This window comes from Chrysemys picta, chromosome 20 (genome assembly GCF_011386835.1).
Source record: "Chrysemys picta bellii isolate R12L10 chromosome 20, ASM1138683v2, whole genome shotgun sequence".
NCBI lineage: Eukaryota > Metazoa > Chordata > Testudines > Emydidae > Chrysemys > Chrysemys picta.
Window position 1 is genome coordinate 1,457,509 of NC_088810.1, and position 65,775 is coordinate 1,523,283.

At 63.3% G+C, this 65,775-nt stretch overlaps 6 protein-coding genes across 7 annotated transcripts; 3 read left to right on the top strand and 3 right to left on the bottom strand.

The window, feature by feature from the left end:
- Positions 1–12,502: 12,502 nt before the first annotated feature.
- LOC101942088 (guanylate-binding protein 1-like) lies at positions 12,503–27,985 on the bottom strand. Of its 2 annotated transcripts, XM_065573953.1 has the most exons (12): positions 25,162–25,298; positions 24,379–24,471; positions 19,449–19,652; positions 19,075–19,202; positions 17,527–17,636; positions 16,925–17,127; positions 16,377–16,619; positions 14,927–15,207; positions 14,436–14,648; positions 13,780–13,882; positions 13,465–13,658; positions 12,503–13,238 (listed from the first exon to the last, which is right to left on the bottom strand). In XM_065573953.1, exons 3-12 carry the CDS (start codon positions 19,633–19,635, stop codon positions 13,023–13,025), a joined length of 1,878 nt encoding a protein of 625 aa, XP_065430025.1. In that variant the 5' UTR covers positions 19,636–19,652; positions 24,379–24,471; positions 25,162–25,298; the 3' UTR covers positions 12,503–13,022. The 2 variants fall into 2 exon arrangements, with proteins under 2 accessions (XP_065430025.1, XP_065430024.1); XM_065573952.1 differs by lacking the exons at positions 19,449–19,652; positions 24,379–24,471 and adding an exon at positions 27,843–27,985 and having other exon boundaries at positions 25,162–25,343.
- LOC101941816 (uncharacterized) lies at positions 27,986–30,757 on the top strand. The gene is made up of 4 exons (XM_065574027.1): positions 27,986–28,142; positions 28,873–28,968; positions 29,807–29,906; positions 30,219–30,757. The coding sequence occupies exons 1-4, from the start codon at positions 28,005–28,007 to the stop codon at positions 30,554–30,556; spliced, it is 672 nt and encodes a 223-aa protein (XP_065430099.1). The 5' UTR covers positions 27,986–28,004; the 3' UTR covers positions 30,557–30,757.
- A 2,974-nt stretch (positions 30,758–33,731) lies between these two features.
- On the bottom strand, positions 33,732–36,887 carry ZNF576 (zinc finger protein 576). The gene is made up of 3 exons (XM_005312299.5): positions 36,709–36,887; positions 35,686–35,903; positions 33,732–35,366 (listed from the first exon to the last, which is right to left on the bottom strand). Exons 1-3 carry the CDS (start codon positions 36,870–36,872, stop codon positions 34,828–34,830), a joined length of 921 nt encoding a protein of 306 aa, XP_005312356.3. The 5' UTR covers positions 36,873–36,887; the 3' UTR covers positions 33,732–34,827.
- A 1,098-nt stretch (positions 36,888–37,985) lies between these two features.
- On the bottom strand, positions 37,986–41,581 carry LOC101941539 (interferon-inducible GTPase 5-like). The gene is made up of 3 exons (XM_065573966.1): positions 41,474–41,581; positions 40,365–41,068; positions 37,986–39,503 (listed from the first exon to the last, which is right to left on the bottom strand). The coding sequence occupies exons 2-3, from the start codon at positions 41,057–41,059 to the stop codon at positions 38,342–38,344; spliced, it is 1,857 nt and encodes a 618-aa protein (XP_065430038.1). The 5' UTR covers positions 41,060–41,068; positions 41,474–41,581; the 3' UTR covers positions 37,986–38,341.
- Positions 41,485–45,420, top strand: LOC101941266 (interferon-inducible GTPase 5-like). The gene is made up of 3 exons (XM_065573954.1): positions 41,485–41,618; positions 42,588–43,217; positions 43,781–45,420. Exons 1-3 carry the CDS (start codon positions 41,497–41,499, stop codon positions 44,982–44,984), a joined length of 1,956 nt encoding a protein of 651 aa, XP_065430026.1. The 5' UTR covers positions 41,485–41,496; the 3' UTR covers positions 44,985–45,420.
- A 6,234-nt stretch (positions 45,421–51,654) lies between these two features.
- On the top strand, positions 51,655–56,300 carry LOC101936860 (phospholipase A2 inhibitor and Ly6/PLAUR domain-containing protein-like). Its single transcript, XM_005312297.4, has 5 exons — positions 51,655–51,904; positions 53,609–53,728; positions 54,268–54,423; positions 55,001–55,144; positions 55,506–56,300. The coding sequence occupies exons 1-5, from the start codon at positions 51,856–51,858 to the stop codon at positions 55,697–55,699; spliced, it is 663 nt and encodes a 220-aa protein (XP_005312354.2). The 5' UTR covers positions 51,655–51,855; the 3' UTR covers positions 55,700–56,300.
- The last annotated feature ends 9,475 nt before the right edge of the window (positions 56,301–65,775 follow it).

Consider the following 65,775-nt stretch of genomic DNA (forward strand, 5'->3'; position numbering starts at 1 on the left):
CATTAAGTACATTGCATCATATATGCTGTTGATCAGTTATTAATGAGCTCCGTTTCACATGTGTGGGTCCCCGCCACTCCCTGGGGGTGTGCTAGGGTGACCAGATGTCCTGATTTTATAGGGACAGTCCCGATTTTTGGGTCTTTTTCTTATAGGATCCTATTATCCCCCACCACCTGTCCTGATTTTTCACACTTGCTGTCTGGTCACGCTAGTGGTGTGCACATGTGTGGGTCCCAGCTGCTCCCTGCCCTCCTCATTGAAGCAGGTGTGCAGGGTTACTGCCCTGGGAACTGCAGGGCACCAGTGGACATGGGGCTGGCTGGAGGCAGGGCAGGGGCTCACTGGAGGTAGGGTCTGGCTGAAGGCAGGGCAAGGGGTGCGGGGCTGGCTGGAGAGAGGGGTGTGTGGGGCTGGCTGGCTTTGGGCAGGGCCGCAGGGGGGTTGCGGCAGGGGTTGCCTGGAGACAGGGCAGGGGGTGCGGCAGAGGCTGGCTGTGGGCAGGGGGTGCAGGGCTGGATGTGACGAACTGGGACTGTTCTTGCTGGGGTGTGTGAATGCTGACAGGGGAGTGTGACTAGGATGGTCTGCATCGGGGGATGGGAGCCGGCCCAAGGGAACATACCTGAGCTTGTAACATGAGAACCCAGGAGGGGGTTGGAGGTCAGGTGACTCCGGGGCCCGGGAAACCGAACAAAGGCTGTGGGAGGGGTCGCTGAAGGCAGAGTGCTGGAAGCGAGCTGGAGAGATGGCTGGGAGGCAGAGATGGCTCTGACCCCCCCAAGGGGGGTGGGCTGGCATGCCCTGGGACCCCAAGCTGGACCTAACTGAGGGGGGCCCTGTTGTCTGTGCCTGCAAGACCTGTCTTGGACTGTGTTCCTGTCATCCAAATAAACCTTCTGCTTTACTGGCTGGCTGAGAGTCATGGTGAATCGCAGGAAGCCGGGGGTGCAGGGCCCTGAGTTCCCCAATACTCCGTGACAACTGGTGGCAGCGGCGGGATCTACTGCACCCCGTGGACGGCGCTTCCTGCAGTAAGTGACTGGGGAGCAGTAAAACGAAGGGGGATTGACGGGGACCAGGCACGCTGAAGAGTGGGAGAGAGACGGTTATTACCCCTGGGAGTGTGTGACCAGCGAGAAGGACTTTTGCAGTAACAGGGTCCCCCGGGGGGATCGCAGCGAGTGGTCCCAGGGGCGGAGGAGTCTGCAGCTCGACCCTGGCAGAGAGGTGGTGACCTCGAGAAGGGCTGGCACACTAGGGGTCCCCCTGGGAACTGGGGGGAGCTGTGAGCACACAGGCCGGTGAGTGGCCAGCAGGAAGATGTATGCCCAGCGGCTTAAGAGCGACCTGGTGGAGCTGTGCAAGCAGAGGCGGCTGCGCATTGGGAGGCTCACCAAAGAACAGCTCATTGCCCAGCTGGAGGCGGAAGATCGCGCGAATGAACCGATCCCTGTGTCTCAGGGAAGCAGCCTGGCAAATGCAGCGCAGGCACCAGTGTCTGTCCCAGCTGGGAGTGGTCAGCCCGCTGCTGAGGGCTTCCCGAGACCCCTCCTTCCTATGCCTAGGGGAAGGGTGGGGAGGAGCCCAGCAAATACTGAAGGCGCCGTGACCCCCCCGGCCAGCAGGGGGTCCCCCCGGCGAAGCTCGCCGGCCAGCAGAGGATCCTCCCGGCGACGTTCAGCATCCGGGGAGCGGAATTGGCTGGAATGGGAGAAAGAGCTAAAACTGAGGGAGCTGGAGGATCGTGAACAACAGAGACAGCATGAAGAGAGACAGCGTCAGCATGAACGGGAGGAGAAAGAGAGACAGCATCAGCGTGAACGGGAGGAGAATGAGAGACAGAGACAGGAGAATGAGAGACAGAGACAGGAGAATGAGAGACAGCATCAGCGTGAACTGGAACTGGCGAGATTGAAGGGCAGCGAACCCCCGGCTGCGGTGAGTGAGGGGGGACCCAGGACTGCACGGAGCTTTGATAAGTGCATCATGGCCCCATACAAGGAGGGGGAGGACATGGATGACTTCCTGGAGGCCTTTGAGACGGCCTGCGAGCTGCACCGGGTGGATCCCGCGGACAGACTCCGGGTCCTTACCCCCTTACTGGACCCCAAATCCGTGGCATTGTACCGCCAACTGGGAGAGGCAGAGAAAGGGGACTACGAACTATTCAAAAGGGCCCTGCTACGTGAGTTTGGGCTGACTCCTGAGATGTACCGGGAAAGGTTCCGGAGTCAAGATAAAGCCCCTGAGATCTCCTATTTGCAACTAGCCGTCCGCATGGAAAGATACGCCAGCAAGTGGGCTGGCGGGGCCCAGACGAAGGAGGACCTGATTAAACTGCTGGTACTGGAGCAACTGTATGAGCGGTGCCCATCCGACCTGAGGCTGTGGTTGGTGGACAGAAAGCCAGAGAACCCGCGACACGCCGGACAGCTGGCCGATGAGTTTGTAAAGAGCCGGGCAGGGGGTGGCAGGGAGGAGCCCCAAAGGAACAGGCCCGCCGCGATGCAGAGAGAGAGTCACCCTGGGACCTACCAAAGGGGGAATATGGGGAATCCCCTCCCACGGGGAATGCCCAGCGTCAGGGACAACCGACCGGCTCGAGGGGACCCACAGGACATGAGCTGCTATTACTGCGGCCGAAGAGGCCACGTTCGGGCCCAGTGCCCCAAGCTCAAGGACAGACTGAGCAGACCGAACCCGCATAGGGTTAACTTGGTAGAGGCCCAGACGGACGAGGGGCAGGCTTCTCACGCAAGAGGGGCTGGCAGCTTATCAACTGCTCAAGAGAGAGAAGGGCCCCAGGCCAGCTCCTCTAGGGGGCTGGATGCCCCAGACTCAGGGTTTTTGGTTTATACGGTGGGCGCGGGGCTGTCCCTCCGGAGAGAGTACCTTGTTCCCCTGGAGGTGGATGGGAGGAAGGTCAATGGATACTGGGATACGGGCGCAGAGGTGACGCTGGCCCGGCCCGAGGTGGTGGCCCCAGATCAGGTGGTGCCCAACTCCTACCTGACCCTGACGGGGGTGGGCGGAACACCAGTCAAAGTGCCCGTGGCAAGGGTACACCTGAAGTGGGGGGCCAAGGAGGGCCCCAAGGATGTGGGGGTACACCCGTATTTGCCCACTGAGGTATTGATGGGGGGGGACCTGGAGAACTGGCCAAGCAACCCCCAAAAGGCACTGGTTGTGACCCGCAGTCAGAGCCGGCGAGGGGCCCTGCGCCCTGGCCTTGTGGGGGGTGCCTTGCCTGAGGCGCAGGACCCTAACCTGGTGGGGAGGGAACGCCCAGGGACGCGGCTCAGGGAGGCTGCAGCTTCGGACCCAGCGGGCGAGAAAGAGCAGGTGGCCATCCCTGTCCCAGCTGCTGAGTTCCAGGCCGAGTTACAGAGAGACCCCTCCTTGCGGAAGATAAGGGACCTGGCCGACCTCAATGCGGTACAGACCATGGAACGAGGTGGCCGGAAAAGGTTCCTGTGGGAGAGGGGGTTCCTGTACCGAGAATGGGCTCCCCCAGGGAAAATGGAGTCAGGGGGGATCAGGAGGCAGCTGGTGGTACCCCAGAAGTATCGCCGCCAGCTGCTGTGCCGGGCCCATGACATTCCCCTCTCAGGGCACCAGGGAACCTGGCGTACCCAGCAGAGGCTGCTACGGAGCTTTTACTGGCCTGGGGTCTTTGTTACTGTCCGACAGTACTGCGGATCCTGTGACCCCTGTCAGAGGGGGAGGAAGGCCTGGGACAAGGGGAAAACAGCCTTAGGACCCTTGCCCAGCATAGAGGAGCCTTTCCGGAGGGTGGCCAAGGTAAAAAGGGCGGCTCTGAACCAAGAGAGCCCAAAGCACAGACCTCCAGACTGGAGCGCTGGGAGAAGACCACAGCCCAGTTGGAACCCCAGAGGTATGGGGGTGGGAAAAGGGCACAGGCCGCATAAACCTTCCCACATGCGAACTGCGAGTGCCATCAAGCACCCCGACCTAAGGGGGGGCGTGGAACGGAAGGGGCCTGGTGTAATTCTCACCAAGGAACTGGAGGGATGCGGGGGCATCCATGGGAACGGGGGTAGGTTCGAACTTCCCCGGGTCACTGGCTAAAGTGACCCTGCTCAGTTCGGTCTCGAAGGGGGGAGAGATGTGACGAACTGGGACTGTTCTTGCTGGGGTGTGTGAATGCTGACAGGGGAGTGTGACTAGGATGGTCTGCATCGGGGGATGGGAGCCGGCCCAAGGGAACATACCTGAGCTTGTAACATGAGAACCCAGGAGGGGGTTGGAGGTCAGGTGACTCCGGGGCCCGGGAAACCGAACAAAGGCTGTGGGAGGGGTCGCTGAAGGCAGAGTGCTGGAAGCGAGCTGGAGAGATGGCTGGGAGGCAGAGATGGCTCTGACCCCCCCAAGGGGGGTGGGCTGGCATGCCCTGGGACCCCAAGCTGGACCTAACTGAGGGGGGCCCTGTTGTCTGTGCCTGCAAGACCTGTCTTGGACTGTGTTCCTGTCATCCAAATAAACCTTCTGCTTTACTGGCTGGCTGAGAGTCATGGTGAATCGCAGGAAGCCGGGGGTGCAGGGCCCTGAGTTCCCCAATACTCCGTGACAGGGCTGGCTGGAGAGAGGGGTGTGTGGGGCTGGCTGGCTTTGGGCAGGGCCGCAGGGGGGTTGCGGCAGGGGTTGCCTGGAGACAGGGCAGGGGGTGCGGCAGAGGCTGGCTGTGGGCAGGGGGTGCAGGGCTGGCTGGAGACGGGGCTGGCTGTGGGCAGGGCAGGGGGTGCAGGGCTGGTGCGGGGACGGGGTGCAGCAGAGGCAGCTTTAAATAGCCCCTGAGTCCCCCGCTATCCCAGGGCTCTGGGGGCTATTTAAAGGGCCCAGGGCTCCCCTGCTTCTACCGACTCGGCCCTTTAAATAGCCGCGGGAGCCCTGGGGAAGCAGCGGGGCTCCAGTGGCTATTTAAAGGGCCAGGGCGGTAGAGGCAGCGGGAGCCCCGGACTTTTTAAATAGCCCCCAGAGCCCCGCAGCCCTACCCCAGGGCTCCAGCAGTGGGGGTCTGGTAGCAATTTAAAGAGCCTGGGGCTCCGGCCCCTGCTGGGAGCCCTAGGTCCTTTAAATTGCCCCCTGGGGAAGCCGGGCCACCCTGGTACAGCGCACCGGCTCTTGCCGGTACACCGTACCGGGGCTTGGGCCCTGGGCCCGATTCAGGGGAATTGGTTGAATTGGCCTAAAGCCGGCCCTGGTGGGGGTATGGCCACAGAGCCGCAGGGAGGGGAACCCTGAGGTGTGGCGGCTGGGTGGGTACTGGGAGTTCCTCCTGAAGGGACGGGGGTTGGCCAAGGTCACTCAGCCCCGGGGTCTGGGAGGGGGACAGGCTGAGGGCACTCAGAGCCCCATGAAGTGGGGGGGGGGGCTGAGGGGAGGGACTGGCCAGGGGCACTCAGAGCTCGGGGGGGGGGCTGTCCGGGGGGGCACTCACAGCCCCAGGAGGTGGGTGGGGGAGGGGCACACAGGATTTCAGGAATTCCCTGGCAGTGAAGAGCTGCTGGCGGCAGGGAGGAGCCAGCCGTGACAATCCCCACTTGGGATCCCTGGCTGGGCTAGTGGCTATGGGGGCCCGTGGCCAAGCTGCAGCGGAAGGTGACCTGAAGGAAATGCCTCGGCCTCGGCCTCCGGCTAGGAAGGGCCTGGGCCAGACAATGACCCACCGCGCAGTGTCCCAGTTCCTTGCCCCACACCTGCGGGGCACGGCCCCTCCTCTGTAGGGAGGTTGGCATGTACCTTAGTGCTGCTTCCTCCATCCCCAAAGGCCTCTCCCAGCCAGTCTCTGGCAACCCCTGCCGTTCAATACGCACATTACCCTGCTGTGACATACCCGGGTTGGGGGGGGAACCCCTCGGGGATGGGGGGGCTGTCACACAGCTGGGCAATTTAACCCAGCTGGGCAGGAGTGACTGTCTCCCTGGAGCTGGGGTCTCAGCCCAGGTGTCTCTCTGCCCTTCCCCCTAGTCGCCCCCGGGCGAGGTGGGAGTGCCCCACGTTGCGTTCCAGCCCCACATTCGCACCCACAAGTGCTGGTGGGTTCCAATCCCAGCTGAACACGCCCACCCGGCCCTAGTGCGGAGCAGAAGGGCCCAGCGCTGCCCCACAGACCCTCTGGCTCTCCGAGCCCGCTCTTACCCATCACCCCAGCACGTCTGGCCCAGGCTGAACGCTGCTGCTCTGTGCAGAGAGGCTGGCACTTCTCGCTCCTGCCGTACGAGGTGCTGCTACCGACTGCTCCCCCTAACCCCCGCCCTGCTGCGCTCTGGGGATGTTGCCCTGCTGTGGAGTTCTGAGGTGTCTTGAACTGGAATTTGTTTGGAGAGAAACTGCTAAGGAGCCTTATCAGCCCCGAGCAGAGAGTACCTGGGAGCCTGCCTGGGTCGGGCGGGTCTGGTACAGCCTCCCCCCAGATAAGGCTCTTCCCTGGACCTGCCACCCGTTGGAATCTGGAACGATTCCCTCCGAGGTAACACCCGGGGCAGCCAGGGCAGGGCAGGGCAGGGCCTGCTCCCCTGGAGCGTTAGGGCTTTCAAGAGTCAGAGGTGTCAGCGGAGCAGGTTGTGATTGTACGTTAAAGCAGTGAAGAAAGTTGGGGGGACAGAGGAATTGGGTGCTGTGGCCCCCCCATGCCTGGGGCCTATTTGAAAGGCAGCTGTCACACTGTCCCCTTTATCGGGAGTGCCCACTACACCCATCTCACGCAGTCCTCGGCACGAGAAGGGGGAGCATGTTCCCAGCTGAACGGCGTTCGTCCAGGACTCACCGACCCCTATTCCAGGATGGGGGAGTGACCTGAGAGAGAGGTCACCATGTAGCCTGCAATTATCAGTGGCTTCTGGATTCCTCTGGGAAAGGGTTAACCAGGGGCTTAGTTTAGTCCACACTTGGCTTTCTCGGCAGTGCTGGACTCTGGTGGCAGGGAGGTGTCCAGCTCACACCCTTTCACCTGGCAGGGAAAGTGCCCTAAAGGTTAGGATGTTCTCACAGGCTGTCGTAGTTACTGGGACCTTGGCAGGGAGGATTGGTGGCTTGTGGGGCATCGGATACCTCCCCTCCTCCTAGAGCTGTGCAGTAACCAGAACATTACCCCCGCGAGGAGAGGGTTTCGGGGACCCTGGGATCTTGGGAGCCAGGGCTTCTCTCAGCAGCCTGGAAGCCCAGGCCCCCCATCAGCCTGTCAAGCAGGTGGGCAGGCGGGCGAGCTGGCAGGGAGCTAAGCAGCTTTCCGTGCTAAACCTGCCTGCTTTCTGTCTGAAGGTTTGTCCAAATCGACGTGTTCCCACGAAACGTTTGGATTTTGACAAGCTGGCAATTTCTGATGGAAAAACGGTTCCACTGGCAAATTCTGACCAGCGCCTCTCCTGACCGCACAGCTCCCTGCATCTTTGCTGAGCGTGGAATCAGAATGGACTTGACACAGGTGGTTGTGCCCTGGGATGCCATCTCAGGCCAGCTCCCCCAGTGCTCCGGCGCTCACATTCTCCTAGTGGTGACGTCTGACCCTGGGGAGATGAAAGGCCTCTGCGGGTTGTTTCCTGCAGTGTGAGCTTTGGCTGCAGGCTTCTGTCCCCAGCCATGGCACGAAGGAATCTGTCTAGCCAAGCTGGGCGTCCTCCCTCATCTGTGGTCAGAGGTCACACGGGCCCTTCCAATGACAAGGTGGCAGCATCTGGCCCTGGGAAAACAGACATCTGCTGTGTGCTCACCCCAGAGATTTCTTTCTTTCTGCAAACTGAAGAGGCCTCTCTCCTGTAGCCTCAGCAGAGGCTGCGAGGAGGCCAGCAGACCCGGTGGCCCCCTGCAGACTGGGGGAGGCCCTGACCAGTAGCTCTAAAGGCCAGAAGACCCCACAGGACAGGTGGGGAATGGGACTGTGACGTTACGTTGCTGTTCCATGGTTCCTTTCTCCTAGGGTTACCATATTTAAAAAAATAAAAAAAAGAGGACACTCCACGGGCCCTGGCCCCGCCCCAAGTCCACCCCTACTCCGCCCATTCCCCCAAAGTCCCCGCCCTAACTCCCCCTCCTCCCTCCCAGCCACGCGAAAAAGGCTGCCCAAGCACTACCAGCTTCACGGTTTGCCGGGCAGCCGCCAGACCCTGCGCCCCCGGCCAGCGCTTCCCCAGCACAGCTGGAGCCCGGGAGGGGAAGAGCCCAGCCGGGGGCGCAGGGTCTGGAGGCTGCCCGGCAAACCCGTGAAGCCGGTAGCGCTCGGGCTTTGGGCAGCCCCTATGCCTCCGGACCCTGCGTCCCCGGCCGGACACTTTCCCTCCTGGGCTCCAGCTGCTCTGCTCCTCCCCTGACTCTTTGTCTCTGTTTAAGAGCCAAGCTGCCCGAGCCAGCGCTACCGGCTTCGGGCAGCCCCCTTGCCTCCAGACCCTGCGCCGCCGGAGCAGAGCAGCTGGAGCCCGGGAAGGGAAGTGCCCGGCCTGCGGCTCGGGGTCCGGAGGCACGGGGGCTGCCCGAAGCCGGTAGCGCTGGCTCGGGCGCTTGGCTCTTAAACAGAGCCGAAGTCTGAGTCAGGGGAGGAGCAGAGCAGAGGGAGGGGAAGTGCCCGTCCGGTATTTTTCCCGGACATGTTTGGCTTTTTGGCAATTCCCCCCGGACGGGGGTTTGATTGCGGAAAAACCGGACGTATGGTAACCCTACGTGACTGGTGCCCGGGGCCGGGGGCGCAGCTCCAGCCCCAGGGGGATCCAAATCCGGACAGTGCCGGCTCCCCGCAATGCGCTGGCGTCCACAACCCCCGGAGGGCGCCCCCCAGCCCTGCGATGGCTGCCGAGCGGTGCCCAGAGACACCCCCGACCCAAAGGACAGGGGCTCGCGCCCCCCCTCCCCCGACGGCTTGCTGCCTCACGGGGCAGGTTGGTCGCGTCGCAGGGGCCGCTGGGAGTTGTAGTTCTCGGCCGCTCCCCTCTCCCGGCTCTCCCTGGAGCGTGAGGCCCGGCCGGACTACAGCCCGCAGCATGCCCTGGGCAGGAGCGAGTGTCGCACCGAGATGATGTCACAGCGGGCGACCCACACACACAGATTCGGAGATCCTAGCCTCCCTATTTCCCCGGACATGTCCGGCTTTTTGGCAATTCCCCCCGGACGGGGATTTGGGGACCAAAAAGCCGGACATGTCCGGGAAAATCCGGACGTATGGTAACCCTAGCCACGGTGATCATCTGGTCTGACCCCCTGTGTCCCACAGGCCAGAGACCTGCCCCACACTAGCCCAAGAGCGGATCTGTCGGAGGAACAGCCCGGCTTGATTTAAGAACCGTCCGTGACGGAGAATCCAACGCGCTTCTCAGGAAATTCTTCCCACGGTTCATTCCCCTCCCTGGTACAAATGGACACCTGGATTCCAGTCTGAACTTGTCCAGCCCACCCCGTCCCTGGGCCTTTCTGCCGTGGGGCTTTTCAGATCTAGCCAGAGAGGTCTGTCCCGACTGTTACTAAAAATACCCTGGGGGCAGGGGGGCAAACACAGCAGAGCATTGCCAGGGCATGCAGCTGCTCCAGGCCCAGGGGGGCTGACCCAACCCTGGCCACAGCTCCGACAGCCCCGGGACTGGCTGCCAGACACCGGTTCTGGTGGCCACTGCTTCGGGTCTGACAGCTGCTCCAGCCCTGTGTCACGGACTCACAGATCGTGCCCACTCCTGGCCCTGTGCGGTCCGTGGGGGGTGCCCCTTTCAGTGCGACAGCCCTTCTCAGGGGTCCACTCTCTCTCGGGGTCAGGCCCCTCCACCTCCTGGAGCCGCACCTCTCTGAGCCTTAGCACGTCTGTCTCTGCCGTGGGCCCCCTCAGGGAGTCCACTCGCTCTGGGCCCCCGGGGCCTCCACCCCCCAAAGGGGTTGATGCCCCCCCCACCCCCCGGCCCTGTTCTCTAGCCCAGAGCGACTCTCAGCCAGCGTCACACAGGAGGGTTTATTGAGAGTTGAACCCAGCACAGGAAACTCTCCAGCCTCAGGCCTGGCCTCCCTCAGCCCAGCACATCCCAGTCTCCCTGCATCCAGGGGGGCTCTGCCTGCTCCCCCTCTCCAGCCCAGAGCCCCCCTGCTCGCAGCTGGGCATCTGAGATCACCAGCCCCAGGCCCCGCCTCTGTCCATTGTCTTCTCTCCAGGGAAACAGGGTCGTAAACTGGGGCCTCCTCTCCTCGCTTCTGTCCTCTGGCTAGAACCGGCTGCGTCTCCTCAGCTGGGCCTCTGGGTCACCAAGTCACCAGGTCACCGGTCGCTGGGGTATCCATCCTCCCGGCCATCGGCTGGGTCCCCACGTCCTCTCTCCGGTCCTCTGCAAAACACACTCCCTCTCCCCTCCCCTCGTTAAACCAGTAACACCCAGGGAAACCGAGTCCCACCCCCTCCGCATGCAAACCATTGAAACTCCACAGAAAACCCCCCACTTCGTCACACCCTGCTACCAAAGACATCCCAGAGGTCCCGGAAAGTCCCAGAATTTGTGATCTCCGTCCGTGACAGAATCGTATCCATAATCGCAAGTCAGACTCAGGTTTCACGCTTCCTACGGGGGCCCCAACCTGCCACCAGGCCCAGGAACCCGCCTGAGGATATAAAACTAACGCAGCACAGTACGATCTGCCTGGGCCGGGTCTGGCCCCCCAGCTGCCGTCCCAGTGTAGACGGACCCTGAGTGCGAATGGCGTGTGCTGTCCAGGGAGCTAACGCAGCGCGGTACGAACTACCTGGGCTGGGTCAAAGGGTCATTGGCCAATCGGAGGATTGGAAGTTCCAATGGTCCATTGGCCAATCGGTCACCTGGGGATTGGACGGTCCCTGGAGCAGGGACCAGGTTTCGGTCGGGTATCCGTACAGCGCAGGACACAAAGGGGCCCTGACCCACCACTGGTGCCCAGCGGGCCCCCCGCAGTGCAGATCCATCCCCACAACGCTCCCCTTGCCGCTGGGCCCGGCCCGGGACGCCCCCACCTACCACCAGCTGCTTCTGGAACTCCTGCTCCTCGTCCTTGAAGGAGCGCTGCATGAAGAGCCGCAGGGCATCCGCCTCGTGTGTCCCGTGCGCCGCCGAGAGCTCGGCCAGCTCCGCCGGCAGCCGCAGCCCCCCCATCCCGGCCGCGTAGTGAGCCAGCGCCTCCCTGAGGGCCGCCTCGTTCTCCATGGTGGCCATGGTGGTCACCGCGTTTTTCCCCTGGTTGTACACATCCTGCTCCCTGTCGGCGCCGGTCCCCAGCAGGCACACGGGCCCCTCCATGACCACAGGCTAAAGAGAGGGAGCGGCAGAGAGCCCAGCAGGAAGAGTGGTATGTGTGAACAGCTGGTGTCCAAAGCTCTCCGCCCCAGAGGCCCACGCGAAGGGAGCATTTATCTCACATCCCCCCCAGCAATAAATGGCTCCAACCTCAAATGCTACACACAGGCTGACCCATAGCTGGAGCGATCAGCAAAACAGGTCATTGTGTGATCATTAGGGTTCAGAGTTAACAGACTATCACTAGAAATGGAGCAGTTCACACCACTCGCAGGGCTTTTGGTTCAGGCTCTCTGCACACTGAGGCAGAAAACCTTGCCCAGAAGAGGTCACATTTGGAAGTTTTCTTTGCAGCCACAAGGGCTGGTGGAGCAGGGCTGGAGTCTCACTGGTGCTAGGGCCCCTTTACACACCTCAGGAAGTACAGAGGCCCCATGTTATATTTTCACCCACTTCCACAGGGCCCTAGTGTTGGTGAGAATCCAGCCCCGAGCTTCTAGAAAACCTTCCCAATGTGACCGGAAGCCACCTGGTTTGCTGCCTGTGTCTGCAGAGAGCCTGACCCCAGTGTGAGTTGTGTCTTTCATAGCAATGGCAGGTTACTCCTGGAACCTAACGATTGCTTCATTATCTGTGTCACTGATGATCATTTCAGCAGGAACACCCAGCCCGGGTGCTTCTTCCGTGTCACTGTGGGAAATGGGGCAGATCTCGGAGCTGTGAACGGAGCTGGTGAAACAGCACTTGGCCAGCTGGCGACAGCAAGATCACACCAGCTCCACGGGGCCCTGACCGGGTCGGGATTTCACACAGCTGGGGGGTTTGGTTCCGTGTCCATTTCCCGATGCCCCCGCCGGTGCCAGCCAATCCCGCTGCTTAAACTGTTCTCCAGCATTTGCACTGCCAGGACCTCCCTGGGTATTTCACTAATAAGCGGGTGAGAACTCTATGCCCTGACAGGCCCTATCCTGGCTCCCAGCCCCCTTGCGCTAACCATTAGACACCACTTCCCTCCCAGAACTGGGGAGAGAACCCAGGAGTCCTGGCTCCAGGCCCCCTCTGCTGTAACCACTAGCCAACCTGCGGTTTAGCAATCTCATAGCACTGATCCTGCCTTGACAGCCCAAATTCAGGGCAGCCAGGGCGGGTTCGCAGCTTGTCCCGGCGCGCCAGCGTCTGTCCCGCATGTTTCTTAGTTCCAGCGGTGTCGATTCACGTCACCAGAGAGCAGCAAAAACACCCAGACATGAGAGTGAGGTTTGTGGGGGAGGTTTATTTAATTGCATAGCTTAAAGCTGTCCGGCTGCAAGGAAGGGAGAGAGGCGTCCCCGTCCGACGCCCACGCCAGCTCCCATCCCTCGGCCCGGGGCTGGGGAGGTACCCGGGACAGAAGGCTGCCTCAGCTCCAGGTGTGGTTGTCTGGTGGCCACCTCGCCTGGGTCCTGCCCCACAGATCATGCTAATAGGCCCAACCATCCCAGTATCCCTCTCCAATAGCACCTGTGCATCTTGAGGTAGCACGTCTCCCACAATGCACCCTCCCTGCAGGCTCTGTGGGGTGAAATATTCCTCCCTGACCCCTCCAGCGGAGTGTGGGGGGGCAGCCCAGGCCACGAACCGTGGGGGCTGGGAGCCCTCGGCGTTGCAGTCAGAACCACCCAACGCTTTGCTGGACGTTACTAAGCTGCTCGTTGGCAGAGCGTCCTGTGGCAGGGGGTTCTGCGGGTGAACAGGCCGCTGGGGTAGCGAGGCGAGTGGGAGGCCGGGGGCCCCTCAGAACATCCGCCGGACGAGGCTGCTGACGACCCCGGCGGCCTTGCCAGCGAAGCCAGGTAGCACGAGGGTGGCCACATCGCCCAGCACCCCCAGCGCCGATTGGATCCATGACGGCTTCTGGATCTCCTCGGTCTGCTGCTGCAGGCGCTGGATCTGGTTCTCCAGGCGTCCGGCCTCCTCCCGGAACCCCTCCTTCAGCAGGGCCTCCTGCTCCTGGGGGGCAGCGACAGAATGAGGGGGATCCCCAGCCTGCCCCATGGGACAGTCCCTGCCCCACAGGTGGGGGTATCCCGCCCCTTGCCTGCCATTTGCTAGCGCCCTGGCTGCCCCATGTATGGGAGTCCCACCCCCGGGCAGGCTGAGGCCGGTGGCAGGGGTGCCCTTGCTCAGGCTGTGCCCATCCTGTCCCCCCAGTGCCAAGCACCCCCCCCCTCGGTACCTTGAGTTTCTGATCCAGCATCTTGCCCTGCTCCTCCAGCATCTTCTTCCTCTCGTCCTCCAGCTTCGTCTCCAGCTGCCGCAGGTTCTCCTGGTAGCTGCGGTCCTGGTCCTCCCGCTTCTGCTGCAACTCAGCCTCCTTCTGCTTCAGGACCTGCTGCTCCCGCTCGGCCACCTCGGCCCGGGCTCGCTCGGCTGGCACGGGGAGAGAGAGGTGGGTCAGCATGGGGAGGGCCATGGTGACTCTGCCCACCAGGGCTGCAGCCCAGGTACCTTCTCCCCCGCCCCAGCGGCGTGATGTCCCCCCCAGTGGTACCTGCCATCTCCTTCTCCTTCTCCGTCAGGGCCTCGTCCGTCTGCAGGATGGACTGGGCCACAGCCTCCTTGGACTGGAGGAACTCCTGCAGCACTGCCTCGGCCTGGGGATGGAGAGTAGGAGACACAAGGTCAGGGGGGCTGTCTTGTGGGGCTGGATCCGGGTCGGGATACTGGATCACAGCACCGGAAAGTAACTGGCTGGCTAGGCAGGCGGGGGCTGGGAGACAGGACTTTCCCCTCTAGGGGTTGCTGGCCCTGATCCAGTCCCAGGGCAGGGGACTGACTGGCTCAGGGTGGTTTGGAATGGGACACGGGGCCTTTCCCCTCCAGGGGGCGCTAGTTCCAGAATTAGCATTTCATTCCCACTCGACACCCTCGGCGCCTGTTCCGGATGAGCTGGGGACTGAACACGTTTTGTAACGGAACAAACAACTTCTTCACACGAGCGCTAACCGGCCCCCGCCAGCAGCCCCAGCAGAGCAGCTGAGGACTGGGTTGGCCACGGGAACCTGGCCCGGGGCAGGCGGACAGCAGGGAGGTCTGTGCGGGTGGGGTAGACGCATTCTGATGCTGCCCCTGATGCTCTCAGCAGGGGTTCCTGGGCTGCAGAATGAGGGGACGCACAGACAGAGCCAGGCTCCAGCCCTCTCCTACCTTTGCCCCCTTCCCTGGCACCTGCCAGTATCTCTCCACCACATGCCACTGGTCGTCCTGGAAGCACTGGTAGCCCCCGGGCACTGAGTAGACCCCCTCGCTGATCCGGTCATCCAGCTCGTCCGACAGCTCCAGCAGGGCGGCCTTGCAGCGGTCCGAGGACGCCACCTCATTGCGCCGGCAGAGCTCCTGTTTCTGCTCCTCCAGGCGGTGCTGCCAGGTTGGGCACAGACAGGGCAGGCGTGAGCCAGGGTGGAGGGGGGGGAAGTACAGATGGGGCAGGGCCAAATGGGCAGAGATGTGAGCCAATCCGCATGCACCCGGGGCTGGAGGTTGGGCCGGGTCCTTTTGGCCTTGCATCTTGGGTCTCCAGCTAAGCAGGGGCCAGAGCTGGGAGATACCTGGGGAAGGGGATCAGGGGAGCCCCACCCCCCCATCCCGCAGAGGGGCAGCTATCCCATAACCCCCGGGGCCGGCGCGAGGGGCCGTACCATGAGCTCCCCTTGGAAGCGGCGGTCGTCATCCTTGAAGGCGCGCGCCATGAACGCCCGCAGCGCCTCCCGCTCGCACTGGGCGTGCACCTCCAGCAGCTCCTGCACGCTCTCCGTGGGCAGCGCCGCCCGCCGCTCCAGCTGCTCCTCGTAGACAGCCACGGCCTCCCCCACCGCCGCCGAGTTCTCGATCTGCGCCAGGGCCAGCACCGCGCTCTCCATGCAGGGCACCGCCCCGCTGCGGATGGCGTCCACGTAGGTCACCGCCAGGTTCCCCAACACTGCCGGAGGGGGGCAGGGTCAGTGCCAGGGGGCCCAGCGCAGCCGGAGGGGCAGGGGCAGCGCCAGGTTCCCCAGAGCGGCCGGAGGGGATCAGGGGCAGCGCCAGGGGGCCAGCGCTGCCAGAGGGGCAGGGGCAGCGCCAGGGGGCCCAGCGCGGCCGGAGGGGCAGGGGCAGCGCCAGGGGGCCCAGCGCGGCCGGAGGGGCAGGGGCAGCGCCAGGGGGCCCAGCGCGGCTGGAGGGGGGCAGGGTCAGCGCCAGGGGGCCCAGCGCGGCCAGAGGGGCAGGGGCAGCGCCAGGGGGCCCAGCGCGGCTGGAGGGGGGCAGGGTCAGCGCCAGGGGGCCCAGCGCGGCCAGAGGGGCAGGGGCAGCGCCAGGGGGCCCAGCGCGACCGGAGGGGCAGGGTCAGTGCCAGGTTCCCCAGAGCGGCCGGAGGGGATCAGGGGCAGCGCCAGGGGGCACCCCACAAGCCCCGTTGGCCCCAGCATCGCATGGGGAGCTGGTGACCCCCTGTGACGAAGTGGGTTTTTCCTCATTATGTTGTACATGAGCCTATGTGAGCCTGACTGTTTTGCACGAATGCTGTGTATGCCTCAAAGTTTCCCTGGGTATTGCACCAAAGCCTGGGTGGTGGGAATGGGGGGGGGTGACTTTTGCTGAGACCCTCGTAGGCGATGGCCAGGAGAGGGTGCAACCAGGTGACACTGTGCCCAGGGAGTGAGACAAAAGACCGGAGACAACGGGCATGTTGGGGCCCGGCAGCTTGAGGTCTGGGGGCGGGGGGGGGGGGCAAGCCCTGGCTCTGGGCTCCCCTCCCACCAAGATGGACTTCACTGAAAGTTCCCACTCCCTGTGCTCACAAGCTCTGTTCTACGCTGGGTTCCCCACGACTAATAACCCGTCTGGGTCACTCGCTGGCTGGGAGTCGCTGCTGGCTGCAGGGGGGGCAGGGCCCTTTGGCTGCCCCAGGGGGACTCGCTGCGGGGAGCTCGGGGAGAACAGGGGGCTGAACGCTCCGAGGTCAGACCCAGGAAGGCCGAAGCCGAGTAGGCATCTTGCCCTGGTGAGAGAGGCCAAACCAGAGTCCTGGCTGGCTTCGTTCGGAGCAGTTCCAAGCCATCAGCCCTCTGACTCCGTGGCCGCCCCAGCCCAAGGGCTATGCACACTTACGGGCCCCGGTCACCACATGGCCGCCCAGGAGGGTCTTGGGCTGCGACGTCTCCCAGATGTGGTGGCAGAATAGGACCACTTGCTCCCGGAACTTGGAGTCCAGCTCGTCCTCCCGCAGCTCCTCCAGCCGGGGCAGGCCAGTCCTGTCAGCCGGCTGGACGAAGACGAAGCATTTCCGGGCTGGGAAGAACTGGCGGATGCACTCGCGGGGCAGGTTGTAGAGCTGGGCTCGCTGGCTGCTGCCTGGGGAGGAGACGGGAGCTGGACAGCAGCCCTGCACTGACATGCGGCTGCTTCTGGGGGGCAGCTCAGAGGCTGCTGGACAGATTCCCCTGGGGGGAAGAGACCCCGATATCCACAGGGGATTGAGGGGAGCCGGGGAACCATCCCAGCTGGAACGTGGCCGGGACAGAAAACGCCCCAACTCCCAGGGACCGGTAACCCCTGCAAGGTGTCAACAGCTTGGGTTTGTGTCTCGCGCAAAAGTCACCCCGTCTGCAAGCACAGCGCCCCCTAGTGCCACCCTGGGGCCAGCACCACTCCCCTACCTGGCTTTAGTTTCAGGGAGTTCTCCAGGTACTCGTCCTCGGTGATCTCCCGCCCGTCCAGCTCCAGCTGCAGCGTGAAATCCCGCACGGCCCACACGAAGGCTGGGAAGAACCGCACGAACTCGGCCGAATCCTTCCCCTCCTGCCGGCCGCCCCTGCCCTCCGCCTTCACCTTGATGCGCTCCGTCAGCTCCGCCACGTAGCTGGGGGCTGGCTAAGGAACTGGAAACGCAGCCCCCCCGCAGGGTGGTCATGCTCCCCCGGGGCCCCCCAACCCACCTGCAACGGGGGCTCAGAAGGGACCGGGGGATGGGGAGGATATTCCATTACGACACCAGGAAGCAGGGATCGAACCCACCACCCCCAGGGTCCAGAGCAGCCCCCTACCGCACTGGAGCTAAAGCAGCGACTCCGCCAGCTGGTGGCAGTAGTGGGTTGTTACCCACCACACGGAGCGGCCACTAGAGGGCGCCGTGGTGCACACCCTGCGCCGTGGGTCATGATTTCGTTGCGGGTCAAGAATTTGGATGGAACCGTGGGGCCCTTCCTCAGGGACATAGGCCCCCCCAGCTCCCTCAGCCCCGGCCCCCAGGCAAGGATACTGCAGCTGGTCCATGGCCTGTTGGTTGATGGTGCCCAGGCTGTTGTAGACCAGGGTGCTGCTGAGTAGCACGGCCAGCGCGAAGATCCACGTGTCGTTCTTCGCGTCACCCTGGAATGACACCCACCGTCACCGTCCTGAGTGTGTCCCAGCCGCAGAGCTCAAAGGCCATCGGACAGCAGGGCAGGATTGCCAGCCCCACAGCACAGATGGGGAAACTGAGGCATGGGGGCAGGGTGGCCAGTGGAACAGCCCCCCAGCTCTCCGGAGTCCCAATTCAGGCCACAATGAATTCCCATTCTTGGAGCCAGGAGAGTCGCTATTTGGGGTTGGCGTATTACCCTCTCCCACCCCGTTAAATCCCCAGCTCCCAGAGGCACGGGAGAGGGTGGGAGTTCACATTGCTCTTCTTTTACTGAAGTAAGTTTATAACCCACGTGGCTCTATTTAAACTTTGGGAAGGCGACAACCCCCTCCCCACCCCGTCCCATGGGGTCCAGGTGCAGCAGCCCCCCTGCAGGGCGTGGGGTTTTCAGCTGCTCTCGTGCATTTTTCGGGTCCCGACTTTTTTTTGCCCCCTAGTGGCTGGCAATACCGACTCTTGCCTCCACCTAGCGCAGAGCGAAGCCAACATATGGCCAAGGCTGCAGGATCCTTCTCCAAGGATCCATCTTATTGGCCATGTCTGAGCCCCTCTCCAGAGCGAATGTATTTATCGTCACACTCCCTCTGGCAGGCGGGGTGGGGAAACTGAGTCCAAGGTCACACAGGGGGTCTGTGGAGCAGGGATTTGAAGCTGGCTCCCCCAAATCTCAGGCCTGCCCTCCACTACTAGAGTGGGTCACAAAATTGTCACTGAAGAACACTGAATTGTTGATACCAAAATCACTGGTGAAACAGGGTCAGTTAAGGTGAATTTCCCAACTTGAAAAATTATTGGGGAAAAATTTTCAGAATAGTGGAAATAGCCCGACTGGCCGTTTGTCTAACCAGAAACTTGCTGTTTTGCAAGGCAAAGCGACATCTCGTTGCCAACATTTTGGTAAATTTAGACCCAGTTAAGAAAGAAAATAAAAAGGTGGAAAATCAAAATGAAATGGTTGAAAATGATCCAAGTTTTTTGCGTGACCCGGACCCAGGACACGTTTCCGATTTTCAGGCCCTGGCACTTTCGCCCCATTTTAATTTTTCATCACGATTCGGGATGGGAAACATTTTCGATATCTCAACAGTTCTCCCCGGAGAGGACAAGCGTTTCCAGCCATGCCCCTGGGCGTCCCGTTCCAGCCCCGCCACGGCATCCCCAGACCTCCCAGAGTTGGCACTGCCCCCCTCAGAGGGCGTCACCCCACATCAGACAGCCCCTCCTTCCCCTACATGGGGCTCGCTGAGTCTGTCCCTTCACAGAGGGAGCTCCTTAAATACCCCATCCCCTTTCCCAGCATGCCTTGCCCTGAACTACAAGTCCCAGCAGCCCCTGCGTGCCGAGGGGCGTTCCATCCTGCTCCGCAAATTGGCTGATTCTCATATGCTGCCCCCCCCCACTCACCTTCTCCACGTCGCCCAGCCCCTCGGTGTCCAGCAGCACCAGGGTGTGGCCGGCCCGGCGGGGGTGGGGCAGGCACCACATCCAGATGCCCTTGGTGTGCGACTGGATGGTGGAGCCCAGCGAGAACCCTGGGGAGAGAGAGGCGGAGCTGGGATAGACGCAGAGCAAGGGAACCCAGGAGTCCTGGCTCCGACCCCCGCCCCTCACACTAACCACTAGACCGACCCCCGCTCTCCCAGCATCAGGGAGAGAACCCAGGAGTCCTGGCTCCCAGCCCCTCCCCCTGCTCTGACCACTAGACCCCACTCCCCTCCCAGCGCCAGGGAGAGAACCCAGGAGTCCTGGCGCCCGGGGGCAGGGCTCACGTCTCTCACCCGTTCTCTTGCTGGCCAGTTTGTTCATGAGGTAGGACTTGCCGGTGCGGTACAGCCCGGCGATGGCCACCACCACCACGGGCTGGGAGATCTCCGCCAGCACCTGCAGCGCCTCTTGCTGCACCCGCAGCTCCCCCGCCGGGCTGTTCTCGATCAGGCAGATGGGGGCCGGCATGGGGATCTCCATCGCGCTGGGGGGGCGGCCTGCGGGACACAGAGTGGGGAGGGTCAGCGGGAGGGGGTGAGACATGCAGGGGCAATGAGACTCAGAGCCAGGCCCCCCAAACTGCGGGAGACACTTCCACCCGCCCCGGGTGCAGCGTGCGGACCCCAGCGTCACCCGCGGCTGCTCACCCCGGGGCAGACAAGCCCTGGCGCTCCCGGGCATCGCTGCAGACCCCCTTGAATCACACCTGGCGGGGCTGCTGCTGGACAGGCAGGACGGTCCAGTGCTGAGAGCGCCAGCCTGGAATCTGGGGTCACATCCCAGCTCCCCCACAGACTCCCCGACACTTAGGCCAGGGTTTGGAAGGTGTTTCGTTGTTGCTGCACTCAGCATTGCAAGGCCTGACTGTCCCTGGTCTCAGCTGCTCCGTGCCTCAGTTCCCCCATCTGTACAATGGGGATAACAGCACCGCCCTGCCCCCCCAGGGGGAGTGAGGGTCAATACATGAGGCTGTGGGGATGGGGTCCCTAGAAGGACCATAGACAGGGCTACCAGAGCCCCCGGGATGGAGCCATGGGGCACGCGGAGGCCTCTTGCCTCGATTACACCCCGTCTCTGAGCTCGCTTCGGCTGCCCGGAAGCCGCGGGCTGAGCGGAGGTTGATTTGTTTCCATTCAGTGGCTGGAAAATCCAGGGGAAAGAATTGTTTCAACTCCACCCGAGAGGGGAACGTGTCTGGTGGTCTCGTCAAAGCAAAACCCCCCAAATAAATCTGCTTGGGGGCTGAACACAACGTTTAACCTTTGTACATTTGTTTTTTTAGAAGAATCTCACCACGTGTGTGAACTTCGGTTCCAAACGAACCATTCGACCCCAAACTGCCCCCGCTCCCTTTTCCATGGCATTTCTAGGCAGAAATTCACCCTTTCTGGCTCTGTGGTTTTAACACAACCCAGCTCCATTTTGACACAAACCGGTTTTCTTCCAGCCGAAACGCGTTGGTGACCCTGTGACACTGCGCCCCGTAGGCCTCACCGTGAGATGAGGAGGAGAGGGTGACGGCAGAATTCTGCTGCATTTGCTACAAGTCATGTGAGGGGTCATTGGACAAGGGATGGTTTGCTCAATACGATCATCCTAGGTGTGTGCATGGAACATTTTGGTATCTGAAGTTATGAGTATTGACTCTGTATCTATACATGACAGGTAGTTACACCTGGGGAACACCATGTTTTCAGTCTAGATAGCGGGTGGGGAATGGCCTGTTCAGGGCAATGGGCCATTAGGAAAGAACAACAGGCCTTAGGAGAAGCTCATCTCCCACCTGGGGAGCCTCCCTGAGAACCCCACACACAGCCTGTGAGTGACGCTGCTGTGACGCGACAGGGACATGGGATGAGACCACATGACTCCAGCCTCCATCTTGGGGTGTCAGTATTTTCCCACAACCCGGTCTGGGAACCAGGCTTTGGAACAAAGGGCTCCCGCCAGATGCTACAGCTGTATGCAGTGGGGAGTGACGTCACCTGGGGTTCTTCGCTCCCCACCCAAAGAGACCCCTGGAAACCCCCGAGGAACAAAGTCTGACCGGGGGGAAGTGCTGGCCCCAGGCTAAAGGGATTTCTAGTCTGTGTATGGAGCACCCGGGGGTTCCAAGCTGTCAGCGAGGGCAGCTTGTCCCTTAAGGATCTGCAGCCGGCGTGGATCATCCATCAGGGCGAGACTCTGCGAATTCACATCCAATCTAGTTAGTGTATTAACTGAGTTTGCGGTTTGGTGTATTTGCTGGGTAATCGGCTTGGGTCTGTTTGCTATCCCTTATAATCACTTACATTTGATCTTTTGTAGTTAATAAACTTCTTTTAGGTTTTAATCCAAACCCGTGAGCTTTGCCTGGAGTCAGGCCCGGCTCCGGCGTTTTTGCCGCCCCAAGCGGCACTTCGGTGGGAGCTCTACCGCCACCACTTCATTCTTCGGCGGCAATTCGGCAGCCGGTGGTTCCCTCCGAGAGGGACCGAGGGACCCGCCGCCCAAGACCCGGACGTGCCGCCCCTTTCCGTTGGCCGCCCCAAGCACCCGCTTGCTGTGCTGGTGTCTGGAGCCGGCCCTGCCTGCAGTGCTTGGGGGAGATCTCGGCTTGGTTCGCACAAGTGTGCATTGTTCTCCTCACATTGAGGGAGAGGCGGACGGGGTGTTGAACCCACGTACTGGCCAGCTTTGACCAGGGCCGGAGGGCGCTGCTCTGGGGCCCAGGCTGGGAGGCTGGCGGTCAGAGAGCCTGCGTGTAACTGCAGCTGGGTGTGGCCTGACCTGTGGAAGTGCAGCTGGGGGGTTTTGCAGCGTGTCACAGCAGCACAGGGTGAGAGGGAGCCCAGGCTGGTGGGTCAGGGGGCTCTGGGGTACCCCAGTTCCAGTGGAACCCCGGGGGGAACCTGTCACAACCCCATCGGCAGAGGAAGGGCACTGGGGTCTGTGGGCCCATTCACAGCCACGGTGATGGAGTTAGGGCTATGGGGTAGAGTTATGGGGTTAGGGCTACGGGGTAGGGTAGAGTTATGGGGTTAGGGCTATGGGGTGGGGGTAGTTATGGTGTAGGGCTATGGGATGGGGGTAGAGTTATGGGGTTAGGGCTATGGGGTGGGGGTAGTTATGGGGTAGGGCTATGGGGTGGGGTAGAGTTATGGGGTTAGGGCTATGGGGTGGGGGGTAGTTATGGGGTTAGGGCTATGGGCTGGGGGGGTAGTTATGGGTTAGGGCTATTGGGTGGGGGTAGTTATGGGGTTAGGGCTATGGGCTGGGGGGGTAGTTATGGGTTAGGGCTATTGGGTGGGGGTAGTTATAGGGTTAGGGCTTTGGGGTGGGGGTAGTTATGGGGTTAGGGCTTTGGGGTGGGGGTAGTTATGGGGTTAGGGCTTTGGGGTGGGGGTAGTTATGGGGTTAGGGCTATTGGGTGGGGGTAGTTATGGGGTAGGGCTATGGGGTGAGGGTAGTTATGGGGTTAGATCAGGGGTTGGCAACCTTTCAGAAGTGCTGTGCCAAGTCTTCATTTATTCACTCTAATTTAAGGTTCTGCGTGCCAGTCATACGTGTTAACGTTTTTAGACGATCTCTTTCTATAAGTCTATAATAGAGAACTAAACTAGTGTGGTATGTAAAGAAAATAGGGTTTTTAAAATGTTTAAGAAGCTTCATTTAAAATTAAAATGCAGAGCCCCCCGGACCAGTGGCCAGGACCCGGGCAGTGTGAGTGCCACTGACCCCTGGGTTAGAGCTATGGAGTGGGGGTAGAGTTATGGGGTTAGGGCTATGGGGTAGAGGATAGAGTTATGGGGTAGGGCTTTGGGATGGGGGTAGAGTTATGGGGTTAGGGCTATGGGGTAAAGGATAGAGTTATGGGGTAGGGCTTTAGGGTGGGGGTAGAGTTATGGGGTTAGGGCTATGGGGTAGGGGGTAGGGGATAGAGTTATGGGGTTAGGGCTATGGGGTGGGAGCAGTTATGGGGTTAGAGCTATGGGGTAGGGTAGAGTTATGGGGTTAGGGCTATTGGGTGGGGGTAGAGTTATGGGGTTAGGGCTGTGGGGTGGGGGTAGTTATGGGGTAGGGCTTTGGGGTGGGGGTAGAGTTATGGGGTAGGGCTATGGGCTGGGGGGGTAGTTATGGGGTAGGGCTATGGGCTGGGGGGGTAGTTATGGGGTAGGGCTTTGGGGTGGGGGTAGAGTTATGGGGTTAGGGCTATGGGGTAGGGGATAGAGTTATGGGGTTAGGGCTATGGGCTGGGGGGGTCGTTATGGGGTTAGGGCTATGGGCTGGGGGGTAGTTATGGAGTAGGGCTTTGGGGTGGGGGTAGTTATGGGGCAGGGCTATGGGGTGGGGGTAGTTATGGGGTTAGGGCTATGGGGTAGGGGATACAGTTATGGGGTTAGGGCTATAGGCTGGGGGGGTAGTTATGGGGTTAGGGCTATGGGCTGGGGGGGTAGTTATGGGTTAAGGCTATTGGGTGGGGGTAGTTATGGGGTAGGGCTATGGGGTGGGGGTAGTTATGGGGTTGGGGCTATGGGCTGGGGGTAGTTATGGGGTTAGGGCTATGGGGTAGGGGATACAGTTATGGGGTTAGGGCTATGGGCTGGGGGGGTAGTTATGGGGTTAGGGCTATGGGGTAGGGGATACAGTTATGGGGTTAGGGCTATGGGCTGGGGGGGTAGTTATGGGGTTAGGGCTATGGGCTGGGGGGGTAGTTATGGGGTAGGGCTTTGGGGTGGGGGTAGAGTTATGGGATTAGGGCTATGGGGTGGGGGGTAGAGTTATGGGGTTAGGGCTATGGGGTAGGGGATAGAGTTATGGGGTTAGGGCTATGGGGTGGGGTAGAGTTATGGGGTTAGGGCTATTGGGTGGGGGTAGTTATGGGTTAGGGCTATGGGTGGGGGTAGTTATGGGGTTAGGTCTATGGGGTAGGGGATAGAGTTATGGGGTTAGGGCTATGGGGTAGGGGAAGAGTTATGGGGTTGGGGTACAGCAAAGAAGACAGGTGTCAGGGGTTAGGGTTGAGGTCTTAGGGCCAGGGTCAGACCCTCCTCTCCACCCCTCCCCCGGTGCCCTGCCAGCCCCCCCGGCCGGGATCGCCCCTGGCCCCAGCCCCGCGTTAGCAACTGCTGCCTTTGCTCTTGCTCCACACCCAGGCGATGGCCCCTGCCCGGGCCCGGCTGCCCTGTGCCCCGACCCCAGTCGCTCCGAGCCCCGGGGGGCAGGGGAGGAGCCGGGACCCACCTGCCCCGGGGCAAAGGCGGCTCGGTGTCCGCTCGGTGTCCCTCCCGCGCCGTCCGTCCGTCCGTGCGGCTCAGAGCCGGGCGTTTGCTGCACCTGGTCCAGGAAACAGGGGACGAGTCAGATGGAAACTGAAAGCAGAGGCAGGAGCCGGCTTAACTGCTTCAGACTCAGGGACGGGCACCCACACAGGGACCCTGACCCCCTGCGTGGCACAGCCCCTCGCCCAGCCCCCTGGACCAGCCCCGACCTCGGGCCGAGTCGCTGCCGGCCCCGAATCAGGGGTTACGGACTCCAGGTGACAGACTCCACCATGGACACCCGTTCAACCTGCGAGTGCTCCCTCCCCCCAGCCCCCACACACCGGGTTTCCCGGAATCAGCCCTGTGCTACGAAAGGCGCCGGCCGCTTTCGGTTTCTACCTGCCTGAGGCATTCAGGGATTGGAGCTGCCAGACCCAGCTCGCCCCCCCGGCCCCGGGATGTGGGCCGGCACCATGGACAGTTCTCTGACAGAGGGGGGGTCTGGGGGATAGACAGATGTGGGGTCTGGGGATAGCTAGGTGGATGGTCACCCACTAGCCAGCACACATTGGTCCCAGGTTGGACAAACCCCCATCCCGGCCGCTCTCGGTTCCTGGCCCTGCCTCCGCGCCGGGGGCTGCACGTGACGACCCCCGCGAGGTCGCTTCCAGCCCCACGTTCCCGTGGCTCGATAACAGACTCACGCGAGCCGGGGGATTTCACGGCTGGCCCAGAGGGGTAGGTGAAGCAGAAGGTCTCTCACCGGTTCTCCTGCCGGCCAGCTGGTTCAGAAGGTAGGACTTGCCGGTGCGATACAGCCCGGCCACGGCCACCACCACCATGGGCTGATCCACGCCACGCAGGGCCTCCAGCGCCTCCTCCGTCACCTCCAGCCCCCCGTCGGCCGGGTTGGCGATGAGGCACATGGGCTGCTCCATCGCCCACCTGTGGAACAGCAGGCGCAGAGCCGGAGCCGTGGGAGAGTGGGGGAAGGGCGGCTCCGGCGTTTCGCTCCACCCCAAACCCCTGTTCTCAGGCCGCTCCGCAGGGACCGCAGCCCCCAGCGTGAGAGTCACTGTCAGACACGCGACCGCTGCCTCGCCACCCTCCCAAGAGAGACGCCGCCGAGGTTGCGTATGAAGTCAGTGGCACAGCAGGGATAGAACCCAGGAGTCCTGGCTCCCAGCCCCTCCACCCCCGCTCTAACCACTAGACCCCACTCTCCTCCCGGAACAGGGGACAGAACCCAGGAGTCCTGGCTCCCAGCCGCTCCACCCCCCGCTCTAACCACTAGACCCCACTCTCCTCCCGGAACAGGGGACAGAACCCAGGAGTCCTGGCTCCCAGCTGCTCCACCCCCCGCTCTAACCACTAGACCCCACTCTCCTCCCGGAACAGGGGACAGAACCCAGGAGTCCTGGCTCCCACGCTTCTGCTTAACCCACAAGACCATCCTACCTTAGGAAATGTAGGTGGCAAGAGATAAATTTTCTCTCCCCCTAGTTTATTCCATCCGACCCCCAGGGAAATCTTTATTCCACTCACTTCTCTGCATTTCCCGCTTCCGTCCCTTTCCACCCCACCAGCTCCGGCCCCGCTACACAAGCGTTCAGCTCCGTGGGCTACTGACCGGCCCGGCTGGGATCCCGCAGCTCGCTCAGGACAACCCTCGGCCTTCAGCCGCGGCTGGTCAAACACTGGAGCGCGACTGGACGAGCCACAGAGCCAGAGATTCCCCTGCCCTAGGAGAGGAGCAGGGTCTAGTGGTCAGAGCAGGGGGGCAGGGCTGGGAGCCAGGACTCCTGGATTCTCTCCCCGGCTCTGGGAGGGGAGTGGGGCTGGTGGGTTAGAGCAGGGGGTGCTGGGAGCCAGGACTCCTGGGTTCTCTCCTTGGCTCTGGGAGGGGAGTGGGGTCTAGTGGGTTAGAGCAGGGGGGCTGGGAGCCAGGACTCCTGGGTTCTCTCCCTGCTCTGGGAGGGGAGTTAGATCTGGTGGTTAGAGGGGGGTGGGCTGGGACCCAGGACTCCTGGGTTCTCTCTCCAGGCATAGTGGTTAGAGGGGTGAAAGCCAGGACTCTGGCCAGCTGCTCCAAAGCAAATGGGCATGCTAGAGGTGCCAGGCCAGCTCAGGGCTGCTGCCAGCACACACAGGCCCCCCAGTGGCAATGCCCTCGTCGCCCGCCGGCCCCCGTAGGGCGGGCATGTTCCCTGCTGGTCTGGAGCCAGGCCACGTTTGTATCTGGCAGCCAGGGCACAGCACAGCTGCGCCCCCTTTCCCGGGCACTGCCGGGTTCCCCACAACCCCTCCTGGGCCAGGGGCCAGACTGCTCCGGACGGACGTTCTGGAGAGCACCGGCGCAGTGCTTCTATATCGTGATGCCAACTTTTCCCAACCTACACATTTCCCAAATCTCGTGAAAAATTCCCAGATAAAGTTTTTTACAGTGCTTCTGTATCCTGGGAAATTCCCCAAACCCTGGGAATTTGTGAGTAAAATGTTTCAACTTGGGAAATTGGGAATTTTCATTCAAAAAATTGTACTCAAAAATTCCAGGGTTTGGGAAATTTCCCAGGATATGGAAGCACTGCACCGGGATGAGGGCACGACAGGCCAGGGCCCAGGGGCCCCTTGCTGCCCACCCAGCTCGCTCGTGGCACATCGGGCCCCCAAGCAGGCGCCCGCCTCCTCCCCTGGCAGCGCATCACAGGCCCTTGGAATGTGGGATCCCCCGCTGCGGGCACTTGGGACCCAGGCACCAGCTCCCCGTAGTTTACAGACTGGTCCATTGCATCGCCATGCATTGCAGCCACCCCGCCCCCAGTGTACGGACCGACCATTACACCCCCGTGCATTGCACCAGCACCCCCCCCAAGCGTACAGACTGGAAAATTGCATCGCCATGCATTGCACCAGCCCCACCCCCAGTGTACGGACCGGACCATTGCACCAGCTCCACCCCCAGTGTACGGACCGGACCATTGCACCAGCCCCACCCCAGTGTACGGACCAGACCATTGCACCAGCCCCACCCCCAGTGTACAGACCGGACCATTACACACCTGTGCATTGCACCAGCCCACTCCAATGTACGGACTGGACCATTGCACCAGCCCCCCCCCCAGTGTATAGACCGGACCATTGCGCCCCGTGCATTGCACCAGCATCCCCCCCCAGTGTACGGACCGGACCATTTCACCAGCCCCGCCCCCAGTGTATAGACCGGACCATTGCGCCCCGTGCATTGCACCCAGTACCCACCCCCCCAGTGTACAGACCGGACCACTGCACCCCCCCGTGCATTGCACCAGCTTCCTCTAGTTTGTGGACCGGTCCTTTGCACCCCAGTGGTGCATTGCACGAGACTCCAGATCTAGACCATACCAAGGGGAAATAATGAAAACGAGGAGCATTATTCCCCTCATAGCAACGGTAAAAATGGCTTACTCCGTCACACATGCGCAGAACCCTCCATCGGGACCCAAGTCGCCCCTGCGTCTCCTCCTCCACTCGGCGCAGGCGCATCGACTCAGAGAGGAAAGCCCCGGAGTTCGACCTCCCTCATCACTGCGCATGCGCAACACCTTTGCGACCACGGCGCAGACGTGAATGGGCGGCCCGCGCACGCGCAAAGACCCACGTCGGAGGCGCTGCCGGGGCCCCGCCCCCGCCTCGCTCCCACTGCGCCTGCGCAGCTCGGTCCTGCCGCGGCGGCGAGACGGGACCGGGTCAGGCCCGGAGGAGCCGGTGAGCGACGGGCGGCGCGGTGCATGGCGGGATAGGGCGGGCCTCCCGCCTCTCCCCCGGGCATAGCGCCCCGGTGCATGTGGGGTCGGACCCTCGACACTCCCCCCCCCGGTCCATATAGCCCCCGCCCGGTGCATTGTAGGATGGGACCCTCCTCCCCCTGGTCCATATAGCCCCCGCCCGGTGCATTGTGGGATGGGACCCTCCTCTCCCCGGTCCATATAGCCCCCGCCCGGTGCATTGTGGGATGGGACCCTCCTCCCCCTGGTCCATATAGCCTCAGCCCGGTGCATTGTGGGGATGGGACCCTCCTCCCCTGGTCCATATAGCCCCAGCCTGGTGCATTTTGGGATGGAGCCCTCTCCCCCTGGTCCATATAGCCCCAGCCGGTGTATGTGGGATGCGACGCCTCCTCCCCCTGGTCCATATAGCCCTCGCCCGGTGCATTGTGGGATGCGACGCCTCCTCCCCCTGGTCCATATAGCCCCAGCCCGGTGTATTGTGGGATGGGACCCTTCTCCCCCTGGTCCATATAGCCCCCAGCCTGGTGCATTTTGGGATAGAACCCCCTCCCCTTGGTCCATATAGCTCCAGGGCAAGGTAGTTTTGGAGCCTCACATTTCTCTTAATCTGTATAGTCCTGGTGCATTGTGGGATTGTGGCACACTGGGGGGTCAGCTCCCGTGTGACAGAGCAGGGACCCCATGAGCGAGGCTCTCGCCCCAGCCAGGCTGATCGCCGAGGGATGATGTCTGAAACACACAAGCACACGGACGTGGGGGGGAGCGAGGACGTGATCTTCGAGGAGGAGGATGGGACCTCGACCGATAAGGGCAGGGCAAGGCAGTGGCTGGTGGGGTGGCGTAGTGGGGAGGGGCATTGGGGGGGCTGGGATTCCCCCTCCCCCTGGTTTTTATAACATCAGGTCAGTGCATTTCTTCTTGCTCTAGTCTGTAAAATACTAGGCCTAGTGCATTATGGGCTTGGAATTCCCCGACCCCTAGTCAATATAATGCCAGTCTCAAAGCATGATGGGATTGGAATTCCCCCCTTCCCATGGTCCTGAGCTGCTGGGAGGTGGTGGCACACAGGAGAGGGGCCCAGTGCGCTGTGATTGGACTAGATTTCATGCTAAATAGGGTCAGGCCTGGTCATTACTGGGCTGGGAAATCTGCCGTTAAACCCAGGGCGATGCCTGGTGTGTTTGTGTGTGTGTTTGTTGGGCTTCAGTTCTTTGTTTTCGGTCCTAAATTACCATGCTGTGTGGTGGTTAAACACCCACCGTGTCCCACCCCAGAATGGCTTCATCTCAGCACTAGGTGAATAGATGTTTCTCTCCACCCCTTTCCCTGGCTCTCTTTTGATTGGTCCCTATGCTGGAAGGGGTGGAGCCCAGGGTTTGCTTGGTGTGTGTAGCTCTCTGGTGCCGTTAACCGTTTGTGCTCCCTGAGGCTGCGGGGAGAAGAGGGATTAGCTGCATCCTACCTGTGCATACTTTTGTGCTTCCAGAACAAGGGGCACTGGGGAAAACTCCGATAGCTCAGGGACTGAGGGGCACCAGCAGAGCTGTGGGGAGCCTGGGGCTGTGGGTTGGAGTTGAGGGGCACCCCCAGTGGGTTGGGTGAATGGGAAAAGGCAGCCCCTCACCTGCAGTGGATGTTGCAGGCGTCTCCACGGTGCAGGAGGAAGAGGATGAATCCGGAGCAACCTCAGTGTCATCTGGAGAGAGCCGGCCATCTACGCCCTCTGCCAACGGGTACCCAGGTAGGTGGGCGGCTCTGCCTAGGGCTGGGAGTCAGGACTCCTGGGTTCTCTGTGCAGCTCTGGAGGGGAATGGAGTCTGGTGGTTGGAGCAAGTGGAGATGGGAGCCAGGACTCCTGGGTTCTCCTCCGACAGAGATTCAGACTCCTGTCCGGCAGCCCAGCAGGCAGGCTCAGGGCTGGATAGGCCATGCAGGTCAGCCCCTTCTTTGCGGTTTGGGGGGTGCTGGGGGTGTGTGTGTTCCTGGGGCTGCCTGTGGCCCTTGTGGATCAGGGACAGTTTGCTGACACCCCCCACACCCCATCTCTCTCTAGGTCCCAGGAGCAAGGAGCTGAGGTCGGCAGTATCGGAGCCCCAGCAGGAGGTGGTGGCAGAGGAGGGGGATGCCGGCCAGGGTCGCTTGGGCTCCCCACAGGCCCCCAGCCCCGAGTGGCATGAATGCCCCGAGTGTGGGCGTGGCTTTGGCACCTCACGGGCCCTGAAGGTCCATCGCAGCTACCACGTGGGCCGGAAGCGGCCGCACACCTCCTCCTCCTCCAAGCCGCCCCCGCCCCGGCCGGCCCCACCCTCTGCCGGGGACCCAGAGGGGCCGCGACACCAGGCCTGTGCCCCCCTCGCCCCGAGCCGGAGCCTTCCACTACATCTGCGCTGAATGTGGCCTGGGCTTCGCCTCGCCTGCCTCCCTGGAGGCTCACCGCTGTGAACATGGCTGGCGCCGCAGGCCCCCCGGCCCCGCCCCGCAATAAGGGGCCCCCCGCCCCACCCCGCGAGGCCAATGGCGCCCGGGACGCCGAGGGAGCAGACGGACCTTACCACTGTACCGAGTGCCCGGGCGAGTTCGGCTTGGTGGCGGATCTGCATGAGCACTACATGCTGCATGCCCGAGGGGAGCTGTAGCCCCCTACCTTGCTATGGGGCCGGGGGGTGGGGAAGGTGGGAGTGAGCTGGATGGTGGCAGCGGTGTGATCTGTGGGTTGGACGGTGGAGGCAGTGGGTTCCACAGGCTGGGGGTTGGTGTTTGCGGTGGGATTTGTGGGTTGGATGGTGGCTGGATGGGGATCTGTGGGAGGATAGGAGGGAGCCAGAATGGTGGCTGAGGTGGGATCCACAGATGAGGATTGGTGGTTGCAGTAGTAGGAGAGAGGATGGTGGGTGTAGTGGGATCGTGAGTTGGGTGATGTTCGCAGTGGTTTCTGCAGGCTGGGGGTTGGTGGCAGTGATGGGATCCAGGGTCCTGAGACAGAAATGGGGGCCGGGGACTCCACCCCCTTCTTTTATTCTAGTTGATTTGTAGATTTACATGAATCTGACCAGGGCCCCAGCCAGCCTGGCCTCATCTTTGCCTCCGCCCAGAGCGGGGCCTGTTATCCCTCCCAACCTGCCCCCCAGACCTCAGAGAGGGGAGTCCCGGCAATCTCCACTCACCCTTGGGGCTGCAAGATTGTGGAGCTGGAGGGGCCCGGGCCGCCATCCCCACTGCTGCCCGCGAGGGAGGGGAAAAGGCCCCGTCACTCATTTGCTGCCCTTCTGCCCCATGCAGATTAGGCCGGCAGCCACTAAGGTGCCCCTTCCACTAGCCCAGGGGGGGTTTGGAACCCACCGCCCCCAGGGGGCCGGGTGGGGCAGATCCCGCCCGCACACTCTGTCTGCTTCGCCTTGGAGAGAGCGGGTTGTGGGCAGGCCAGCCATCCGCAGAACGATGAATATTAACGAGCTCATTGAAATAGCTGGGGGGTGGGGACCTTGTTTAATAATAAAAGTGATTCTGTATCTCTGCCGTACTCTGTCCCCTGCGCCGGTGTCTGTCTGGCCTGTGCTGGGTGGGCGGGGCAGGAGCTTGGGGAGGAGGGGGGCTGTCTCCCAGGATGATCGGGGTGAGGACGCGGCCTGTGCTGTGATGGTTGCACTGATATCATCACGGCATCACCCTGCCGATGGGTGACATCACCTCGCAGGGGTGTGACGTGGGTGGGGACTCTGCATCTGGCCATCACCCGGCCAAGCTGGGTGACAGGTGGGTGACATCATGGTGCAGGCCTGCGCTGTGGGGGTGATGCCATGCCTGTGACAGCATGTTGCATGTTATTTAGGGGGGGGGGGGGACCTGGGGCCCTTCCTAGCACTTGGCCTGGTGTCCTGTGGTGCCGGAGCTAAGACTGTTAACAGCTGTAGCGCCTGGCTTCGCTGAGAACTACAACTCCCAGCATGCACCTTGCTGGGGCATTGTTCTGTGGTGAGAACTACAACTTGCCACTCGCCCAGCCTTTGCTCCTCTGCAAGAACTTCAACTCCCAGAATGCATTTGGTTTGGTCATTTCTCCACTAAGAACTACAGCACCCAGCATGCATGTGGTTGGGGCATTGTGCCTGAGAATAAGAGCTTGTCATGGGGGTGGGGGTCAGCCGCTCAGGGGGGGCGAGACTGCCCTCCGGGAGGGAGGGGGAATACTTGCCCCAGGGGGCCCTGCAGCACCAGCTCGGGGTGCAAGACAGAGGGGCTGGAGAACGGGACAGGGGCCCTTTCCCCTCTAGGGGGCGCTGGCGCCCATCTGGGACACCATAGGCTGTGTGTCTAATTCATCTCCCCCTGCCCAATCCCAGGACTCCAGCCAGCCCCCCCCCCCCTCCACTGGATGTGCCCCTGGCCCAGGATATGCCCTGGGAGATAGCGGCTAGGGGTGGCCCTGGGTGAGCCGCTTGGGGGAGGGGGGGCAGGGGAGGCTGGATGGGACCGTGGGGCGAGACATGGGGCCAAGGCCACACATCTGGGGCAGAGCTTCCAGCGACTGAGCCACCCACTGCTGACCCCTCAGCTTGTCACTGTTCCGCTGGCTGCCCACCCCATGGCCAAGGCGCCCTCTGGGCTGCCCCATGCCCCCAAAGGGAGGAGGGACTGAGGGGGCTGGGGCCTAGGGCTTGTCGCTCTGTGGGACTCATGTAGGGCCCGGGCCCTACAGGAAGCCCTTGGTCCTATATAGCACTTCAGGGCCGAGGCCCCCCTGCACTATAGCCCCAGTGCAAGGGCAGGGCCTGTGGGTGCAGTGACCAAGTCGTGAAACCCTCCCTCACGGTTACAGAGGGGCCTGGGGCCCGTCCGCACACAGTCTGGGAGCATCACAGCCCTGGGGCTGCAGCTCCAGAGAGATGGGGGTGGGAGAAGCTGGAGTCACAGCCCAGAGGCCCCCCGGCTTGTGGGGGGACAGTTTCAGCCCCATGGGCTGCGCGAAGCAGCAGAAGCAATGAGACCAAACCTGGGATCGGTACAAGGTCAAGAACAGAAAAGAAACCGCCCCGAGAGTTTTTCTTTAGGGGGTAGAAGGTGGGTCAACTGGAGGGGCACCAGCTAAGCTGGTGGAGCAGGGCTGGGATTGAGGGGCACCCACAGGGGGTGGGGGGCAAGGCTGGGCCTCATGGAACATTTTGATTGGCTGCAGTTGAGATGGTAGGGGGGGAAGAGCAGTTTGTGACAGGAAGTGAAGCTGCGTCCTGGACCATCCCCATTCCTCAGCATCCCAGGCCATTGTCTCAACACACAGATCAGCTGAGTGGGGTCCTGGTGCCCTGGCCCGTGTCACCGCCACTGCCCCGCTGTGGGGCAGGAGTTCTCGCTGCATCCCAGCCCCCCACGCTGCAGCCAGCCCCCCTTCCTCTGATTTTGAAATCAGGCTTTGCAGTTCCTACGCGTCCCCAGCAGCTGAAGGCAGAGCCTTTCCCATTCCCCCAACCCTGGGGCTACATGCCCATGGCTCCTTGTAGCCTTCCCCTGCCCTGCAGCCAGCCCCGCCTGGCTCCAGCCCGCCCCAGGAGACAGACACCCTGTCCTGTGCTCAGCTTCCATCTCTTTATTGTTTCCATATGAAAAAATAGGACCGTCTCCTCCCCCCAGTGCCCCCGCACGGCCCCGCAGCCTGGTATGGGAGCCCGGCTCTCCTCAACACCCCACATCTCCTCCCTTCCACTCCACACTGCCCCCAAAAACTTCCTTCCCATGGCTGCCCAGCTCCGCCCCGAAGCAGTGAAGATGCACGCCCCCTTGGGGAGCAGGCAAGTGCCCCTGGCAGCGGGTCTGGGACCCCTACAGCACTGGGCAGTTATACTGGTACAACCGGGCTTATAGTGGCTGTAGGGGTAGACTGGTGTAACGGCCCTTCGTATTGGATTAAGTGCCTCTGTGCCAGGGGCTGCACTGGGATAACTCTAACAGGGTGAAAGTCACCCCAGCGCTGACACAGTTTACCGGGACAAGCTCTGGGTCCAGCTCCGCTCGGGAAGTCAGAGAGATCCCGCCACACTGCAGGGTAACGGGGACCAGACACGGGCTCCGGAAAGCTCCCCCCTGCCCCCAACACAGAAAGGTCCTCTCCCGCCAGGACTCCAGCCTCCACCCGGGCTAGAGAGTGATGGTCGGTGCCGTGGAGGGCTCGGTGCTTGGCTGCAGGGGAGGCGCAAGGCGTTTATGGGAGGAAGAGCAGGGTGTGGAGAGAGATGCTGTGGGGTGCGTGTCGCAGACGGACACGGACACAGGGGGATGGGGGGGCGTGTTTCAGATGGCAGCCCCCTGAGACGGCCAGCCCTCCTGCCCTGGGACCGGATAGGAGCCCGTGCTCCCTAGAGGGGACAGGCCCGGTGCCCATTCGCCGTCCCCCTGAGCTAGCCAATCCCCCACCTTGGGGCTGGATGGGAGCTGGCACCCTCTAGAGGGGAAAGGCCCCATGTCCTGCTCCATCCAATCCGCTCAGTTCCGTCAATGTCCTTCCAGTCCCATTCTAGCTCGACTTCCTGCCAGGTGGCGCCTGCTGTCCCAGCTCCCAGAGCTGATTGGAGTGGGCTTGGTGGCAGAAGAGGGGGCATCCTGCTGCAGTCCCAGCTCTCCCCACTGGGGCTGGAGGGGGCGCTAGAGCTCCTGGGGCGGCACCAGAGCCCTCAGGCCGCGGCGTGGGGCGCTAGAGCTCGCCACGGGCATGCCGGATGTAGTGTTCGTGCAGGCCGGCCTCCTGGGTGAAGCTCTCGCCGCACTCCGTGCAGGAGTAGGGGCGGGAGGGCAGCAGCTCCAGGGGGCGCTGGTGGGAGGCCTGGTTGGCGGCGCAGGTTGGAGAGTTGGCGGAAGCTCTTGCCGCAGTCGGGGCACTGGTGGGGCAGGCTGCGGCCGGCGGCGTGGCCCAGCCGGTGGCGCTGGTAGTTGGCCAGCTGGCCGAAGCGGCGGCCGCAGTCAGAGCACTCGAAGGCGGGGCGCAGGCAGTCGGGGCAGTCGGGGGGCGGGGCGGGGGCGTGCCCACGCTGGTGGCAGATGAGGGCGCGGGAACTCTCGAAGGGCTTGCTGCAGATGAAGCAGACGAAGAGGGCGTCGCGCAGATTCTCCTGCACAAAGTCCTCGGGGTGCTCCCGCTTCATGTGCCGCTCCTTGAACTTCTCGTCCGGGAAGGTGATCAGGCAGTGGAAGCACTGGTTGGAACCCAGGCGATCTGGGGGGGCGAGGGAGAGCTCAAGGCTCCAGCCTTGGCTGACCCCCACCCCGAACTCCATGCCCAGCCTGGGCTCCCCACGCCACCCGCCTCCCCCCGCCGCCGGGATCCCTAACTCCTTCTGAGCTGCATACCCCGGTGGTGGGGAGGGGGAACGGGGCTGCCCTCCCCGAGGGAAGGGCTGGGAGTCCTGGCATTGCGGGGATCTGGAAGGCAGGGTGCAGTTCCCCATGGGAAGGGCCAGGAGCCCCAGTGCTATGGCGTTTAAAGCCCTAGAGAACAGACACAGGAAATGGCAGTGACCACCTCCGGTACTTACAGACAGGGCTGTTGCTGGAAGAGGCCTTGACCTTCCCCTCGGGGCTGGGCCGGGCGGGTTCATCCTCGATGCAGATCGGCTCCAGGTCGGAGCTGGGGCACCGTGTCCGGGCCGGGGTAGCCTCCTGCTTGGCAGGGAGCGCAGGCCGCGCTGGGATCTCCTGCGGGAGCGGTTCAGCCAGGGGCTGCTTCTCGGCTGTGACTTCAGACATCTTTTCTCTGCGAGGGGAGGGGCGAGTTGTGTGAGAGCACACCCTCCCGCCAGATCAGCTCCATCAGCCCAGCTAGCCCCATATCCTGTCCCCCCGGGCTCAGACCCACCTAGGCCCCTATCCAGCCCCTCCCTGCTGCCCCAGATCAGCTTGGTATCCCCTTCTTTGGATTAGCCCCATGTTTCTTTCTTTCACTCTAGGTTTCTTTGCCCCACACCATGAAACACCTCAGCTTCCATAGGGCCCCTCACTGCAGTGTCTCAGCCCTCACTCCGCCCACCCCATTTCCTCCCATCGCTCCCCCCAAGGAGCCCCCTCCTGTCCAACCCTCTCTCTCCATGCAACCCCCAGCTGTCCCCCCCATGTGGGCCAAAAGCTCCCCACACGAAGCCATTACTGCCTGAGGACTCCTCCCCCCAGGCCCACCCTCCCCATGGAGGCCCTCCCATTTTCCCCCCCCCTACAGATCCTTCCCCCTCCCCTCCCCTTGAGCCCCCCAAACTCTCCTCAACTCTTCCCATGGACCCCTCCTCTCCCCCCTCCCAGGGAGTCCTCGTCATCTAAATCCTCATGGAGCCCCCAACCCCTCCCCCCACAACACAAAGCTACCTCTCCCCATGGCCCCTTTCCCCCCGACCCTCATATGCAGCCTCCCAACCCCCCCCCCCAGCCAGATCCCCATGGGACCCCTCCCCCACCTCCCCACAATGGAGACCCCCCCCTCAGCCACCCCTCCCCCCACGGACCCCCTCAGCCACCCCTCCCCCCACCTCCCAGCCACCCCCCATGGAGACGCCCCTGTCACCCCTCACCTCTCTCCCTCTCCCTTCTCCTCCCTCGCCTGCTTCGCCTTCCTGTTTCCGATGCCCACCCAGCCAGGACCCCTCCCTGTTTCCGCTGGGGCTGCCCCTGCCCGCGCCTGATCTAAACTACCGGCCCCCGGGCCTGCTCCCTTCCCTTCCCCTCTTACCCCCATCTGGGCTCCCTCCCCCCAACCCCGCCCCCGGATATGAGCAATTTTAATCAGGCATTCATTCGGGCAACCCAAAAGACGGGGGGACGCGGGGTCCTTCTGTCCCCAGCGTCGCGCTACTGCGGCAGGCGCATGCGCGTTGGGAAAGGCGCGTGGCGAAGTGGACTGCGCATGCGCGACCTAGATCGTGTACTCTGGGTCCGACGGTGCGCATGCGTATAGGTTCTCTCAATGCGTTTCAGCAACGATGCTACGACGAAAGGTCTGCGCATGCGCGATACTGGGAGGCGGGGCACTACAATGATGCGCATGCGCAGGCCGCCAGGACGCTTCCCCAATGAGGCGGGGTGACAATTCAGGGGCAGCAGCAGGTTGCGGGCTCCTGCGGGAGGCGACCCACCATGATATCCCAGGGTGCACCGGGGCACGGAGAGGCCTATTCCCAGCGAGCACAGAGGCATCCACCCCCCACGTTCCCATGATGCACCAGGGAGTGGAGAGCCCCCTATTCCCAGCATGCACTGGGGTCTGGAGAGCCCTAACTTCCCAGCATGCACTGGGGGGTGCAGAGCCCCAACTTCCTAGCATGCACTGGGGGGTGCAGAGCCCCAACTTCCCAGCATGCACTGGGGTCTGGAGAGCCCCAACTTCCCAGCATGCACTGGGGGGGTGCAGAGCCCCAACTTCCCAGCATGCACTGGGGGGGGGTGCAGAGCCCTAACTTCCCAGCATGCACTGGGGGGGGGGGGTGCAGAGCCCCACATTCCCAGAGTGCACTGGGGTGTTCAGAGCCCCAAATTCCCAGCATGCTCTGGGGCATGGAGATCCCCAACTTCCCAGGGTTTACTGGGGTGTTCAGCGCCTCAAATTCCCATGATGCACCAGGGAGAGGAGTGCCCCATATTCCCAGAATGCACTGGGGTGTTCAGCGCCTCAAATTCCCAGGGTGCAGTGGGACATGCAGGGCTGTGCTGCAGGGTGGAGGTCAGCCAGGGCGCCCCCTTTCCTCTCCCAGGCCGGGCTGGCCCCAGCGTGGCCCTGCGCTGCCAGCAGTGCCCATTCAGCAGCCGCGCTTTCATCAGCAGAGTTTCCCATCAACACAGAGCAAAGGTCCTGTCCGGGTCTCCCTTTTATTTCTGATTGAAGGAAAACAGACAAGAAAGAACTAATACAAAGTCTGCGCTGCGGAGGGCCCAGTGTGTGTGTCCCTGGCTAGAACATCAGCCTCGCTGAGCTCAGCAGGGCGCCCCCTAGGCGGGCAGGTCGCCCGTTATTCTGACAAGTGCGGGACACAGGAAAAAACCATGCAATGCCACAGCTATATAACCACACTCCGCTAATGCAGCAGCAACCCCTGTGTCACAGCCGCCCTGGCTGGAATTCAGCACCACATACACAGCCCCCGAGCCCGCCTCAGAGGGGGCTGCATCTCCGCGCTGGGGGAGGAAACACTCTACAAACAGCCCCTCCCCCTACTCCTTGGCATGGGCTTGGTGCAGCATCCGCTCTGCGTCCTCCGTCATCTCTGCCAGGGCCTGTGTCAGCAGCCTGTAGGTGGCCTCCAGGGAGATCTCAGGCTGCCCCTCGGCCCCGCGGCCCCAGTAGGGCACAAAGTTCCACATTCGGGAGGAGAAGGGCGCTGGCTTAGTGATCTGCTTCAGCACCTGCTCCGGGTCCAGCCGCTTGACCCAGGGGCTCCGGATCTCGGCCTGGAGCAGCCCGGCCGGCTTCCCTGTGGCTTTGGCCACCTGGGCCAAGGACTCCTCGTCCAGGCCCAGCTCGATGGAGAAAGCCGAGATTGTGTCGACGAGGCTGGTGGCCACATCCGGGCCAGGTTTCTCTGCGTAGTACAGGCAGGTATTCAGGGTCTTGCCCCAGACGTCCTTCATCAGCGCCTTGCTCTTCCTCCTCACCAGGCGGCTCAAGGCCACGGGGATGGCCTTCTCCAGTGCCTCCCTCTTCAAGGCTGGGGCATCGCTCTCCAGGGCCGCCCGGAGGGCCGGCAGGTCGTAGGCCTCGCGGAGAAGGCTGGAGACGAGGAAGACCCTGGGGGAGCCCACGCCGTCCTTCTGGAGGGCATCCACACAGCTGCTCCGGATCTCCTCCAAGGGGCCGGGCTCGGGGCCGGGCTCAGAGCCGGGCTGGGCGTCCACATCCACCTTGGTCCTGATGAAGAAGAACCGCTTCCCGGCCGCGCTGATGGCCCGGGCGAGCTGGCTCTGGGCGTGGCGGTAGCGCTCCGAGGCCGTCAGCAGGAAGAAGTCGTAACGGGACAGATCCAGCCGCCCCACGTCCTCCTCCGTTACCCCCACTCCCGGCAAGTCCCACAGATACAGGCCAGGCACGGTGGGGTGGGCGTAAGCTGTGGCTTTCCGGGTGGTGGCCATCACCCCCGTGGGTGCTGCCTCTGGCTCCCCGCAGCCCACCCCCCTCAGAGCGTTCACCAGCGCCGACTTGCCCGAGCCAGCCTCCCCCAGCACTGCCACGTCCAGCCGGATCTGCGAGGGCTCCTCCAGCGCCGAGCGGATGATGGCAGGCACCCCTGCCAGTCCCCCCGTGGCACAGGCCTGGTACAGCTCTTGGGTCTTCCTCGTGTTCACAGCCCTCAGGTCGTCCAGCTCCCCGTCCTGGGCCCTGCACAGAGAGGACGGGACGGGGGGATTGGAGCCCCTCTGCTGAGCTTTGGGTAGAGAGGAAGCTTGTACCTGGTGTCACTGGAACCCAGGACACTTGGGGTCTGGTCCCAGCTCAGCCACAGACACCCTGTGAGTCACTGCCTCTCTCTGGGCCTCAGTTTCCCCACCTGTATGTAGGAGAAGGAGCCTTCTTTTGTCTATGCAGAATGGAAGCTCCACCTCTTAGAGGATGTGGGGCAGGGACTGGGGCTTGGGCGGGGTCTATGCAGCGCCCCATAGCGGAGCCCCTGTTCTCGAGCGGGGTCTATGCAGCGCCCGGCACAATGCAGCACTTAGTGTGATGGGGCCCCGCAATACCCAGTGGGGAAGTTTCACTGCAGTTTCTGTTAAAAAGCTGATTTTTCAAAGTGCTGTAAAATTTCCCCCACTCCCCTCCCAGAGCCAGAACCCAGGAGTCCTGGCTCCCGGCCCACCTGCTCTGACCCACTAGACCCCACTCCCCTCCCAGAGCTGGGGAGAGAACCCAGGAGTCCTGGCTCCCGGCCCCCCTGCTCTGACCCGCTAGACCCCACTCCCCTCCCAAAGCTGGGGAGAGAACCCGGGAGTCCTGGCTCCCGGCCCCCCTGCTCTGACCCGCTAGACCCCACTCCCCTCCCAGAGCTGGGGAGAGAACCCGGGAGTCCTGGCTCCTGGCCCCCCCTGCTCTGACCTGCTAGACCCCACTCCGCTCCCAGAGCTGGGGAGAGAACCCAGGAGTCCTGGCTCCCGGCCCCCCTGCTCTGACCCGCTAGACCCCACTCCCCTCCCAGAGCTGGGGAGAGAACCCAGGAGTCCTGGCTCCTAGCCCCGCTCCACTCACCTCTTCAGCTGGATTAGCTCCTCCTCCAGTTTGTCCTGGAACTGGCTGAACTGGTACCTGTCCGTCTCCAGGGCCGAGACCAGGAAAACCCTGTTGGGCTCCAGCCTGTTCTTGGCCAGCACCTCGGCCACCCCGTTCCGGGCCAGCGCCAGCGCCTCGGCCGAGCTGTACCGGGCCTGGAACCGCCGCTTGGCCGTGTGCAAGTCCAGGTCCACCTTGGTGCGCACCACGTAGTAGGGCTTCCGCTTCTGCTGGAAGGCCTTGAGGAGCTGCAGGTGGGGATCTGCCGGGCTTCCCTCGGCCACCACCAGCACCAGGCAGGTGAACTTCCCCAGGTCCCCCAGCCGCTTCGTGTAGTCGCCCGGCTTCTCCGGCTCCTGGAAGCCCGGGAGATCCCACAGTGCCAGGTTGGGGTAGGTGGGGTGGGTGTAGCCGGCCGGCTGCCCCGGGGGTTCCGGCGCCTGCTGGAAGAAGGCCTGGGCGTTGTCCAGGCCGGGGCGTTCTCCCACGAGGGCGTGGATCAGCGTGGTGACCCCGGCGGCCCGGCGGCCCACCACAGCCACGTCGACCTTCAGGGTGTTGACCGAATCCACCAGGGCCTGGAGGCGGGCGGCGGCCGTGACGGGGTCGTGGGCTTCGTAGCGGGTCCGCAGCTCCCGGAGGAAAGCGTCATCCAAGCCCACCGGGGCTGCCATGGCCCACCGCTGCGAGGGGAAGAAAGCTGGAGTCAGGACTCCTGGGTTCTCTCCCCGGCTCGGGGAGGGGAGTGTGGGCTGGTGGTTAGAGACGGGGCCAGGACGCCTGGGTTCTCTGGGGGAGACGGGGGGTCAGGACGCCTGGGTTCTCAGGGGAAGGGGGGAGACAGGACCCCTGGGTTCTGGGGGGGTGATGGTGGTTGGGGGGGGACCAGGACGCCTGGGTTCTTGGGGGGGGGGGGGGGCTGGGAGCCAGGACGCCTGGGTTCTCTGGGGGAGACGGGGGGGTCAGGACGCCTGGGTTCTCAGGGGAAGGGGGGAGACAGGACCCCTGGGTTCTGGGGGGGTGATGGTGGTTGAGGGGGGGGACACCAGGACGCCTGGGTTCTCGGGGGGGGGGGTCCAGCCGCTCACCCGCAGTGGGTCCCTCCCGGCCGATGGCTCCAGGCCCAGTGACAGCGGGGCCGGGAAATAGAAACCGACGCGGCGGCTCCTCCCCGCGGGGGCCGGGCCGGGCCGGGCCGGAGGGGGAGGAACCGGGAGAGACGCCGGCGGAGCCGTGAGTGCGGGAGGGAGCGATCGTGTGACCCCCCCCCGGCCCCCTGCAGCCCCCGATCCGCCCCCCCTCCCTTGCACCCCCATCCTCCCCCCGAGCCGCCCCGTGCACCTCCGATCTGCCCCCTGCAGGCCCCGATCTGCCCCCCGCTCCCCGTGCACCCCCGCCCCATCCCCTGCACCCCCCATCCTCCCCCCGAGCTGCCCCCTGCACCCCCCGTCTGTCCCCTGCCCCATGCACCCCCGATCCGCCCCCTGCATCCCCTGATCCCTCCCCTGCACCCCCTCTGGCCACCCCCTTCACCCCCCTCCCCATGCACTCCCTGATCCATCCCCTGCACCCTCCTCCGTCCCCTGCACCCCCTCTGTGCGCCCCCATCATCCCCCTCCCCATGCACCCCCGCCCCATCCCCTGCCCTATGCACCCCCCATCCTCCCCCCGCCCCGTGCACCTCCGATCCACCCCCTGCATCCCCTCTGTCTGCCCACTTCACCCCCTTCCCGTCCCCTGCACCCCCTGATCCACGCCCTTCACCCCCCACCCCGCCTCCTGCACCCCTTTCCCGTCCCCTGCACCCCCAATCCACCCCATGCACCCCCCAATCTGTCCCCCTTTGCCCTCCGCCCCGCTTCCTGCGCCTCCCCATGCATTCCCCTGCACCCCCCGATCCATCCCCCTGCACCTCCCGATCCGCCCTATGCACCCCCTCCGTCCCCCTTCGCCCCCTGTCCATGACCCCTGATCCATCCCCCTGCACTCTCCTCTGTCTGTCCCCGTGTACCCCCAATGTACCCCCCTCGGTTTATCTGTCCCTGTGCACATCTCTCCATCTGGTTCAGGAGGGGGCTGGGGTATTGGGATGGGCTGGGATCAGGGCGGGGTGGGGCAGGGGCAGGAGGGGGTGGGGGCAGGAGGCAGACCCCCGGAGCCACGCCCCCCCCCCGACAATCACTTCTCTTTCTGTCTCCGCAGCACCCAGATGAACGAAGCCCCAGACCCCGAAATGCCCCCGCAGCCCCCGGTGGACACCTCGCCGGGCTCCCCGGACCGGGGCGACGTCTCGGTGGTGATCGTGGGGGCGCCGGGCTGCGGCAAGTCGGCCCTGCTCAACGCCGCGCGGGGCCTGGTGGAGGACGACGCCCGCGCGGCCCCGCTGGGGGCCCCGGCGAGCTCCGGGGGGCCCGTGCTGTACCCCGACCCGGCCCGGCCCAACCTGCTGCTCTGGGAGCTGCCCCTGACAGAGGGCGAGGGGCCGGAGCGCTGGCTGGCCGAGGGGGACGTGGTGCTCCTGGCCACCGACGGGCTATTCGGTGCCAGCCATGCCCGCCTGGCCCAGGAGGCCCGCGGCGCCGGCAAGACGGTGCATTTCGCCCGCACCAAGGCTGACCTGGACCTGCACACCCTCCGGCGGCTCCTGGGAGAGCGCTACGACCGGGCCCAGGCCCTCGACGCCCTCCGGGCCGCCTGCACCCAGTCCCTGGTGGCCCATGGCCTCGGGGAGCCCCTGCCTGTCGTCTTCCTCGTCTCCGGCCACGAGCCCCGAGAGCTGGACGGTCCCCTGCTGCGCCAGGCTCTGGTGGGAGACGTCAGGATGTACGAGAGGTGCGGCTTGTTTATTGTAGGGTCTCTCAGGTGGGCCGCTGTTGTGGGGATGCTCGGGAGAGGTAGGGCTGGTTTGTTATTGTGGGGTTTCTTAGGGAGACGAGTGTGGTTGCTGCGGGCGGAAGGGCCTCAGGTGGGGTGATATTGTAGGGTCTCTTTGGAGGGCTGCATGCAGTGTTTGTTATTGTAGGGTCTTTTGGTGGGTTCATTTTATAGGGTCTCAGGTGGTTTGTTATTGTAGGGTCTCCCAGAATCCCCAACACCCAGCCTGTCCCTCCATGTCTCACCCTCACTAGTCCCCCCCACTCCTCATCCCGTGTCTCCCCTGCTCTGCCTCTCCCTACTCCCGCCCCATACTCCCCGGTCCTTTCTTACTCTGTTCAGTCCCCCCCAGCATCTCATGTCCCCTCTACCTCCCCCCCAGTATTCCCCATTGTCTTATGCCCCCGGTGCCATCTGGCATCTCACACTTTCTGTGCGCTCCCCCCCACCGGTGACCCCCATTGTCTCACGCCCCCGTGCCCCCTGGTGCCCCCATTGTCTCACGCCCACTGTGCCCGTAGGGTGCTGCGCCCCACGCTCTCCGGATTTGAGCAGATCAGCGAGCGGGAGGTGGCCGAGATTCAGGAGGCCTACGAGCTGGGCGGCCTGGCGGAGGTGGTGACCCGGGTCCAGTGCAGCCTGGAGACCCTGTGGAACGCCCGGCTGGATGTGGCCGTCACGGGGGAGTCAGGGGCTGGCAAGTCCACCTTCGTCAACGCCCTGCGAGGCCTGAGTGACGAGGACGAGGGGGCGGCCCAGACCGGCGTGACCGAGACCACGGCCCAGCCCACGGCCTACCCCTATCCCGGCTACCCCAACGTGACGCTGTGGGACCTGCCGGGCATCGGGACGCCCAGCTTCCGGGCCGACCGCTACCTCGAGGCCGTGAATTTCACTCGCTACGACTTCTTCATCATCCTGGCCTCGGAGAGGTTCAAGGAGAACCACGTCCGCCTGGCCCGGGCCATCGTGGAGCAAGGCAAACGCTTCTACTTCGTGCGCGCCAAGGTAGACAACGACCTGGAGGCCACGCGGAGGAGGAAGAACCCGCCCGAGGAAGAGGAAGTGCTGGAGGAGATCAGGAGGGATTGCCGGGAACGGCTGGGTCAGGCCGGGCTGGGCGACGCCAAGGTCTTCCTCCTCAGCAGCTTCGAGATGGAGAAATACGACTTCCAGGCCTTCGAGGACACCTTGGAGCGAGAGCTGCCCGGGCACAAGCGTCACGCCTTCCTCCTCTCCCTGCCCAACCTCTCGGGGGCCATCATCGAGAAGAAGCGGCAGCTGCTCCACCAGGAGGTCTGGAAGGTGGCCTTGGTCTCCAGCCTGGTGGCCGCCGTGCCCTTGCCGGGGCTGGCCTTCACCTGCGACGTCTCCATCCTGCTGAGGAAACTGGCCGCCTACCGGCAGGATTTCGGGCTGGACGCGGCCTCCCTGGCCCGGCTGGCGGAGAGGGCCGGGAAGCCGCTGGAGGTGCTGCGGGCCGAGGTGCGCAGCGTGCTCGGGCGCAGCATCAACAAGGAGGTGGTGATCGGGCTGCTGGGGAAGGCCACCGGCGGGGGCTTGGTGGTGGTCAACTTCTTCTTCCACCGGATCCCCATCTACGGGGCGCTGGCCTCCGGGGGCATCTCCTTCCACACCACCTACTCCATGCTCAGCCAGTGCCTGGAGGAGCTGGCGGCCGACTCCCAGCGGGTTCTCGTCAAGGCCTTCGACAGCGAGGTCTAAGGGGGCTTCCAGCCAAGCTTGGGGATCCCCTCCCGCAGCTAAGGCAGAACGGCCGTGTTCTTGTAGGGTCTCTCAGGCGGGCTGGGGGCCGCGTGCATTGCTTGGTTATTGTAGGGTCTCCTGAAAGGGGCCTCCACGCCCAGTCCTCTCCCGAAATCTCTGGTCCCTCCCCCCCGCCCTGTATTCCCATAGCTACTCTCTCAGCACAGCCACCCTTATAGTGACCCCCCCGCTGGGTCAATCGGCCGAAGCGCCACTGTAGTCAATGGGGCCAGTTCCCCAGCTGGCCCTGATGCCCCAGGGCGGCGCTAGGGGGCGCTGTGCCGCAGGGAGCGGGGTGGGGGCTCTCCCCCGGTGCCCCAGGGCGGCGCTAGGGGGCGCTGTGCCGCAGGGAGGGGGGTGGGGGCTCTCCCCCGGTGCCCCAGGGCGGCGCTAGGGGGCGCTGTGCCGCAGGGAGCGGGGTGGGAGCTCTCCCCCGGTGCCCCAGGGCGGCGCTAGGGGGCGCTGTGCCGCAGGGCGCGGGGTGGGGGCTCTCCCCCGGTGCCCCAGGGCGGCGCTAGGGGGCGCTGTGCCGCAGGGAGCGGGGTGGGGGCTCTCCCCCGGTGCCCCAGGGCGGCGCTAGGGGGCGCTGTGCCGCAGGGAGGGGGGTGGGGGCTCTCCCCCGGTGCCCCAGGGCGGCGCTAGGGGGCGCTGTGCCGCAGGGCGCGGGGTGGGGGCTCTCCCCCGGTGCCCCAGGGCGGCGCTAGGGGGCGCTGTGCCGCAGGGAGGGGGGTGGGGGCTCTCCCCCGGTGCCCCAGGGCGGCGCTAGGGGGCGCTGTGCCGCAGGGCGCGGGGTGGGGGCTCTCCCCCGGTGCCCCAGGGCGGCGCTAGGGGGCGCTGTGCCGCAGGGAGGGGGGTGGGGGCTCTCCCCCGGTGCCCCAGGGCGGCGCTAGGGGGCGCTGTGCCGCAGGGAGGGGGGTGGGGGCTCTCCCCCGGTGCCCCAGGGCGGCGCTAGGGGGCGCTGTGCCGCAGGGAGCGGGGTGGGGGCTCTCCCCCGGTGCCCCAGGGCGGCGCTAGGGGGCGCTGTGCCGCAGGGCGCGGGGTGGGGGCTCTCCCCCGGTGCCCCAGGGCGGCGCTAGGGGGCGCTGTGCCGCAGGGCGCGGGGTGGGGGCTCTCCCCCGGTGCCCCAGGGCGGCGCTAGGGGGCGCTGTGCCGCAGGGAGCGGGGTGGGGGCTCTCCCCCGGTGCCCCAGGGCGGCGCTAGGGGGCGCTGTGCCGCAGGGCGCGGGGTGGGGGCTCTCCCCCGGTGCCCCAGGGCGGCGCTAGGGGGCGCTGTGCCGCAGGGCGCGGGGTGGGGGCTCTCCCCCGGTGCCCCAGGGCGGCGCTAGGGGGCGCTGTGCCGCAGGGAGGGGGGTGGGGGCTCTCCCCCGGTGCCCCAGGGCGGCGCTAGGGGGCGCTGTGCCGCAGGGCGCGGGGTGGGGGCTCTCCCCCGGTGCCCCAGGGCGGCGCTAGGGGGCGCTGTGCCGCAGGGAGGGGGGTGGGGGCTCTCCCCCGGTGCCCCAGGGCGGCGCTAGGGGGCGCTGTGCCGCAGGGAGGGGGGTGGGGGCTCTCCCCCGGTGCCCCAGGGCGGCGCTAGGGGGCGCTGTGCCGCAGGGAGCGGGGTGGGGGCTCTCCCCCGGTGCCCCAGGGCGGCGCTAGGGGGCGCTGTGCCGCAGGGAGCGGGGTGGGGGCTCTCCCCCGGTGCCCCAGGGCGGCGCTAGGGGGCGCTGTGCCGCAGGGAGCGGGGTGGGGGCTCTCCCCCGGTGCCCCAGGGCGGCGCTAGGGGGCGCTGTGCCGCAGGGAGCGGGGTGGGGGCTCTCCCCCGGTGCCCCAGGGCGGCGCTAGGGGGCGCTGTGCTGCAGGCAGTGGAGTGGGGGGCGATTCTCCTTGCAGTTCTCCCCCCACAGCCCCCGAAATCCCCGAGGTTGCTAACACAGACCCCGTCCCTGCCCTGCCCCACGGCGGCTCCGGCTCACGCAGGGATCTTGGCGTGACGCAGGCCCAAGGACAAGGCCTCTCCTGGTCCGCGGGTGGGTCTGACCTGGCTTGTGGGGCTTGGGTCCAGTCCTGTTCCCTGGCTTTTGGGGGGCACTGGGGCAGCACTGAAATGCGGGGGGGGTTGTTCTACAGGGGGTCCCTGACGGTCCTCGAAAGGGGCAACGTGTGTGTGTGTGTGTGGGGGGGGGGGGTCCTTCCACTGCTCTGCTAAGAACGCCCGTATGGGTTTGTACCGCACCCAGCACTACCGTAATGCATCTAATAAATAGCAGTCGTGGTGTACCGCACCCAGCGCTACCGTAATGCATCTAATACAGTGGTTTTCAAACTTTTTTTTTGGCGACCCAGTTGAAGAAAACTGTTGATGCCGTGACCCAATGGAGCTGGGGATGAGGGGGTTGGGGGGTGGGAGACGCGCAGGGCTGGGGCAGGGGGTTGGGGGTGGGAGACGCGCAGGGCTGGGGCAGGGGGTTGGGGTGCAGATGTGAGGGCTGCGGGGTGGGGCAGGAGTGAGGTGCTCAGGGTGGGGGGGGGTCAGGGCTCTGGGCTGGGGCCGGGGATGAGAGGCTTGGGGTGCAGGAAGGGGTTTGGGGGGGCTCAGGGCTGGGGCAGGGCTTACCTCAGGCGGCTCCCGGTCAGCGGCACAACGGGGGCAGAGGCAGGCCTCCTGCCTGGCCTGGCATCGTGGTCTGCGCTGCTCCTCGGACGCGGCCAGCAGCAGGTCCGGCTCCTAGGCGGAGGCACGCAAGCAGCTCGGCACAGCTCCTGCCCACAGGCACCGCCCCGCTCCCCCGCTCCCATTGGCAGGTTCCTGGCCAATGGGAGAGCGGAGCCGGTGTTCAGGGCGGGGGCAGCGCATGGAGCCCCGTACCCCTCTGCCGCCCCCGCCGCCTAGGAGCCGGACCTGCTGCTGGCCGCTTCTGGGGCGCAGCGCGGTGTCAGAACAAGTAGGGACCAGCCTGTCTTAGCCGGGCAGCACCGCTGATGGGACTTTTAACGGCCCGGTAGGTGGTGCTGACCAGAGCCGCCGCGACCCGGTGCTCGGTCACGACCTGCAGTTTGAAAACCACTGACCTAATAAACAGCGATCGTGATGTACCGCACCCAGCACTACCGTAATGCACCTAATAAACAGCCATCGTGATGTACCGCACCTATCACTACCGTAATGCACCTAATAAACAGCCATCGTGATGTACCGCACCTATCACTACCGTAATGCACCTAATAAACAGCCATCGTGATGTACCGCACCCAGGACTACCATAATGCACCTAATAAAGAGCCATTGTGATGTGTGCCCCCCGCCTTCACAGGGCCTGATCCTTAGCCCCAGGGAGTCACAGAGTCTGGTGCCCGGTTCCTGTGTGTAAGATGAAGGTCACGTCACGGAGAATCCCCCCTCCCCCCAGATCTCTGCCTGGTTCTTCAGCCAGGACTCCTGGGTTCTCTCTGAGCTCTGGGAGGGGAGTGGGGTCTGGTGGTTAGAGCAGGGGGGGCTGGGAGCCAGGACTCCTGGGTTCTCTCTGAGCACTGAGAGGGGAGTGGGGGCTGGTGGTTAGAGCAGGGGGGGCTGGGAGCCAGGACTCCTGGGTTCTCTCTGAGCACTGAGAGGGGAGTGGGGGCTGGTGGTTAGAGCAGGGGGGGCTGGGAGCCAGGACTCCTGGGTTCTCTCGGAGCACTGAGAGGGGAGTGGGGGCTGGTGGTTAGTGTGGGGGGTCACTGGGAGGCAGGACTCCTGGGTTCTCTCGGAGCACTGGGGGCGGGGGAGGAGGAGGAGGAGGCAGGACTCCTGGGTTCTCTCTGGCACTGGGGGGGGGGGATCATTGCGCCTCAATGAACGGACCTTCCCTCAGACTCAGGCTATTTTTAGGTTGCTCTTTCCCGGGGGGGGGGGGCGGTTCTCACACATCTGCAGCCGAATTACACCCGGCCCCACATCACCGTCCCTGCCCCACTGAGCCCCCCCAGCACTGGCCCTGAAGGCCGGGGGCAGCCCCCCACTCCGCTCCCTGCAGCCCAGGGCCCCCGAGGGGATTGACATCAAGGGCCCGATCCTGCTCTGCTTCCTGCTGGACCAGTCTGCCCAGATTCTTGGCGTCACCTGCTGCAGAGCCGCCGGGCCCCTCGCGCCTGCCACGACCGGGCGCTGCTGCGGGTTTGACGTGGCACGAGGGGTCAGGGACAGCGCGGCCCAGCAGCGGCCTCCTGCCTCTGGGTGCTCAGCCAGGCCCCGTTCCACAGCCAAGTGCCCCTGCTCTAACCACTAGATCCCACTCCCCTCCCAGAGCCGGGCAGAGAACCCAGGAGTCCTGGCTCCCAGCCCCCCCTGCTCTAACCCCCAGACCCCACTCCCCTCCCAGAGCCGAGGAGAGAACCCAGGAGTCCTGGCTTCCAGCCCCCCCCCACTCTAACCACTAGATCCCACTCCCCTCCCAGAGCCGGGGAGAGAACCCAGGAGTCCTGGCTCCCAGCCCCCTGCTCTAACCACTAGCCCCCACTCCCCTCCCAGAGCCGGGCAGAGAACCCAGGAGTCCTGGCTCCCAGTCCCCCTGCTCTAACCACTAGCCCCCACTCCCCTCCCAGAGCTGGGGAGAGAACCCAGGAGTCCTGGCTCCCAGCCCCCCTGCTCTAACCACCAGCCCCCACTCCCCTCCCAGAGCCGGGGAGAGAACCCAGGAGTCCTGGCTTCCAGCCCCCCCCCCCACTCTAACCACTAGATCCCACTCCCCTCCCAGAGCCGGGGAGAGAACCCAGGAGTCCTGGCTCCCAGCCCCCTGCTCTAACCACTAGCCCCCACTCCCCTCCCAGAGCCGGGCAGAGAACCCAGGAGTCCTGGCTCCCAGTCCCCCTGCTCTAACCACTAGCCCCCACTCCCCTCCCAGAGCCGGGGAGAGAACCCAGGAGTCCTGGCTCCCAGCCCCCCTGCTCTAACCACCAGCCCCCACACCCCTCCCAGAGCCGGGGAGAGAACCCAGGAGTCCTGGCTCCCAGCCCCCCTGCTCTAACCACCAGCCCCCACTCCCCTCCCAGAGCCGGGGAGAGAACCCAGGAGTCCTGGCTCCCAGCCCCCCTGCTCTAACCACCAGCCCCCACTCCCCTCCCAGAGCCGGGGAGAGAACCCAGGAGTCCTGGCTCCCAGCCCCCCTGCTCTAACCACCAGCCCCCACTCCCCTCCCAGAGCCGGGGAGAGAACCCAGGAGTCCTGGCTCCCAGCCCCCCCTGCTCTAACCCCCAGACCCCACTCCCCTCCCAGAGCCAAGGATAGAACCCAGGAGTCCTGGCTCCCAGCCCCCCCTGCTCTAACCCCCAGACCCTACTCCCCTCCCAGAGCCAAGGATAGAACCCAGGAGTCCTGGCTCCCAGCCCCCCCTGCTCTAACCCCCAGACCCTACTCCCCTCCCAGAGCCAAGGAGAGAACCCAGGAGTCCTGGCTCCCAGCCCCCCTGATCTAACCCACCAGCCCCCACTCCCCTCCCAGAGCGGGGGATGGAAGCCTCCATGGCATTGGCCCAGTCTGCCAGCAGCTCCCCCACCTGCCCATGGAAGGTGCCACGGGGCAGTTATGGGCCCCACCCAGGGTTCAGCACGAAAAGGTTAAACACGCCTAGGACCCGGGTTCTGTAGCTGCCTGATATAGGATCTGGGTCTAGTGGTTAGAGCAGGGGGGCAGGGAGCCAGGACTCCTGGGTTCTCTCCCCCGCTCGGGGAGGGAGGGTAGTGGGTTGGAGTTGGAGAACTAGATGGCCAGGCCTGGAGAATGACTAAGGGGCATTGAGCTGTGGGAAGGGGGTGGGGGCTGTAGGTCGGGACTGAGGGGCACCGGCGGGGGCTGTGCTAACTCCTGTGGTACAGGCCCATCGCCCCGGGCGTCAGGCCTCTTAATCTGCGGCTTCTGGATGACGCAGTCACTGCCTCTGGAACAAATCAGCCACGCAGCGAGGGGCAGCTGGTATGTCTCCGTGCACACCTAGCGCTGGGTGCAGCCAGCGCCACCGCCCAGCCCCCCGCTCTAACCACTAGACCCACTCCCCTCCCCAAGCCAGGGAGAGAACCCAGGAGTCCTGGCTCCCAGCCCCCCCCACCCCAAACTCTAACCACTAGACCCACTCCCCTCCCCAAGCCAGGGAGAGAACCCAGCCCCCCCAACTCTAACCACTAGACCCACTCCCCTCCCCAAGCCAGGGAGAGAACCCAGCCCCCCCAACTCTAACCACTAGACCCACTCCCCTCCCCAAGCCAGGGAGAGAACCCAGGAGTCCTGGCTCCCAGCCCCCCCCCCCAACTCTAACCACTAGGCCCCACTCCCCTCCCCAAGCCAGGGAGAGAACCCAGGAGTCCTGGCTCCCAGCCCCCCCCACCCCAAACTCTAACCACTAGGCCCCACTCCCCTCCCCAAGCCAGGGAGAGAACCCAGGAGTCCTGGCTCCCAGCCCCCCCCACCCCAAACTCTAACCACTAGGCCCCACTCCCCTCCCCAAGCCAGGGAGAGAACCCAGGAGTCCTGGCTCCCAGCCTCCCCCAACCCCAAGACCCCACTCCTCCACTGATCTTCCCTACAAAAATACCCCCAATGCTGCGAGCTTCCCCCCAGCAGTGCCATCCGCCTCCCGGACCTGTGGCGGTCGGGTTCGATCGGGGACATTCCTGTGGTGGGGCCGGGGGATTGAATTGCACGGGACGGGATGTGGGGGGGGGAACAGGTAGAGCCGGTGCCCGGGAGTTTTCCAGCCAAGCCAAGCCCAGCCCAGCCCGGGGCCGCCCCTGGGTCTGCCGGCCCGGCCCAACCCAGCCCAGTCCTATAACAGTCCCGTGAGGCAGCGCCGGCCCCACAGCCGGCCCGAGCCTGCGACAGCATGGGGGAGCTACTGGGCCTGTGCGTGCTGGCTGCGCTGCTGGGCACAGGTGAGGGGGGGCGGTGCACACCCCAGGGCACCGGTCCCCAGCCCCCAGCCCCAGGGCACCCCATACCCAGCCCCCAGCCCAGCCCCAGGGACACCCCTGTACCGGTGCACCGGACCCCAGCCCCCAGGGACACCCGTTCCCCAGCCCCAGGGCACCCCATACTCAGCCCCCAGGGCACCCTGTTCCCAGCCACAGGGACACCCCTGGACCCAGCCCACAGGACACCCCCCATTCCCCAGCCACCGGGTACCCCTGTACCCCATTCCCCAGCCCCAGGGACACCCCTGTATCCAGCCCCCAGGGCACCCCGTCCCCAGCCCCCCAGCCCCAGGGACACCCCCATTCCCCAGCCCCAGGGCACCTGGTTCCCAGGCCTCAGGACACCCCCCATACCCAGCCCAGCCCTAGGGCACCCCTGTACCCAGCCCCCAGGACACCCCCCATTCCCCAGCCCCAGGGACACCCCTGTGCCCAGCTTCAGGGCACCCTGTACCCCTGCACCCATCCCCCAGGGACACCCCTGTACCCAGCCCCCAGGGCCCCCCTGTCCCCACTGCCAGATGGCCATAGACACTCACTACCGTATCCCTCGTCTAGCCCCATACACAAGATCTATCTAGCCCCACAGACACCTCCTCTGGCTACCTATGGAGGGAGGGGGGGAGGGGGTGGGTGGGGGGGAGGGGATGGATCCTGTTGTCACTTCACCCAGTGAACTTTTGGTTATTTAATGTCTAATAGACCCGGCTCTGGGAGCGGAGTGGGGGCTGGTGGTTAGAGCAGGGGGTGGTAGCCAGGACTCCTGGGTTCTCTCCCCGGCTCTGGGAGGGGAGTGGGGGCTGGTGGGTTAGAGCAGGGGGGGCTGGGAGCCAGGACTCCTGGGTTCTCTCCCCGGCTCTGGAAGGGCAGTGGGGGCTGGTGGTTAGAACGGGGGGCTGGGAGCCAGGACTCCTGGGTTCTCTCCCCAGCTCTGGGAGGGGAGTGGGGGCTGGTGGGTTAGAACAGGGGAGCTGGGAGCCAGGACTCCTGGGTTCTCTCCCCGGCTCTGGGAGGGAAGTGGGGGCTGGTGGGTTAGAACAGCGGGGCTGGGAGCCAGGACTCCTGGGTTCTCTCCCCAGCTCTAGGAGGGGAATGGGGGCTGGTGGTTAGAACAGGGGCTGGGAGCCAGGACTCCTGGGTTCTCTCCCCAGCTCTGGGAGGGGAGTGGGGGCTGGTGGGTTAGAACAGGGGGGCTGGGAGCCAGGACTCCTGGGTTCTCTCCCCGGCTCTGGGAGGGGAGTGGGGGCTGGTGGGTTAGAACAGGGGGGCTGGGAGCCAGGACTCCTGGGTTCTCTCCCCAGCTCTAGGAGGGGAATGGGGGCTGGTGGTTAGAACAGGGGGTGGGAGCCAGGACTCCTGGGTTCTCTCCCCAGCTCTAGGAGGGGAATGGGGGCTGGTGGTTAGAACAGGGGGTGGGAGCCAGGACTCCTGGGTTCATTCTGGGGCCATGGCTCCGTGAGAAGGTATGCAGCGATACAGGCTGAGCGAGTGATTCGCTCCCCTGCCTGCAGGGCCACTGTCTCCCCACGGGGGCAGGATGGAATTTTCCCCACACAGGCGGGTTGATGGGCCCATGGGGCCAGTCCGGGGGGGCAGGAGGCGGGATGCCGGGTGAGATGGGCCCGTTGGAGGGGCTCTGACTGCGCTTCCCTCCCCTGTGCCCAGGGGGCGCCATCTCCTGCTATAACTGCACCAGCTCGGAGGGCTACAACTGCACCACGAACCAGGCCACCTGCACCAGCGCCGTCAACAGCTGCATCACCATCGCCCGCGACGAGGAGCAGGGTAGGGCCCGGCCTGTGGGGCTGGGGGAGTGGGGACAAGCAGCGCTGCGAGCTTCCCCCCAGCAGTGCCCCCTGGAGCTGCAGGCCTCCCCTGTCAGCAGTGCTCCGATGCTGTGAGCTTCCCCGCAGCAGTGTCCCCTGGAGCTGCAGGCCTTCCCTGTCAGCAGTGCCCCCCCGATGATGCGAGCTTCCCCTCAGCAGTGCCCCCCAGAGCTGCAGGCCTCCCCTGATAATGGTGCCCCCCGGCACTCCAAGTTTCCCATCAGCAGTGCCCCCTAGTGCTGCGAGCTTCCCCCCAGCAGTGCCCCCATTTGACGTTGCGCACGCTTCCCCAGCAGTCCCCCCCACCCCAGTGCTGCGAGCTTCACACTAGCAGTGCCCCCCCATGCCACAGGTAGACTGAGGGGGGTGCGGGTACAAACCCCGTGTGTGTCCTAGCCCCTTGACTGCTCCATCCCAGGGGGATTCTCCCCACAAATCATGGCTTGCACCATCCCCGTACCCCGTGTCTCACCCCCGGTGCCCGCCCTGTCCTGCCAGGGGACGAGGACAAGGAGAAGACGGTGTACGAGAAGAAATGCAACTCGGACGACCGGCTCTGTAACCAGTTCTACGGGCTGACGGCCGGCGCCTACCGTCTGCGCTGGAACTCGACTTGCTGCCGGGCGGACAGCTGCAACGTGCCCGAGATCACCCGTAGGAGCCCCCTGGGCGGCGCCAGGACGCCTGGGTTCTCTCCTCGCTCTGGGAGGGGAGTGGGGGCTGGTGGTTAGAGCAGGGGGGGCTGGGAGTCAGGACTCCTGGGTTCCATCCCCGGCTCTGAGAGGGGAGTGGGGGCTGGTGGTTAGAGCAGGGGGCGCTGGGAGCCAGGACTCCCGGGTTCTCTCCCTGGCTCTGGGAGGGGAGTGGGGTCTAGTGGTTACAGCAGGGGGGCTGGGAGCCAGGACTCCTGGGTTCTCTCCCCGGCTCTGGGAAGGGAGTGGGGTCTAGTGGTTACAGCAGGGGGGCTGGGAGCCAGGACTCCTGGGTTCTCTCCCCGGCTCTGGGAGGGGAGTGGGGTCTAGTGGTTACAGCAGGGGGGCTGGGAGCCAGGACTCCTGGGTTCTCTCCCCGGCTCTGGGAGGGGAGTGGGGTCTAGTGGTTACAGCAGGGGGGCTGGGAGCCAGGACTCCTGGGTTCTCTCCCTGGCTCTGGGAGGGGAGTGGGGGCTGGGAGCCAGGACTCCTGGGTTCCATCCCCGATTACTCCTTGTTGTTGTGTCTCCTTCCCACAGTGCAGCCCAGCTCCGGGGTGCCCAACGGGCTGCGCTGCCGGTCGTGCTTTGCCCGCGGCTCGGACGTCTGTGTGCCCACCGAGGTGCTGAACTGCACGGGCCTGCAGACCCGCTGCATCCAATTTGCCGCCACCGCCGGCGCAGGTACCGGGGGCCGGGCTCTGCTGGGGGGGCGGGAGGTGAGGTTCAGCCGCATGTGTATTGGGGGGGGCCCTTGTGCCTATGAGGGCTCATGCCCATGGGGTGGCTGTGGGCCTGTTCCCATGGCGTGGTTGGGGGGATATGTGGGGGGCTGATGCCTTTGTGGAAGTTGGGGGGCTGTGGAAGGGGGCTGGTGCCCAAAGGACAGTTGGGGGGCTGGTGCTCCGGGCTGGGTGGGGGGATGTGTGGGGGACCGATCCCCATGGGGCAGGTGGGGGGCTGCGTGGGGGGCTGGTGCCCATGGGGCTTTTAGAGGGCTTTTGGGGGGTCCCTTGCGCCCCTAACCCTCTCCCCTCCCCCCCAGGGTTCGAGGGTCTCCGCGTGGCCTTCATGGGCTGTGCCACCCGCAGCCTGTGTGACGTGGGCGCCGTGGCCCTGTTCGCCTCCCAGCCCCAGGCCGTGCTCAAGACCAACCTGTGCAGCGCGGCGGGGGCGGCCCGGGGGGGGCTGCCCCTCCTCAGCCTGGGGGGGCTGCTCCTCTGGGCGCTGCGCCCCTGATTGCATCATCCCCCCTCTGCAGCACCCCCCTTTGGCGGGGAGCCCCCCCCGATCGCACTTTCCCCCCTATAGGGCTGGGAACTAGCCCCTTCCCCAGCAGTCGCTGCCTCCCGGTTATCCTCCCCCCAGCCCAGCACTGCCCCCCATCACCCCCCCAAAGCTGGGCACTGCCCCCTTAAATGCCACCTGCTACGCCCCTCCCCACCTGCCCCAGCGCCCCCCCCCCATCACTCCTCCCCCGACACAGTACTTCCCACAGCCCAATTCCTTGTCCTCTTCCCTGGGTTGGGTGGGAGCCGGCGCCCCGCAGAGGGGACAGGCCCCTGCCCCATTCCCCACCTCCTGAGCCAGCCAGTCCCTGCCCTGGGGCCGGATGGGAGCCAGCACCCCCTGGAGGGGACAGGCCCCGTGTCTGTTCGCTGGTCGTGATTGCCAAACCCAGGGCTTGCAGGAGTTTCTTTTCCACCTGAGATCTGGGATCCGGGTTGATTTTCCGGTTTCATTCTGGTCTCACCAACCCGGCTCACGCGACGGGAACGGCCAGTTTGGGTCAAAAATGCCGTTGCAGAGTTTTATATAATAAAGTTGCAAATACGCACAAGTTTGTGTTTATACAGGGAGCCCTCGCCTGGCACTGGGACGCAGCCGCTCTGGGGTGGGGCGCCGGGGCTGGTTACACGGGGACCCCTCCCCCAGTGCTCAGATGTGGCTGCTCTGGGGTGGGGCGCCGGGGCTGGTTACACGGGGACCCCTCCCCCAGTGCTCAGATGTGGCTGCTCTGGGGTGGGGCGCCGGGGCTGGTTATACGGGGACCGCTTACTTGGCACTGGGGTGGGGGGCGGGGCCTGTTCATTAGAGGGCTCCCAGACTGAGGCCCCCGCCCCCCCCCCCTTTCAGCTGGGAATGGGGGAGAGGCGGCAGCCGAGAGCCGGGCTGGGATCAGAACCAGCCATGCTGGATCGGCCGGGGCGGTGCCCCCTTGGGGCAGCTCTGACAACCCCCCCGGAGGTGCCTGCCACTCACCCCCCAGGCTGGCGCCCCTTTGGCCAAGCCCCGGGCCGGCTGATGTTGCCATGACACCACCACTTATGGGCAAGGGAAGGAGAAGAATTTAAGGAACAAAAGGATGGAAGAGGGAACATTTCTGGGGCCGGCTGGTTCCTCCAGGGCCTTCTGCTCAGCCCCCATTTTCTGCACTCACAGAGTCCTCTGGGCACTCAGCCCACTGCCAGGTGCCCTGCCCAGCCAACTCCCAGCCCCCTGCTCTAACCACCAGACCCTACTCCCCTCCCTGAGCCGGGGAGAGAACCCAGGAGTCCTGGCTCCCAGCCCCCCCTGCTCTAACCACCAGACCCCACTCCCCTCCCAGAGCTGGGGAGAGAACCCAGGAGTCCTGGCTCCCAGCCCTCACCACCAGCCCCCGCTCCCCTCCCAGAGCCGGGGAGAGAACCCAGGAGTCCTGGCTCCCAGCCCCCCCTGCTCTAACCACCAGCCCCCACTCCCCTCCCAGAGCCGGGGAGAGAACCCAGGAGTCCTGGCTCCCAGCCCCCCCTGCTCTAACCCACCAGCCCTCGATCCCCTCCCAGAGCTGGGGAGAGAACCCAGGAGTCCAGGCTCTCCGTCTGTTCCCCAGCGACTGGAATTCCTTGGCCTTGGTTGTGTAACCTGCCCCCAATTTCACCTCTCTGCTGTGGGTGGTGAAATCACGGCACCGGCCTTATGCAAGGGTTGTTGTGTTTGTGCCCCCGGGCTGGGCTGGCCACGGAGCTGCTGACGGGGGGCGGGACAGGAGTCTGGGGGGGCAGGATGACCCCCCCATGTGTGGACGCAGGGCAGGATTACGGGCTGAGGGTGGAGGGTTGTTTGCAGTTTATATGTGCTAGAAGTGATATGATTAATTATTACCAATGGATTTTTTGCCGTTTAAGATTCACTGAATCTATAGTAATTATTATTGTTCCAGTTTATAATGTATTAAGTTTATATTAAGTATTAAATATTAATTATTCTCGCTGAAGCTGCTCTTTTATTGAATGTATGTTAATTATGAATGAATAAATGTTAATTAGGTTTTGCAATTTCTATGTTAGTGGGTTTGTATTATGTCACGGACTCGCAGGTCGCGCCCACTCTTGGCCCCGTGTGGTCCGTGGGGGGTGCCCCCTTCAGTGCGACAGCCCTTCTCGGGGGTCCTCTCTCTCGGGGTCAGGCCCCTCCACCGCCTGGAGCCGCACCTCTCTGAGCCTTAGCACGTCTGTCTCTGCCGTGGGCCCCCTCAGGGAGTCCCCTCGCTCTGGACCCCCTGGGCCTCCTCCCCCGAAGGGGTTGATGCCAACCCCCCCGCCCTGTTCTCTAGCCCGGAGCGACTCTCAGCCAGCATAAAACAGGAGGGTTTATTGAGCGTTGAACCCAGCACAGGAAACTCTCAGGGCCTCAGGCCTGGCCTCCCTCAGCCCAACACATCCCAGTCTCTCTGCATCCAGGGGGGCTCTGCCTGCTCCCCCTCTCCAGCCCTGAGCCCCCCCTGCTCCCAGCTGAGCATCTGAGATCCCCAGCCCCAGGCCCCGCCTCTGTCCATTGTCTTCTCTCCAGGGAAACAGGGTCGTAAACCGGGGCCTCCTCTCCTCGCTTCTGTCCTCTGGCTGGAACCGGCTGGTCAGGTCACTGGGTCCTCACTCTGCAGCCCATTGTCCGCCCACTGGCCAGAACCGGCTGTGTCTCCTGAGCTGGGCCTCTGGGTCGGGGTCTCAGGTCACCGGTCGCTGGTGTGTCCATCCTCCAGGCCATTGGCTGGGGTCCCACGTTCCCTCTCCCCTCCCCTCGTTAAACCAGTAACACCCAGGGAAACTGAGTCCCACCCCCTCTGCATGCAAACCATTGGAAACCCACCGAAAACAAGAAAACAAACAAGAAAATCCCCCACTTTGTCACATATTAATGACTAATTATTACATATTTATTGGGAGGAGGTTTTACAGGTTATATTTGAGTGGGTTTATATTAATAAACCCAGTGCCCAAGGAGGGGTATTTCTGCCCAAGAAAAAGCCTGAAGGGAAGTTTTATTTGAACAGTCCGAGAAGGGAAACTGAGGCAGGCTTTGTCAAGCTGCTCTGCTGGGCTGTTCACTGCAGCAAACACCCCGAGCAGCGGCATTGGGTGGCCACCCGGCCGGTTTTCAATGGGACAGTCCCAGGTTTTGGCTTGTGTGGCCTCGTGCCATTTGCAAAGCCCTCGTGTCCAGTCTTTTGGATGGGGGGGAGAGGTGCAGAAGGAGGCGGGACCAGGGAAAGAGGCTGAGAAGGGGGCTTGGCCCCGAGGGAAAAGACTGAAAAGGGGGCGGGGCCTGTAGGAGAGGTGGAGAAGGGGGAGGGGCCTTGGGGAAGAGGCAGAGAAGGGGCGGGGCCCAGGGGCGGCAGGTTTGTATAATTTTTGGTGGTGCCCGGAGTGAGTCCAAGTCTCCCTGGGGTGAGTGAGTCAGCCTGGGGTGGGGAGTCTCCGCACGCTGGGCTCGATCCCAGCTTGGACACGGGAGTGGGGACTGGTGGGTTAGAGCAGGGGGGCTGGGAATCAGGACTCCTGGGTTCTGTCCCCAGCTCTGGGTGGGGAGCGGGAGCTAGTGGTTAGAGCAGCAGGGGCTGGGAGCCAGGACTCCTGGGTTCTCTCCCCGACTCTGGGAGAGGACTGGGGGCTAGTAGTTAGAGCAGGATGGGTGGGAACCAGGACTCCTGGGTTCTGTCTCTGGCTCAGGGAGGGCAATGGCATCTATGCTTAGTAGAAATCTGGTTTTGCTCACCCCAGCTGTACCTGGCTGTGAGGATGACGCAGGTCCCTTCCTAGGAGGTGCAGGGCTGCGTGGGGCCAGAGCACAATTCCTCTTTGGACTCACACCCCTCGCATTGCAGAGCACTCCCTGGTGGTTGGAAAAATCCCTTCTCAGTGCAAACCCCGACTCCCCACCCCTCCCCAGGCAGTGCCCGGGGGAGAAATACCAGCAGGACCCACGAGGTGGCGCTGTGATAGTTGTTACCACCAATGTCTCCTCACTGAACGTGTGGGCAGGTAGATCTTGGAGAAATTCCATCTGCTTTTGCAGCAAATCTGCCCAGTTCCCTTTAACTCGCTGTGTGGGGAAAGGCATCTAGCTGGTTATTTGTATCTTCCTCAAAACCGCAGACAGTCTGATTACTGCCTGAGTGTCTGTGGCTGGAGTAAATTGTCAGCTGCTGAGGTGGCGATCTGGGGTGTAACTTGTGCGTGCAAACAAAATCCCACACGTCTGTCTAGACCGAACAAAAGAATTCCGCTGCTCTAAAGAGGGGTTTCTGCCTGGCTTTGGGGTGAACGAACCTGTCACACTCCCCCCAACTTTCTGTTCGAGGCCCCTGCCTCTCAGAGTAACATTAGCTCAGCCACTCTCGACTTCGGCCCCCTTTTCATCGCTGATCGTGTCAATTCTCTTCTTAAGAATATGATTGATGCTCGTTAAGCCATTTGATTGATGGCTGTGCAGCCAGTGATCCCATGAGCATTAACTCTTTCCTGTCCAGAGTGTGGGGGGGGTTACATTCATTAAGCGAACGTAATGGTTTTTAAAGAAAGAAAGAAAGAAAGAAAGAAAGAAATTTGCCCACTTTTTTTTTCCAGAGCTTTCACGTAGAAACATCAGTTAAACCTCAGAACCCCTTCCGCCACCCCTGCCATGGCCCTAGATGGTAGCAAAGTTATATTATCCCCATCTAAAAAATAGGGAAACTGAGGCAGAAAAAGGACGTGTCCGATTCAGGGTCAGAACCAAGAAGACAGCCGAGTAGTCCTCATCCCTGACTCCCAGCCCCCCCTGCTCTGACCACTAGACCCCACTCCTCCTGCAGAGCCAGGGACAGAACCCAGGAGTCCTGATTTGCCACCGTCTCTGCTCTAACCCACTATACCCCACCCCTCTTCTACAGCTGGGGAATGAACCCAGGAGTCCTGGCTCCCAGTGATTCCCTACTCTAGCCCATTAGACCCCCACTTCCCTTTCAAAGCCTCGGATAGAAACCAGAAGTCCTGGCTCCCACCTGACCCTCCACGCTAGCCTGTTACACCCCCACTCCTCTTTCAAAGCTGGGGAATGAAGCCAGGAGTCCTGGCAGGAATCTCAGTGCTGGGGGCAGGGGAACATTTCCAAGCAGGATTACAAGGGGCCGGGGGACGGTTTTCCTGGTTTCCTGCTCCTCGTTGGGGAGCCCCGTCAGAGCTGGAGGAGGAACGAGGAGGAGGAAGGACAGACGGACTCAGGCCCCGACCCATCACCCCAGTCTGACCCGCAGCCCGCTGGCCAGGCCCCTCGCGTGGGCTGTGGGGGTCCCAGGCTCCAATCCCTGCTCTCCCCGAGTCAGCCGGGGGTCGTGGCGCCGGCTTTTCCTCTCGCTGGTTTTACCCACAAATTCCATCCTGACCCCAGAATCCGCCATGGACAGCGGCACGTTCCCCAGGCGAATTCCCGCCCCCCCAGTGCCCGGCTCCCTGTGCCCGGGGAAGGACGGGACTCACCGGTGGCCAGGACAGCGGCCAGCAGGCAGAGGGGCCGGGGCGCCCACATGGTGCCCGGGCGTTTGCTGCATTGACGAAGCAGCTGCTGTTATGTCAGGCAGGTTGGCAAATACCTGCCCCGGCGGGTCAGCTGGGCTGTCCCATGACATCCTGGTGGGCCCGGAGATGGGACATTTCACAGCCCCGAGCGCTGCAAAATCAACCCCTGAGGCACGTCTCCCCTGCAGCGTGTTCACGCCCGCCTGCACGGCTGAGTGAGCTGCGGCCTCACGTACCCACAGCCCTCCTTCCCCAGGGGAGCTCAGCCAGCCCACAGCTTTCCCCCGGCCTCCGGGGCCTCGCCTTGGGGGAAGGGGTAGAGCCCGGTCTCCTGGGTTCTCTCCCCACTTCTGGGAGGGGACTAGGGTTAAGTGAGTTAGATTGGGGGCTGGGCTAGGAGTCAGAACTCCTCTGTTCCTTTTCCTAGCTCTGGGAGGAGAGTGGGGGGCTGCTGGGAGCTAGGATGCCTGGGTTCTATTCCTGGCTTTGAGAGGGGCGTGGGGTTGGGTGGGTGTGACACTCTGCACCTCGAAATAGCGTGATGTAAAGCCCATATTCACCGCCTCGGTGTGACTGGGATAGGGTCCGTACAACGTCTGCCTGGTGAGGGGTCATTTGAAAAGTTTCGGTCTGTTGAGCATTCCCGTGCTGGTGGTTTGTGGGTTTCCGAAGGTCTGAAGTCTTGCGGGGTGTGTTACTGAAATACGCTGGGAGACGCCCCAGAGCCTTTCAGCAGCAAGAAAGGAGCCAGGCAGGCCCATCGAGAACAATCCACCCTCCCAGAGGCTCCTCGGAGAGGGCATGTACACGGAGGGGCTGGGGGGGGATCTTTCTGGCACTGGAGAGAAGGTATAAAAGAGGGGAAGCGACATCACCACTTGGCCTCCCTCCTCCCCTGTCTCAGCACAGGGACGATGGGCTGGAAGACAAGGACTTTGACCCGGGGAGACTGGTCCCAGGCTGGGGGGGAATCCAGCCCATGGACTGGGACCGGTGAGGTGAGCTGCCTGTAACATCACGGCTGAGCGAGCACAGCGCCCGGAGGGCTTTGCTGCTCGTCACTGGCGGAGCCGTGCGAGAGACAGCCCAGGCTGGAGAGTTAAGGGGGCGCTGTGGTACCACAGTTCCAGGTTGTACCCCGGGGATGCCGTCACAGTGGGTTACAGGGGGTCACGACTCCTGGGTTCTATCCCCCAGCTCTGGGACAGGAGTGGGATCAGGTGGGTTAGAGCATGGGGGACTGGATGTCAGGACTCCTGGGTTCTCTTCTTCCCAGTATCTCTGGTGCACAGAACAGAGGCCGGCTCCTTACCCCACCACTCGCTTTATTCAGCCAATGCACAAAAGGGAACCACAATCCCCCCCAAAGAGAAGCAGCAGCTGGTGCCCCAGGGGGAGGCGCACTGCAGCCCCCACAACCAGGGCAAGGGAAGGGGGCCCTGTCAGGGCTCACAGCTTCCCGCCGGCCCAGGGAGCTGGGTAGCACTCGGCCTGGCTCAGCACATCCACCACGCCCTGGGCGTATTTCCTCACCCCCACTCTCTTGACGCAGGCACCAGGGGAGCTGCATCCAGCCGCAGCCTTCGGCAGGGTGATCTGACCTGGACGGGGGGAGAGAGACGTGATCGGGGGCTCCCACAGCCTCCCCTGACCCCCATGAGGCTTCTCACATGCTCCCCTCCCAGCAGGACTGCACCGGCTCTGTGGGGGAGTGAGGTCTACAGGGTTACCGCAGTGGGGCTGGGAGCCAGGACTCCTGGGTTCTATCCCCAGCTCTGGGAGGGGAGTGGGGTGTACACTTAGTAGGAATCTTGTTTCACTCACCCAGGTTGAACTCTGCCAGGCTGCAGGGGGCCGGAGCACGATTCCGCTTTGGACTCACATCCCTTGCGTTGCAGAGCGCTCCCTGGTGGTTGGAAAAATCCCTTCTCAGTGCAAAGCCCGACTCCCCACCCCTCCCCAGGCAGTGCCCGGGGGAGAAATACCACCAGGAACGAAGAGGTGGCGTTGTGGTGGTTGTTACCACCAATGCCACCTCACTGAACGGGTAAATCCCGGAGAAATTCCATCTGCTTTTGCAGGAATTCTGCCCGGTTCCCTTGTATGTCTCCTCTTCTGTTTTACCCACATTCTGCCATATATTTCATGTCGGAGCAGTCTCAGATGATGGCCCAGCACATGTTGTTTGTTTTAAGAACACTTTCAGTGCAGATTTGACAAAACACAGAGAAGATACCAATGTGAGATTTCTAAGGATAGCTACAGCACTCGACCCAAGGTTTAGAATCTGAAGTGCCTTCCAAAATCTGAGAGGGACGAGGTGTGGACCATGCTTTCAGAAGTCTTAAAAGAGCAACACTCTGATGTAGAAACAACAGAGATCGAACCGCCAAAAAAGAAAATCAGCCTTCTGCTGGTGGCATCTGACTCAGATGATGAAATGAACATGTGTCAGTCTGCTCTGCTTTGTATCGTTATCAAGCAGAACCCGTCATCAGCATGGGCACATGTCCTCTGGAATGGTGGCTGGAGCATGAAGGGGCCTACGAATGTTTAGCAAATCTGGCACGTAAATACCTTGCAACGCCAGCTACAAAAGTGTCATGTGAACGCCTGTTCTCACTTTCTGGTGACATTGTAAACAAGAAGCGGGCACCATTATCTCCTGTAAATGTAAATAAACTGATTTGTCTTAGCAATTGGCTGAACAAGAAGTAGGACTGAGTGGACTTGTAGGCTCTAACGTTTACATTGTTTTGTTTTTGAGTGCAGTTAGGTAACAAAAAAAATCTCCATTTGTAAGTTGCACTTTCATGACAAAGAGATCGCACAACGGTACTTGGATGAGGTGAATTGAAAAATACTATTTCCTTTGTTTATCATTTTTACAGTGCAAATATTTGTAATCAAAATATTATCAAGTGAGCCCTGTACACTTCGTATTCTGTGTTGTCACTGAAATCCATCTATTTGAAAATGTAGAAAAACATCCAAAATATAAAATTAATTTCAATTGGTATTCAGTTGTTTAACAGTGCAATTCAAACGGCCATTAATTTTTGTAGTTGCGATAAATTTTTTGGAGTTAATCGCGTGAGTTAACTGCGATTAATCGACAGCTCTAACTGGAATATAAATATTCTACTTACATTTCCGTGGATAGTCTATAGAGCAGCATAAACATGGGCTTGAAATTTTCGCTTGTACTGACTTCGTTAGAGCTTTTTATGTGGGCTGTTGTAAAACGAGGCAAATATCTAGATGAGCTGATGTACCCCCTGGAAGACCTGTGCGTGCCCCGGGGCACACGGACCCCTGCCTGAGAACCACTGATCTCCACCAATGCACAAGTGAACTGGCCTCAATACACCTGATCAGCCAGCGTCACACTCAGGGCTGTGAAATGTCCCATCTCCGGGCCCACCAGCATGTCATGGGACAGCCCAGCTGACCCCCCGGGGCAGGTATTTGCCAACCTGCCTGACCTAACAGCAGCTGCTTCGTCACTGCAGCAAACGCCCGGGCACCATGTGGGCGCCCCGGCCCCTCTGCTTGCTGGCCGCTCTCCTGGCCACCGGTGAGTCCCGTCCTTCCCTGGGCACAGGGAGCCGGGCACGGGGGGGGGGGGGGGGGCGGGAATTCGCCTGGGGAACGTGCCGCTGTCCATGGCGGATTCTGGGGTCAGGATGCAATTCGTGGGTAAAACCAGTGAGAGGAAAAGCCGGCGCCACGACCCCCGGCTGACTCGGGGAGAGCAGGGATTGGAGCCTGGGACTCCCACAGCCCACGCGAGGGGCCTGGCCAGCGGGCTGCGGGTCAGACTGGGGTGACGGGTCGGGGCCTGAGTCCGTCTGTCCTTCCTCCTCCTCGTTCCTCCTCCAGCTCTGACGGGGCTCCCCGACGAGGAGCAGGAAACCAGGAAAACCGTCTCCCGCCCCTTGTAATCCTGCTTGGAAATGTTCCCCTGCCCCCAGCACTGAGATTCCTGCCAGGACTCCTGGGTTCATTGCCCGGCACTGGGTGGGGAGTGGGGGTCTCTTATGGGGTGTATGTACCCCATGCCGGCCCAGCGAGCGAAGGGAGAAAAGGGCTGGGCAGCAGCGAGGGTTTTGCAGATTCCTGGGCACAGGGACTCGAGCGAGGGCCGCACTGAGCTGGGTGAGCCGGGACCGCGTCCTGCCTGGCCAGGAGGGGGCACTGCTACACCATCGCACTGACTCACATGGTCTAATGTGATGTCTGGGAGCCAGGACTCCTGGGTTCTATCCCCAGGTCAGGGAAGGGGGTGGCTGTAGAATGGGTTGGAAGTCAGCAGCAATTAGGACTCCTTGGTTGTATTCGTGGCTCTGACACTGCCCCTTTGTGCCTCAGTTTCCCTGTCTATAAGATGGGGATAATATTCCCTTCCTCTCACCTGGGACCCTGGCAAAGGCAGGGAGAAGGCGTTCGGAGACTGAAGTGATGTTTCCAGATGAAAGCTCTGAAAAAAACCCCAAGTGG

Coding starts and splice junctions, on each gene's coding strand:
- ZNF576 (XM_005312299.5), bottom strand. CDS start 36,872: ATGGGGGTAAGAGGGGAAGGGAAGGGAGCAGGCCCGGGGGCCGGTAGT. Junction 35,904..36,708: donor GAGAAGGGAGAGGGAGAGAG/GTGAGGGGTGAC, acceptor CTCCCCTCGCAG/AGAAAAGATGTCTGAAGTCA. Junction 35,367..35,685: donor TTCCAGCAACAGCCCTGTCT/GTAAGTACCGGA, acceptor TCGCCCCCCCAG/ATCGCCTGGGTTCCAACCAG.
- LOC101941816 (XM_065574027.1), top strand. CDS start 28,005: ATGGGCGGCCCGCGCACGCGCAAAGACCCACGTCGGAGGCGCTGCCGG. Junction 28,969..29,806: donor AGGAGGATGGGACCTCGACC/GATAAGGGCAGG, acceptor GTGGATGTTGCA/GGCGTCTCCACGGTGCAGGA. Junction 29,907..30,218: donor CTCTGCCAACGGGTACCCAG/GTAGGTGGGCGG, acceptor ATCTCTCTCTAG/GTCCCAGGAGCAAGGAGCTG.
- LOC101942088 (XM_065573952.1), bottom strand. CDS start 27,970: ATGCGCAGTGATGAGGGAGGTCGAACTCCGGGGCTTTCCTCTCTGAGT. Junction 17,128..17,526: donor CAGGCCATGGACCAGCTGCA/GTATCCTTGCCT, acceptor GCCAGCCCCCAG/CTACGTGGCGGAGCTGACGG. Junction 13,239..13,464: donor TGCTGGATCAGAAACTCAAG/GTACCGAGGGGG, acceptor GCTGCCCCCCAG/GAGCAGGAGGCCCTGCTGAA.
- LOC101941539 (XM_065573966.1), bottom strand. CDS start 41,059: ATGGCAGCCCCGGTGGGCTTGGATGACGCTTTCCTCCGGGAGCTGCGG. Junction 39,504..40,364: donor GAGCTAATCCAGCTGAAGAG/GTGAGTGGAGCG, acceptor CTCTCTGTGCAG/GGCCCAGGACGGGGAGCTGG.
- LOC101941266 (XM_065573954.1), top strand. CDS start 41,497: ATGGCTCCAGGCCCAGTGACAGCGGGGCCGGGAAATAGAAACCGACGC. Junction 41,619..42,587: donor GGAGAGACGCCGGCGGAGCC/GTGAGTGCGGGA, acceptor CTGTCTCCGCAG/CACCCAGATGAACGAAGCCC. Junction 43,218..43,780: donor GACGTCAGGATGTACGAGAG/GTGCGGCTTGTT, acceptor CTGTGCCCGTAG/GGTGCTGCGCCCCACGCTCT.
- LOC101936860 (XM_005312297.4), top strand. CDS start 51,856: ATGGGGGAGCTACTGGGCCTGTGCGTGCTGGCTGCGCTGCTGGGCACA. Junction 54,424..55,000: donor CAACGTGCCCGAGATCACCC/GTAGGAGCCCCC, acceptor TCCTTCCCACAG/TGCAGCCCAGCTCCGGGGTG. Junction 55,145..55,505: donor TGCCGCCACCGCCGGCGCAG/GTACCGGGGGCC, acceptor CCTCCCCCCCAG/GGTTCGAGGGTCTCCGCGTG.